Consider the following 72,089-nt stretch of genomic DNA (forward strand, 5'->3'; position numbering starts at 1 on the left):
TTTTTTTTAATGCTTTCCCGAAGAAGATAAGTAAAAGTTTGATAGCATTCATAACTGGGCAACTCAAACTAAAGCCACAGCGAGAAGCCATCTATGGATACCAGACTGGTGGACATACTAGGGAAGCTGAAATCAACTTGGGTTGTCAAGGATGCAGACTCTTGGAATGTATACACAAGGCATGGGTGAATGAAAAGTTATTCTGGTAAACAATCTTTTGGTTTTTTAAAGATACAAATAAGGTGTGTGATGGAGCCCAGCAATCCCACTCCCACTGCACACCCAAGGAGGTAGAAATGCACTCCCATTGCACACCCAAGGAGGTATAACCTGCGTGATAGCACTTTTGAATAGTATCTCAGTCACTCCTGTAGGAAAAGCTGGAGTGTCTATCATGTTGTGAGTAAACACCTTTTAGTAAAATCCTATTTAATGATAAGAACAAACAAACCATTGATTCATGTAAGAGTATGGACAAATCTGAAAGGCACTGAAGCCAGAAAACATTGCCCACTGCATGAGTCCATGCATAGGAAATGATGTAATAAAAACTATAGTTTTTTGCTGGATAATGGTGATGCACACCTTTAATCCCAGAACTTGGGAGGCAGGGCAAGCAGATCTTTGTGAGTTCAAGGACAGCCTGGTCTACCAAGAAAGTTCCAGGACAGCCAAGTCATACAGAAAACACCTCTTTTAAAAAAGCCAAAAGACAAAAAAACTATAGCACATGGACCTGGAGCAGGGGAAAAGCTGAGAAGGCTAACCTTTGCAGAAGCTGGAACAGTACTGAGTCATGAGGTGGTCACTTATATAAATGTATGGAATTGTATCATTAAAACCAGTGGTTTGTATTGTGCATAAATTGCACCTCAGTGCCAAGAGGTCAAAAAGTAAAGGGTGTGTTATTCACAACCCAAAAATTTCATTTTCAGGTTACTCAATTACATGTCTCAATGACTCAGGAGACACTATTCCCTTAAACTAGAAGCAATATGATATCTCTTGCAGAGAAGTGGGTAAGCTATGGGGCTTCATGAGCAACAATGAGTGAACTATAGCTGCATACAGCATCATGGACACACTTCACAAACACACATGAAACAAAAGAAGCCAGACATGGACAATCATACTCTGTGATTCACTGCACAAAGTTAAACAAACAATAAAACAAGAACAAAACCAGGCCAAGCCAACTATAATGGCTAGGAATGCATTCCTCATAACAAACATCTAAGCAAGTTCAGGAAGATAGATCCAGTGGGCTGAAAGGTTCTGGGCTGCACCCTTGGGCACTTCAGCCTTGTATCTTGGATGAAGCTAGATAAATGCTTATTTAAATGCCATGAAGATGTCATATCTATATTTAATATTTCCTGTGATTGTATTCCATAAAACATGGCTTTTAAAATTAATAGACACCATGGAGCTGGAGAGATAGCTCAGTGGTTAAGAGCACTGCCCTTCCAGAGGACCCAGGTTCAATTCCTAGCACCCAAATGCTAGCTCACAACTGTCTGATACTACAGTTCTAGGAGATCTGACACCCTCACACAGACATACATACAGGCAAAATACCAATGTACATAAGAAAAACTTACTACAAAAGTGTAAAGCAAAAATAATAAACACTGTTACACCCATCTCTGAAAACTCATGATTATGGTTTCATGAGTTCTTTGGAAGACTCACAGAGTGTTTAGTACAGAGATGGATGCTTGTATTGCCTGTCTGAAGTGACAGGTTAACTGTGGCTATTCCTAGAAAAGTGGGGGTGAGGATTAACAATGAAAATTTCAGCTATTTGGCCAGTATGATGTGTGAACGCTTGCTCATAATTCATGAGCTAGAGATGCAACCCCCAAAGTCTTATGTTCATGGGGTTTGGTAGGACCTTTGGTATGTAGTTAGTTGGGTAGCTTTATCATGGAAGGAGCTCTTTGGTGATTCTGTCTTGCCATGTGATGCCCCGCACCCCGTACAACACAAGGACTTCACAGTTGCAAGCACCTCTGGAACTGTGAGCTAAATAAACCTTTGTTCTTTGTAAATGTTAAAGTATTCGGCTATAGTAAATGAGGGTGGACTAAGACATAGATTATAAAGTAAAGAACAAAAATACTAAAGTGGTGGAGTAGAAAAATTTAAGAGCTCAATTAACTGAATCAACATTCTAGGAGATGCAGTTTTAAATGTTAGCAAACATGTAAATATTAAAGTAAGACTCAAGGGTGATAGGAAAATATTACTTAATTCACAGTTGCTGTCTTTTCTGGGCTTAGCACCTCTTGTTTGCTGTGTGGGGCAGTGGTAACTGCCCCCGGAGACTGCCAGACCCACCCAGGTTTGGTGAGAACTTGCTTAGTAATGATTCCTCTCTGGTGTGTGTGTGTTTTCTAGAGTTGCTCTCCTTCCTGCCTGTGAGTCCCTCAGGTCACTTGACTACAACTACCCTGGGTCGCCTCCTTTGCAAGCATGGTAAGTTAAGCAGGCTCTGTGAGGGGAGTTTGAGGAGGGCTCATCGTGAGCTCTTGAAAAACGGATCCTGACACAAAGCAACTCAATTTGCTCTAAAATCCTACTTGGGTTAGTTTCAATGTCACTCTTGGTTTAGATGTCACGAGACTCCTTCCACTCTCTGCTGGGCAGAAACTGCCTGGTGATTGAAAGATCACCACAAGGAGGCAGGGAGTTCCTATAGCTCTTCCAAATTCCAGCAGAGCTCCTTCTCAATACATACCAGGGTGCTCTCCTGCAATCTTATAAAGCTGGATTGGCCAAACTTAAAGATTCTTCTCAGTGGAATTCCCCTCTTCCTGTTGCTGCTGTCCAGTTAGGCTATTGCTGAGCGACTTCCCAGCACTGAAGAAACACCTGCATGCCGGCTCCTGGCCCCATGCTTCAGGCAGAACCAGATCAACGTTTAGTGCATCACAGACACATGCACAAACAGCCATACCAAGATGCAGCTGAAACTTCCATTACCCACCTGATAGAAAACACATATTTGTACTATAGGGAAGTCCTGTACTATGGGGATCCACCACAGGGCCTGTGCACAGAGCCCAATTCCAGCAGTCACTGATTTACTCATGGAAAGCTGGTCTGGGGTAACAGGGAACCTACCTCACCACTTGTTGTGAGGAGTGAATAAAGAAAGTTCTTGAAAGATTTCAGTACAGCACCGGATCAGACAGGCTTCAGACAAAATTGAGGCAATAAGAAAATGACAATAAATTCTGAGAAACGACGATGTTCCCAGGAGTGGGAACATCATGGACAAGGGCCCTGTGGTAATTTTAAGAAATGAAAAATTGTTAAAGAGGTAGCAGTGCCTAGAGGAGAAACAACTCAGAACGGACTGCTTCCCACCTCAAGATCGGAACTCATTCTTCATGGACGGGGGGCCCTCAATCCCTTCCTCCCCAAGCCTAGACATTCGCGGGGCTCCGGGGTGGGGAGCAGAGGGGCAGCTCTGCAACTTGCAGCAGCTCCAAATCTGGTTTCCCTGGAAACTGGAAGAACCAGTGGAAGTTTGCACTGAGCTCTGCTCTCAAGCGTGGGCGCCACGATCCTTAAGCAGGCTCTTGGAGCCTCCTGAGCCACGAGCCAAGCTCACAGAGGCAGGGTTGCTTTGCTTTCTGACGAGTCATCATTCACCAGGGATGCTGTTTCAAATTCTGCTCCGCCTGCTAAAAATACAGAGAAACTGGTTCGCTGTTTCTGAAGCTAAGGACCAAAGTGAAACCCACGCAAACGTCCGGGAGTCTTTGGAAGGCTTCCATACACCCGCCAGCAAGTGGCTTTTAGGAGGGATGGGCAAGAGCCCTAGCGCGGGTGGGCGCGTCTTCCCCAGGCAATTACAGCTCTTGGTTTGGGGAGGGCCCTTTAGCAATAAATAGGGAAGTCTCTGGGCCTTTGGCGGTCGTGAACCTGCTGTACTAAGGGCCGGCGCGCAGGCGCGTTCTACACACACACACACACACACACACACACACACACACACACACACACACACACACACCTGCTCCCGGACCTCGCTCCTCCACACCCCAGCCACCACCACCCCCCACACACACCCATCCCTGCTCCCAGACCTCGCTCCTCCACACCCCAGCCTCAGGCCCAGCAACCAGAGGTTCAGAAGCTACGCAGACCGCCTGAATCATCCACACCCTGGACTTCGGGCCAAGGCGGGGCTGTGAGAGAGAGGCCTCAAACAGGTTCAAATCCGGATTTGAGCTATCATGGCACTCTCCCGTGCATACTTGAGCGCAGAGCAAATTCATTCACCTGCGTGTGAGGAAATTTTCAGCCAGATTGGAGATGGGACTAGACCCAAAGCTGAACTCACCTGACTGTTCCCAAGACTTCATCCATAGCTGGTCCTTGGAGAGAAATCCCCTGCCAGTTCTCCCGCACACCCTATTCACAACCCCCAAGCCCCTACAATATTCTTCACAAACTTCAAGGTAGCAAACACCACCCTTCTACGCACCGCACTCCTGGACACCTCACGCACTACACTGCATGCATTCTGTGTTCACCCTATGCACATCTCGGAATACACACCGCTCCCCGCACCACATAACACATATGCGCACACCATCCTCCCACACCCCACCCTGTAAGACCTATGCATACCCCCCTCATACATGCGCACATGTATGTCAGTAATTCCCAAAGAAACACGCTTTATCCTCCAGTCCCCGAATACCCTGCTCACTCTCCTCTATTCCTTCTGGCCATTTTCCTCCTCCCCCTTTCCTCCTCCGGGCTCCCCCTCATACCCACCCCTGTCGCTGAAAACCCCTCTAACTTCTTCGGGCTTCCGGGTCCAGTCAGGTGGGCGTGGAGACGAACCGCCCAGTGGATTGGGAAAAGCAAATGCAGGGCTTCCAGAGGTGGGAGGTCCTGGGGGTGGCGCCCAGGGGGTCCCTGGAGAAGAAGGCCCAGGTGGTGTTCCTAAGGTGGCAGGCGCTGGACAACGACATTGACAGGGGGAGGACAGGAAGGCGGAGACTTGGCGAGGGGCCCCTTTCCTAGTGGAGGATCCGAGGGGAGTCCTGGGGACCCAAGGGTCGGGAGGGGGCCGCGGAGGGTGGTGTCAGGGCGAGGCGCGCGGAGCCGCGGGTGGGGGGGGCCGCGCGTTCGGAGATCGGCGCCGCGGTCTGGGGAGGGGGCGCGCGCGCCTTGCGGTTTTCCGCGCCGGCTCGGTTCCCGGTGCGGGGTCGCGGCGGCGGCGGGAGGCGGAGGATGCGGGCTCCAGTGGCGGCGGCGCGAGCTCGGGAGGACGCGGGAGGATGAAGAGGAGGCCGGCGGTCCGGCCGCGCGGCGCCGGGAGGAGGCGGGGGCGGCGGCGGGCGGCGGCGGGCGCGCCGGGTGCGGGCCGGCTCCGGCGCGGAGGATGAAGTGGAGCGTCCGCGGGGCCTGCGCCGCGCTTTCCTCCAGCCTGCTGCTCGCCTGCGCGCTCAGCGCCGCCGCCGTCGGCCTCAAGTGCTTCTCTCTAGGCTCTGAGCTGCGCGGGGAGCCGTTCCGGCTAGGGGCGGCCGCAGGCGCCTTTTACTCCGGGTTGCTGTTGGCCGCTGGCCTCTCACTGCTCGGCGCCGCCCTGCTGTGCTGCGGGCCCCGGGAGGCGCCCCTCGCCGGATCAGGGGCTGGGTCGGGCCCCGGACTCGGGGTCCCCGCATCTCCAACGGGCACTCCGGAGCCCTCTCCTGGAGAGACGCGGGCGGCCGGGCCCTTGGGGCGGGTGAATAGCCAGAACCTGCTGCTCCTAGGAGTCCTGGTCTTCATGCTCGGGGTCCTCAGCGCCTTTGCGGGAGCAGTGATCGACGGCGACACAGTGTCCCTGGTGGAACGCAAGTACTCCCACTATTGCCTGCCCCCGCGCACGTCCGCCGCTGGCCCGGGCCCTGGCCCTGTAGCCCCGGGCTCCGGCACGCCGCGCGCTCGCAGCACCCTGGACAGCGCCACGTCCGCCAAATGCCGCCAGCTGAAGGACTACCAGCGCGGCCTGGTGCTCTCCACTGTATTCAACTCGCTCGAGTGCCTGCTGGGCCTGCTCAGCCTTCTACTGGTCAAGAACTACAAGTCGTCGCAGGCCCGGCGCGGCCGGCGCGGCCGGCGGAGGGCAAACCGGTCTTTGGCGCGGCCGCGGGGCGTACCCGGGCTCCGCGCCCAGCCGCTAGCTTCCCGGACCCGGCGCGGCCGCCGGGGCAAAAGGGGGCGGCGGCTGCAGCCCCGGCCCAGCGAGGCCTCTATCCTATCCCCGGAAGAGTCCGACTTCACCACCCCAGGAGACTGCGCGAGCTTCTCGGCGCACCACGCTGTGTCCTACATCAACGTGGGCGTCTTCCATGCGTTTGACGAGGCGGGCGTGGAGGTGTGCTGTGGCGGGCATCCGTCGGTGGAGCTGCCAGGGTACGCGCCTTCGGACCCGGACCTCAACGCCTCCTACCCTTATTGCTGTCGGCCTCCTTGTGAGATGGCGCGCCCTTGGGAGCCTAGCCGGGCCTGCTGAGTCCAGGCCCGTGTGGCTTGGGACATCTGAAAGGGCAGCCGTCGGGCTTTCTTTGCTTGGCGTTGTGCCTGCGCGTGGGTTGGCACTTTTCTGGCCCGGCTCTGTGAGATCTGCAAGACCCTAGGACACTCCGGTATTGTCCTTTCTGTGTGAGGGGGTGTCTCCCCTCTGTGTCATTCGTATCCGGACTCAATTTAAAGTTTACAATAAATGTTTGGGGTGGGCTTGCGGATCACACTCCTCTCAGACAAGTCCGTACCCCAGGACTACGATCAGAAGTCCTGGGTCAAATGGGCAAGAACAGAGAGCTCTTATCGAAGCTGAGCTTCATGTGGAGGACCTCGGCTGAGAGTACAAAGCAGTTGGAACCATAGGAATAGAAGCAAAGAATAACCAACAGCAACACTTTGTACCCGGATGTGCCTGCTTCTGTCGACACTTTCTTACTGTAAAGCTCTCCATAAACAGTGAAAATGTTTGGTAAATTTATTGCAATTTGACATTGGTGAGTTCCTTTATTAAATTGATTGCTATGTTACTGGAGAATTTCATCAGCTTGGAATTAGAGGATGTCTACACTCAGATCAGGATGGGGGAGAGTGGCTGAATTGGGACAGACAAATGCTGAGTTAGAGCAGCTGTGTTCTGCTAGCTGGTTGACTAGGTCCAACCTGTCTCTGAGCTAACTGCTGTGCATGCATGGAGACACTGATGCCAGACCCATGCATTTCTGTTTTTGGAAACTGGCTGTGTGGTTTCTACTGCAAAGCAGTAGGTTTTATTTTTGGTCAACACATATGAACAGTTTAATCCTATTTTGAAAAATCAAAGTCCTAGTTTTTCTGCAAAGATAAATTTCCTGTTAACTCAATAATCTGGTAATTTTGGTTATATAGCATTTCATTTAAAGTATACCACTTTAATAGCCTTAATGAATGTGAAGGACATACCTTTAAGTGAGTTTAATATATGTAACACACAAATGAAATGAGTTCTCTATGACCGGCGTGTCTCCATCCTTCTGGTGGGTTGACTGGAAGTCAAGCAGGCTCTAAGTCTTGGAAATAAGGGGATCCAAAGTTCATGTGCCTGGACTAGTTAGAGTAGGCAGGTAGCAACTCACAGGCCAGCTGGGAGCAGAGCCTTGTTCCAGGAGGTATGCATCTTTCATGTGGAGGAGGGGATAAGCTCCTCTCATGTGCAAATACCCATACCATTCACCAGAGGCTAGAAGAGGCATGGGATCCTGGGTAGTGACTTCAATGTGCAAAAGACTACTTCTAACTGTGAAGAAGCCTTCTGTTTAAGGAGGAGGCACAGTTCCCAGTTGCAGGTTGTGTGATGGAACCTTTCCTCAACTCACAAATGGCCTGCCCAGAACCCTCCTTTATCTTTGGTGACTGTAGGCACCCTACCCTATCTGGGACCTAGCTAGCTGCCCTCTACAGCAAGGGCACTAGAGGATGAGGGGACCCCAATCACATTTCCATGAAGAACACTGAGGTTCACTGCCAGCTGTGGGCCAACCTATGGTGGTGATAACTGGTCTTACTATGTGTAGACATTTCCTTTGACACTTGAGGGTCTGATCAAAGAGTCAGTCCTGACAACTGTTTGAAGCCATCCAAGGAAAAGCCATCACTTATAGCTTGCTCCTTGGCTCTCACCTATAACAGACCTTTGATATCTTGGGACAAGGTGAAAAAAAAAATGTTCAACCTGATTCACTAGTCCTGTTGTTGGTATGCAGTCTAGTCTTCCTGCACCACATTAGTAGCCAACTGCCCATCAGCCTAAACAAAAATGTTACAAATGGCAGCACAAACGGACTTAAGATGCTTTCTCCTGTCTACTCACATCCAAGCATGTGACATTGCCGGGTGTTCCAACTGAGAACTCACAGGTGAGTATTAGGTCACTCTTGTGGGTCCACTCAGCAGCTTTGTGTTTGAGCACAAGCAAGCAGTCTGGGTGGAGTGAATCTGTAGGCTGCATGGATCCACCAGGTCAGTCAGTCCTCATTGGATCTTTGTTTTTTTTTTTTTTTCTTAAGGTGTTTGTTAGTCTTGTACATTTCACATAGATCAAAATGTTAGATGCCTCATGAGTCTTTCAAACTGTTTATCAAGGTCAGTGGCCTCTTTACATTTCAGATTTTTCTTGTAATGAAAGTTTTTCAGGGAGGAATGAAATGGGCAAGACCAGAGGCCATGGAAGGAAAAGCATGATGACATTTGTGCATATTGTCTGACCAGGGCAGCAGGGTGAACCTGGGATGTGGAAGGTGGAGGTTTTCCCCTAGACTTGTGTGAATCAGCCTCTTCCACAAGATTTGGTGTTCCTAACTCCCAAGTTCATTAACATTGTTGGCTCCACTTTTACAGAGGTAAGTATGAGATGTGGGGTAGCAAAGTTCCACTTTTAAAGCTTACTGGAAAAAAAATAAGAATCCTACTATTGTTAAAGTCAGTTTCCTTCAAACATTAGTTGGTTTTCAGGGAACCTGGCTTGGAGGATCATCAGGCTGTTACTGCCCCACTCCGCACTCCAACTCACAGCAGTTTTTTATTGTGTTCGCTTTTTTTCCTGAAGCTTTAAGTAGTTTCCAGCTGATTCTTTGTGTCACTTGGAAAATAAGTCACTTCTTGGCCTTTCTTCCAAAATTAGACACAAACACACCTTGGTGTTTTTACATGGTACATACTATTTGTAAGGCATTATTTGTTCAGGAGGAGGAGCTTCATTGTCCTTAGGACTGGAAGCTTAGAGTTAAGGGGCTAGGTAGGACATGGCATGGACTTGAGTGAAGAAACTGCCAAGGAAGCTATGTTTTATTATAGAATCAGTGAACACTAATAACTGCATTTCCATGCATTGCCTTAGAAGGATGCTCTTTTCATGGTGATGTGAAATAACACTGCACATAATCTCTTGTGGTGTCTTAAGGCCAGATAAGTGAAGTCTGGGTATATGAGACACAAAGACATTCTTGTCTTTGTAGCCTAGCTGTGGGTCCCAATATTATACTGCCATCCTCCTGCAGCAGTGTTATATCATAGGATGAACAGTCAGGAGCCCCTGAGGCCATATTTAAGTATAAACAGGCAGACAGAGAAGACCATTATCAGTGTTAAGGCATTTCAATGGGTTCATGGTGAGATGTTCTGGGATCTGGGCAAGGGGTAGGCTGTCAGGCTAAATCCTCAGGTTCCATGCATGTTATTTAGAGCCTGATACATGCAACTCTAGTGTTAACCACCTGGCACATCCTTGTGAAGTTAGGCTCATCCTACAATATCCTCCAAAGTCATCATCACCCTAAAGTATTTCTTCTCACAGATATCTCAGAGAAAAGTAATAAATGGCAGAGACCTTAAGAAAGATCTGGCATATAACTAAGCACTATACCTGTTCCACCTTCTCTGAGAGTGTTGCTGTGGTCTCATGTCAACAGCTGTGATTTCCAGGGCCCAGTGTTCCAGCTTAGTTTACTGCTTAGTCAACAGGAAAAAAATTCCAAAAGGGAGAAAGAAATTTATTTAGGACAGGAGCAAGCAACTTTCTTTATGTTCTCAAAATTGAAATCTGAACCGCTCCCGGGATAAGAGGAAAAGTCTGGTGATTCTGTTCCTAAACTCCCTTCCCAGGGGGAGATGTAAACCAATGTCTCCTCCTCCTAAGGTTCCAACAAGCTGAGATATAATTCCACTAGAGTTCACTGAGTTTACTTAGAAAGCATAGGTGAGTGGTATAGGTGCTCCCTACTAAAAGACACCATTGGAAAGTCTTTACTCAGCAGGGGTGATAGCTTTTCCATAGTCACATAGATGGGGCACCCCCTGCCAATATATACTCTAGCTCCCCCTTAAAACCCTGTGCAATTAAGACAGAATTACATATGGCAGGTAGTATGTAGTGCATAGAGGTAGTCAACAATCCAGCTGGGATGATCTTTTGCAAGCAGGAATAGTCAAACTTCCAAAGATGGAAGTTGTCTGGATAGGGGGATAGTCATGGACAGTAGTCCTGTGGCAGATACGTTCAACCCACTATTCTTAGCCTCTGTGTTCTATATTTTACACATGTGGGTTTCAGAGAGTCCCTGATCTTGTGATATTTCACTTTATGAGCCATTGATCTTCAATGGAACATCACTATCAGATCAATAAAATCTCTTTTTAAACACAGGATACGCCACAAAAGTCATGCTTTTTTGGCCACTTTTCTGTTCATGGCCGACTATGAAGGAAGAATTGAGTCAAGGCCTTTTGCTTCTCCTGGAACCTCTATAAGACCCCTATTGTTCCTGCAGGGGCCACAATCCAATCGGAGTTTTCCTGAATCACTCACTGACCTTTCTTCATCTCTTTTCTTATTTTCTTTTTCTTCTTTTCTTCCCTTTTTGAGGCAGGATCTCATTTTTTCACTCTGGTAGGCCTGGACTCCATATATAAACCTGGCTGTTTTTGAGTTTACAAGAGATCTGCCTGCCTCTGCCTCTGGAATTAAAAGTGTGTGCCACCACTGTCTGGCATTGGCATTCATATCTGCTATTAATGCAATATTTTCTTGAAACAACCTTACTATGGTTTGCCCAGGGATGGGGAAGAGCTGATGGGCGTTTCCAATGGGGAATCCAGTGACTTAATACATATGAGGATGTACAATGATGCTCCAGGCAGATAAAAGGCCTGCGGTATATATGAGGGAAGTCCACATATGAGGGAAGAGCCTGTGATCAGATGTGGTTGAGTCCCGATGGCATTTCAAGAGGGCCATTTTTATCTTTCTCTGTGAGGAGCATATGTAGGGAAAAAGGGAGACTACCTAGATGAGAATATGTAGAGAGGAGGAAAGAAGGGCCTTGAGAATGATGCAGTAATAACATCAGCAATGATGAACAGCAGTGGGCAGACCCCAATACTTTTGGTGCTTCATGCCATTTATAACCCTTGTCCTCTTGAGGCTCTGATACTGTTAACATGTGGTTTATAAACAAAACAGAGGAGCCTAAGGACCCCAGCACACTTGCCCTTCAAGGAAGCAGAGATGAGGTTCCTATCACCTGTCTACCTGTTATAGCAGGACTACCACAATCCAGGCTTGCTTGGCTTCCTTTCCTAAGGCTAGTTCCTAGAGCCTGTGTCAAGCCATCAATGTCTACCCCTTCTCCATCTTGTTCAACTCAGGGTACCTTGTCATGATCTCATCTGGGAAATATGAACATTTTACTCAAATTCAGCCTGCATGCCCCCTGAAGCCCTATGTTCTCATACTTACCTGCACCCTAGCCTAAAGTCATCATAGTAATTACTCCCTCATAGGTAGAAATGGCTGAGCCCCTAGCCTGCTATTTGACTTGCCCTGAAGCTGTGGGGTAGGCCTGTCCTCCTCTGCTCTTTATGGGCAGAATTTGCCATGTATCTAGAATATTCTCAATAACTGGCAGATAGAAACCACATGACTGGATCAACACAACAGCATGCCTATAATAACATATATATGGTAGGATGTAGTTGGCATTTTCTGTGGGCCACCAACCAGCTTCCAATTAAAGACACAGAGACTGTTATTAATTATGAACGTTTGGCATTAGCTTAGGCTTGTCCCACTAACTTTTTAAATTTAATTTTGCCTATTTCTATTCATGTATGTTTTGCCTCAGAGCTTTTTACCTTTCTTTCATTCTGTATGTCCTACTTTTCTGCTTCTTCTGTGTCTGTCTGTCTGTCCCCTAGCATCTCCCTAGTGTCTCTTTTCTTTCTCCTCCAAGTCTAAATGTCTCTCTGCCCAGAAATTCCACCTATATCTCTTCCCTTGCTTATTTGGCATTCAGCTTTTTACTAGACCAATCAGGTGCCTTAAAGAGAAAAGGTAAAACAACAACATATCTTTATATGATTAAACAAATGCAAAACATCTTTACACAGTTTAAGCAAATATTCCGCAACATAAACAAATACAATACATCTTTAAACAGTTAAAGAAATATTCTGTAACATAAACAAATGCAGCACATTTTCACATAGTTAAACAAATGCAACACATCTTTACATAAACAAATATTCCTCTACAGTAGTGCACAGTAGGATATGGGTATTGGTTGGAGGGATTGGTGGGACTAGAATAGATGGAGTTAATGGACAAACACTGACAAGGAATAGACTTTGTGATGCTCTCCAGTGTTTAATGGACTTGGGGACTTTCGTTGCTGGCAGCATCCACTTGTATTCATTCACAAAAGGACACTCATGGGGATACTTACTGTGTGCAGACTCAGTGTTGTATGGGAGTGTAGAGATGATCAAAATCAGCCCAGGGAATCAATGTCTGCTTTCATCACTGTGGCTCTATGGAAAATATGCCTATATGGAAAATGCTCTTTCTCTCCAGTAGTAGAACCAGCCAGCTTCTGAGATCTCAGGTACAGACAGGAATTAAATTGTCCCAGCATTGGGCAATAAGACCAAGTACACAGTAGGCCATGTGTGCTCACATATCTGAAAAGCCATGCCAAATGAAGAAAAATATGATACAGTAGAAGTAACTGAAAATTTCTTACATTTGCCTTATTTGCAATTTTTTAAAGACAGCCACAAATAATTGAGTACTTTTACAGCTCAGGCTGGCATTTACCATACCTCTCTCTAGAGGGACTGTCTAGAAGGCTCCTGGTCTGGGTGAGAGACTCATTTGCAGTAGCCAAAGCCTGGGGCCCTAGAGAATCTACAGAAGAAGCAATACTTAAATTCCTTATGTCTCCTGCTTGCTCTGTCAGGGCCTTCAGAACCTCACCTCCCAAAAGGTTCTCCTTAGGACCTTGGGAGCTTCTGTCTCCTGCTTACCCCAAGTCCCTTCCCTCTGAATTCCCATACCCTCAATTCCCCTTTGCAGCACTTCCCAAGGACTGCACTCCACCCCATCCCTCCATAGGAACAGGAACTGCCCTGGAGGAGGGTCTGCGGGGGCTTGCCCATGACAGCCCCTCCTGCTTTCTAAAGTGTAATTCAGGTTATTTTTTCCTTAAATGCGTGACTTTGCCTCTCCCACACTGAAACCCAGCTGCCGTTATGCAGCCGCCTACTCACACTGCTACAGGGTGTCGCCAAGCTCAGAGCTCTTGTGTTCCCACCTTGAACCATCTCAAGGGTCTCTGGAGACAGAAGTATGTCTACACACAAGTGGTCATGCCCTTTGTTACTTATCACCTGATCAAGGTCTGGATCTTAAGTGCAATCACAGGTTGTGTGAGCAGGTCCTTATCTTGGAAACAGTCACTTCCCACCTGAAAAGGTGGGAAGATGGAGCCTTGAAAAACTTCCATATTCAGATAAGAGCTATCTGCTCCCTCCAGAAACAGTGGGGAGTCAGTGGTCTTCCTGGAGCTTGAGACAAGGTAGAAATCAAGCTTGTCTTTGTATAGCATGTGTGTGAGTTTTACAGCCCAGAATGCAGGCAGACAGTGGGATAGCACTCATTATTCTCCAAGACAGATGTCCAGATGTCTGCTCATCACTTGTTCAAGATCCCTCAAGGTTCTAAATGTGTCCTTCTCTCAAATTACATACCCCAATGAGGGGCTCACCTAGTCTCAAAGCCCCTTCCAGGGAGCCTGACAACTCTGTGGTACACTCTGATTGAGCTCATACTCTCTTCACCAGCAGGCGCCTTGGATGCCTGCTGGTTATTGTCTCTGCAATTGCTGCTCCCTAATCCAAGTCTATGTTCCACCCTTTGGGAGAAATGTAGGATAAAAAGGTTTCATTTCAAAGAATCTTGAACATATCTCGGTCTAGATAAACCACATTTCAACCTCTCAAGGCCTGGATAGCAGTGTCAGCTTGTCAGCCTCGAACTTAGAACCTCTTTATGCATGCCTTTTGTATTGAAAATTAGGACAAATTGGAGCATATTATGTCACATTTACATCTACAGTTTAAGACCTATTTATATTATCATCAAAATTATGGTACGATAATTTTAAACTAAAAGAATGGAGAAGAAAAGTTAAATTTGCTTTTAAATTTCTTCCCCCAACTCAGTCCACCTTCCCTTTATTCTATTGGTTATTTGTTTATTTTACTCCTACATGGTATTATAGGAATATCTAAAGCTCTTCCCTGTGACCCTCTGAGATATTAATTATGAAGCTGGTAGGTCATGTCTGTCTTAATTACTTTTCTATTGCTGTGAAGCTACATCACCAAGCCAACTTAAAGAAGGAAGTTACTGGGGCCTTACAGTTTTAGAGGGTGAGTCCATAACCATCATGGTGGGAGAATGGCAGTAGGCAGGCAGGCAAACACTGGAGCAGTAGCTGAGTGCTTACACCTCACCTACAAGCATGAAGCAGAGAGGGCTTTGAATCCTCAAAACACATCTCCAGTGACACACCACCTCCAACAAGGCCACAGCTCCCAAACAGTTCCACCAACTGGTGACCAAGTATTCAAACATGTAAACTTACCATTGTGGCTGTTTGAATAAGAATGGCTCCCATAGGCTCATCTATTTGAATGCTTAGTTACCAGGGAGTGGAACTCTTTGATAGCATTAAGAGATGTAGCCTTGTTGGAGGAAGTTTGTCACTAGAGGTGGGCTTTGAGGTTTCAAAAGTCCGTGCCAAGCCCAGGTTCTTGCTTTGCCTGCAGATCAGGATGTAACTTCCAGTTATGTCTCCAGCACCATGAACACCATGCCTGCTGCCATGCTTTTTGCCATGCTAATAATCGACTAAGCTTCTAGAACTGTAAGCAAGCCCCCAATTAAATTCTTCCTTTCATAAGAGTTGCCTTGGTTGTGGTGTCATTTCACAGCAATAGAACGATGACTAAGACAATCCTTAAGCATGTTTTTAGACAGTACATAGTTGCATGTGTCCCTATACACAATATGTTGTATTCTCTTCTACATTTAAATTTTTTACATAAGCATTCTGCATTTAGTCTTTGTGAATATGCTTTTTTGTACTCATGTTTCTGAGATTCGTTTGTGACATTAAATATGGCTCACTTTGTAATGTGAAAAAATAAATGACCCTGAGACTGATATTAGGGTTCAAACTTGAAGCTGAAATATCAGAAAAGCAAAGCAGCTGGCCACTAGCTTCTTACTTCTACCTCAGGCTGAATGGGCTGGTCCTGTTTCCATGAGCTCTCACCAGGCCTCAGACTGTAACCTCTCTCAGCATGGCTGGAGAATGAATCTTTCTGGGACCTTGCTTCTGTCTTACATATTTCCCTAATGTTGGGATTAAAGGTGTGAGCTATAATTCTCTTAGACTGATTCACTCTTGTGTAGATTTGGGTGTCCTTGAACTCACAGAGGTTCATCTATCTCTTAATCCTGAGTCCTAGGATTAAAGGTGTGTACCACCACCTCCTAACTTCTGGCTGCTGGGATTAAAGGTGTGAACCTGGCTTCTATGGCTTGTGGCTGACTTTGCTTTTCTGAATCCTCAGTCAAATTTTAATAAACCATAAATAATGTTATTACACACTTATCCTGACATTTTATTTCATTGTATAGGTAAGCAACAATCCATTTGTTCCTCTACTGAGGTGCTCATATTTCTCTTTCACTATTATAGTCAGTGGTGTAGGGAAAGTCCTTTTACTTGCTGCTGTGGTTTGGATATAGCTTGAGTGGATACCCTCAAAGGTTCATGTGTTAGATGCTTTGTCCCCAAAATAGAAGCACTAAGTGGTGGTGAAACTTTTAAGAGGCAGGTTTATTGCAAGGTAAAGAGGTCATTGGGATGTTGCTCTTCAAAAGGATTTGTGCTAGTCTTGCAGAGTGAATTAGTTCCCACAAAGTGAGCTATCATTAAAGAGCAAAAGTTGTTCCTCTCTGCTGCTTCCTGTTTCATTATGTGACCATTCTTGCACTCATGCCATTGCCAGGCCATCTGCTAAGAAGACCTCATGAGAGATGAGGAGAAGCTGGCACCATGCCCTTGAACGCCCATGGCTAGGGTAAATAAACCCTTTTCTTTGTAAAGTGCTTAGTCTGGGTTTTAATTGTATATGTATATGTGTGTACCTCCACACTGTGCCTGTGAAGGACAGAGTGGCAGATATCCTGGAATTAAGTTATAGTCCATTGTGAGCCAACAATAATATGGGTGTTGAGAATTGAACCTGAGTTCTCTACAAGAGCTGTTAAGTGCTCTTAATTACTGAGTCATCCTGGTATTTTGTCATAGTAGAAAAAATAGACTAATAAAGGTGCCTTAGAGCTGGTCTGTTGAAAACCCTGGTAAAATAGACCGGGGCTTAGCATTTGTACCAGAAGTAGGATAATGTTTGGGACTGAGCCCCCAACCTATGGGATCTGACGATCTCCAAGTAGATAATATCAGACTTGAGCTGAATCAGAGGACACTCTGCTGAGGTCTGCTACAGAAATGATTGTTTGCTGGGGTGTGGGTAAAATCCTTCATACAACTGGAGTTCACAGAAGCACCGTGTGTTGTGAGAGAAACCAAGTTTAATTTTCTTCTGCATCTCAGAATGGAGAACACTAACAAACATGTTCTTTGAGGCTAGCACTACCTGGATATCAAAGCATAATAAAGACATCATTGATGGGAGATGTCATTACGTATATATGTTTCTCATACTGGTTAATAATAAAGCACTGTTGGCCAATAGGAAAGGAAGATAGGAGGGACTAGGAGACAAGGAGGAAAGAGGAAGTAGTAAGCAGGAGTCAACATGGAGAGTCTGGAGAGAATAGAACCGCCAGCCGCCTCTCGTTGGTAAGACCACGTGGAAATACATAGCCGATAAGAAACTAGCACCTGGCCAACAGCATAATATTGAATACAGAGTCTCTGTGTGTTATTTGGGGCTGGCTGGCGGGACTTTGGGACAAGAGTGTAGGCGGGCAGAAAAACCCGTTCTTGTTACACATCATAAGAAAGAAAAATTGCATACCCGTGAAACTCATAAACATCAACACAAAAATAATTTTTTACATGTATGTGTCATGTGTGCATATATATGCATGTTTTCATGTTTGTGCTTGCACATGTGGAAATCTGAGATTGAGGTTGGGAATCTTCTTCACTAACTCTTCTACTCTGTTCTTTGAGGCAGAATCCTGCTAGACAGGATGGAATTGCTGGAACCCTGCCATACCCACGTGGTATTTACAAGGGTTCTGGGAACTTAACTCTAGCTCTCTTGCTCTTTTGGCAAGAGCTTTTGCCACTGAGACATTTTCCAAGCCCCAATGGAAAAATTAAGGGTACTGGTTTAATTCTTGGGCAACTAGTTCTAAATAAATAGAAATTCATTAAATTGCTTCAAAATGCATTCTAATCATAAGGAACTCAGTAATAAGATATGAGAAGCTGTAGGTAATCACTATGATTTGGATGTATTGAGAGTATCTTTCACAGTTTTTCTGTGTTAGAAGCTTGGTCGTTAGTGTAGTAAGGCCGAGATGGTGTGACTTTTAAGAGGTGAGGCTAGTGCACAATAATTTATCCCTTGGAAGGGATGTTGGTCTACCATAGTGATATGTCAATACTTGCTTCTTGCTTTAACATGGGACCTCTTCTTGTATGTCTACTTGCTGTCTACACCATCTGCCACATTATAATGCAGTCATGAAGAACTTATCAAGAGTTTAGAAGATGTTAGGGTCTGCAAAACTGTAAGCAAATAAGCCATTTTGTCAAAGCAACAGGAAACACCAACAAGATACCTGTTCATGGTCTTGCTTACAGTCAAGTTTTCTTCTGGGTCACATCTGGGTTGAGGGTCAGGATGTGTATGTTTGGGCTCTATCAGATCCTGCAGGACACAGAAAAGGGCATTTCCTACTTCTCTCAGCAGGTGGTCTCAGCAGTTTTGTTTTGTTTTTGGATGCTGCAAAGTGATATCTTGTCTTCACTTTAATCCTATAATTGTTGAAGTGTCTTTACAGAGCAATCAGTGTATTTTATGCTCCTTTCCTGGCTTCCAAAAAATTGCTTCTTTCCTCTTGATAAATAAGGTATTGAGCTGAGCAAAGTGGTGTGCCTCTTTGATCCCAGCACTGGGAGGCAGAGACAGGCAGATCCCTGAATTTGAGGCCAGCCTGGCCTACAAAGCGAGTTCTAGGACAGTCTAGGTTAGAGAAACCCTGTCAAGAAAAAAAAGAATAGACATTGCGTGTGTGTCTGTTCCTATCGTCCAGGTGCATATGTGTGTTCATGAAGTGGAAGTCAGATATCAATCCTGGGTGGCACTCTCAGCAGGCTGTCTATCTCCTTAGAGACAGGCTCTCAAGCTGGCCTGAAACGCATCAATTAGGCTAGACTGGCTGGCTAGGAAGCCCCAGAGATCCTGTCTGCTCCTCCACAGTGGGATTACAAATGTGTGCCACCATGCTGAGTGTTACTATATAGATTGTGAGGATCAAACTAAGGTCCCGTCCCATCCCCCGTCCCCCCCCTCCCCGCTTGCAGAGCAAGTGTGTTACTGTCATCCCTCCATTCCTTCATTTAACAAATTTGGATGTCATTTTGTATTTGTAACAGAATGATGAAAAGGTACAATTTACTCTCTAGTGATGACATCCATGAACAAAATGCCTAAGGCTTGATTTTTAAAAGAATATTTCAGGCTGGGTAGTGGTGGCATACACCTTGAATCCCAGCACTCAGAAGCAGGTGGATCTCTATGAGTTCAAGTTCAGCCTGGCCTATAAAATGAGTTCCAGACAGATATACAGAAAAACTCTGTCTTGAAAAACTAAAATAAAGCCAGGCATTGGTGGCACACACCTTTAGTCCCAGCACTCAGGAGGCAGAGGCAGGTGGATCTCTGTGAGTTCTAGGCCAGCCTGGTCCACAGAGCTAGTTCCAGGACAGCCTCCAAAGCAATACAGAGGAAAACCTGTACTGAACAAAAACAACAACAAAAAACCCTAAAATAATTAATAATAATAATAATAAAATTTTAAGTTTTTGCAAATTTATTTTTATTTTATGTGTAGGGTGTTTTGCTTGCATGCATGTCTGTGTACCACATGCACACTGTGCCCACAAAGCCTAGAAGAGAGCATCAAATCCTTATGACTGGTCTTAATAAACAGTTACAAACTTCCATGTGGATACAGGGTATCAAACCCAGGTCCTCTGGAAGAGCAGCCAGTGCTCTTAACCATCCATCTCTCTAGCCCCCAAAATTTTACACAATGTATTTTGATTATATTCACCCCAGCTCCTCCCAGATCCACACTTACCTTCCTTCCTACCCAACTTCACGTTCTGTTCCTCCCCCCCCCCCACCTGCTCTTTTAAAAACCTATTGAATCTGTGTTGCCCAACTACTGTTGGGAGTGTGTCCTGGTATTACAGACATACACCACCACACCCAGCTTTAGAATTATTTTATACATCACTGTTCACAAGATTAAAAACGGAGAGTATATAGTGTATTTATGATGAATATGAAAGGACAACTGAGATGCATTTCCTTTTCACAATGAAAAAACAAATCAGAAACAAAACAATTTGTATTTTTTCACTTACCTCTTCCTCCTACCTAAAAATAAACTTCTCTGTTACTGTTTACAGGGGCTAGGTAAATTGATGAAAAAAGAAGCAGAAATATGAGTTAACTGCAAGGGTCCCAAAGCATCAAAATAGGAGGAGAAAGCCAACCTGATTAGGTTGGAAAGGCAGAGGAGTCTATTGGGCCCAAAAGGAGATATCCACGTCCTATCCTTGCTAAAATACCAAATTAGCTGGATACATAGATCTTTTAGGAAGACTGATCTTGAAGGACCTAATAATTAAGAATTGGATTTAGACCTTGAGATGTCAGAATAGCTATGTTTGACTGAAGCACCAAAGCCAGTTATCCCATTGTTCTTGGAGGCCATGGCCATAAAAGCCTGGCTTCAGGTCTTGCTGCTAGATTAGCATGGACAAGGTCTTGAGTTTGACCACTAACATTTGCCAAAAGACAAAAGTTAATGTCATGGGGTTTGCAGCCTTTTTATTGAAATATCTATGAAATTTTAATGTCTAAATAAAAAAAATTATACTAATTGTTTCCTCTAGAAAATATAGTGAAATTATAATAAACTTTTTATAAAAGCAAATATACTGTGGACTTTTTTCCCCTTTATACTTCCAAGCTATATTATATATATTTTAGTATATATACACTCCAACTTACCCTTTAAAAATACTGTAGTCTTCAATAATTTCATACATCTATATAATGTATTTTGATCATTTTTACCCCGGCCACCCTCTCTCATACTCCCCCTTACTTTCTCTGGAACTTTTCTTCCTAGCACATCCTCTATTGTTTCTTTGTTCTTGCTGCCCCCACCCCCATCCACACACATAGACACTTTAATTAGGATTGCTTATATGTGCATGTGGTTACTTACCATATCATGGGCAATTATTAGTAGAGTAACTGTATCTCTGAAGAAAAATGACTCCTCCTCCAGCATTCATTAACTGACAATAGCTCCTCAGCTAAGGCGAGCCATGTTAGAATGTCAAAGAACTCAATCTTGTACAGGTATTGGGAAGGTGACCACAGCTGCTCTGATTCATGAGTGTAACAGCTATGTCCTTGTCCAGAAGAGTTTCACAACACCTTTCTCCATTCTCCGGCCCTTGCATTCTTTCTGTTCTTCCACAGTGTCACTTTATTTGTGTGTGTGTGTGTGTGTGTGTGGGGGTGTGTGTGTGTGTGTGCTACAGAAGGTCCATTTAGGATTGAGTATTCAACTATCAATTATCCCTCACATTTTGACCAGTTATAAGTCTGCATTAACCATTGCCCACCACAAAAATTGAAGCTTCTCTGATCAAGGTAGTGAGTAGTCCTAATATGTGCATATAAACATAAATATTTAAAACATAGTATGATAGCTAGGTGGTGGCGGTGCATGCCTTTAGTCCCAGCACTCGGGAGGCAGAGGCAGGTGGATCTCTGTGAGTTCGAGAACAGCCTGGTCTACAAAAGCTAGTTCCAGTAAAACCACAGAGAAACCCTGTCTCAAAAAACCAATAAATAAGTAAATAAATAAATAAAATAAAACACACTGTAATAACATGTTCATCTTGCAAAACACTACTAGGTTTTTCTCTTAGCGCCTATAACCTCTCTGGCCATGGTCTTCTGACCAGGTTTACAGCATGATGTAGAAGAGGCTTTGAATCCATACATAAAGTGGTTGCTAATCACCATAAAATTAATACCACTATTGTATTAGAGGCATATCTTGTCTGGCAGGTCAACTTTGTGTCAGCAGGGTCCATGATGAAGTAGAAACAATTCTACTGGCTCAAGCCTAGGCCAGTTAAATATAACATGACTGGAATATTTAAACTGTGAAAAAGAAGACACTAGCCAGATCATCAGTTTAACCTGCACACACAGACAACTTACATACCCCCATTCTAGTCCAACTAACTTGGAAGAGCTAACATCTGAAACTAGGCACAGTGATGCACACATGTAATCCTAACACTTGGGAGGCTTAGGAAGGATCAAAAATTTGAGGCCAACTTAGGCTACAGAGATCCTGTCTCAAATAACAATGACAATAAAACACTATACAACACTTGCCAATTTTTGTTTTGGTATCAAAGCACAATATTTAAGCTAACAGAGAAGAGGTGGTATACTCCACACTTTTCTAACCACAGGGTTGAGTGAGGCTGATTTTCTTATTTTTCAAACACAAATTACAATAGATCAAATGTAGATTCCAATTATCTTCAATTGAATGGGTCATTTAAGACATGCAAAAACATAAAAACAATGCTATTTTTCTCATTGAATTTTTTGGGAAAATAAGTTATTTTATTACATTAATATTCGCTGGTTTTTATTGGGGGGGGTGAGCGTTGATACAAAGTCATCCTATATAGACCAGGCAGTCTGGAAATCACACTAAGTACTGGTATTATCCAAGTGTATTCCACCTTGTTCACCAATAGATTAATTCTTGAATGAATAATGTTTTGAAATGATTTAGCTTTCATTTGAAATTCTACCAACATTGATAAACATAATCCACATAAATTGAAACATTTTGGGGACCTCTGATCTAAGAGCTCTTAGGAGTGTGAGATCTTTGATTATGGTCCCTGTAGCAGGCACACTTCTACCCACATGGCTTCTGGGCTCTCTGAGATTAATATACATACTGATATAGTCCAGAACCTTTGATTCCATCAATTTAAACATATATAGTCACAATTCAACAAAAGGAAATTAAAATTTCAGAGTGATTATAAATGGGAAAATTTGATACTTAAGTACTTCAAGTGGTCTTTTATTAATCTACTATTTGATTTCAATCCAAGTAAAATTAAATTATGCACTAATTCATAGGTTTCTTGTCTTCCCCTCACCCCCTCAGAATATTCCTGAATGGAGGCAGTTTCAATATTCAAATCCATGATACAAACATTGACTGAAAAGTATATCAGCTCCAAGTATCTGTCTCCATCTAAGTTCTTGTGTGTCGAGTGTGGTCTGTGGCAGTGAATACTGCACAAAGGGCAGCCGTGACGAGCAGATGCATTCCTTCATAGAGAAGCTTTGGAGAAAATACACTCCATATGAATAAATGATAGCGCAGAGATGTCACCAGAACAATGTATGTGGCAACTGGAACAGAACCAATCAGTGCATAGCAGAAGCAAGCACGGCTCAGTGCTGAACCACTATTAAAATAGAAAACACATGTCAGAGCATGTCACAAGAACACTTCAGATTTCTACTTTGAAATCAACAATGGCCAATCTTACTTCTGGACTAATGATAACTTCCCTACAGGTGTACAGGAAAGGCAAAACTAGGCTGATGAAATGGCTCAGTGGGTAGAACAGCACTTGCTGCTAAGTCTGACAATCTGAGTTCAATCCCTAGGACCCATATGGCAGAAAAAAAAAAAAAAAAACTAATTGATTGTTACAAGTTGTCTTTTGACTCTCTCTCTCTCTCTCTCTCTCTCTCTCTCTCTCTCTCTCTCTTATACACACACACACACACACCAAATAAATTAATGTAATAAAAAATTAAGACTAGGAATCCTTTTAAAAAGGAGAGGTAAAACCTAATAAATTCATAAAACATATCAAGCATTTCTGTGAAATAAATTTAAACAGTAAATTTAATGAGAACGGCAACATCTGCCCCTCAAGCACTTAAAAATGCTTCTAAACACTTCTAAACCACAGGATCGCTACTTCCTGTGGAGGTATGTTAGTTAACACATTGTGTTACTAAAATCATTGCCTCTTATGTCAGCATTATGGATCCTTATAGGGATGATCACCTGAATGTGTGCACAGTGAAAGTTGCTTTGTGACCAGTGGGGGCCATGCTTCAGAAAAACTAAGCAGTAATTTGAACTGAACACATCAGAAAGGTCACAGACAGATAAGCTATAGCTCATAACAGGATTACAGATGAGGCAGCAAAGTTGGAACCTGTGGTAGACTGGAAAGCCTGACCTTTGAGGATTTATAGGATGCATTTGGTCCTTTCACAATGATGTAGATGGGATGTAGAACTTGGGACCATGGAATTTACAAATCTGGGATTATAACAGACTCATGAGAACAAAATATAGTTATGTAATGCTTATATTGATGATTTAAAAGCCAAAGGAGTGGTTCCTATCTCAGAAATGATGTGCCTGCTGAATGTAGCCCATGAGTGGCAAGACATGCCTTGCTGGGGTATGTACTTAGAGACAGAGTGGCAAGTGTGTGCACATGGTTGTTTGTGTACCTGCTGATCAGGCAACTCCACCAGGTGTCACTTTAGGACATCTCCCTCAAACACCTACTTCCACACTCATTATCCAGTGTTGACACCAACAGCAAATTAGTGGCCAAAAGACAAGACTTTTCTGAGCACCAGACCCCTGATTTTCTCAAATGGTGTCACTGGTGGACAGCTTGAGCTAACCTCTCTTCCATAACATCACCTCAATCTTCACTGGCTCTCATCTTGGTCTTGGCACATTTTCTCCTGGTTAGTTCCCAACTGTCATATCACACTTGATCCCTCTGTATAGACAGATGGTTTTACTTCTCATGGTTGAACTGATAGTTTCTACTTGGTACCTGGCCCTAGGGCAAGGGTTACGTTATCATATATCAAGTGACTACAAACGACCCATGAACAGTGCACCAGTATACCACAAAGCAAGTACCCACCATAAACTTTGTGGATAAAGGGCTCTGGCTGCCCTTGTTTGGGGAGCAGAAACAGGCATTTGTGCTGAGGCAATGATCTACCAAATGGGGCTTCTTTTTTACCTGACATGTAAGCACATGGTACAGTGGGCTTCCACATGGTATTGCCTTGTGGGACAGTTTTTAGAATTATCCATGTAGGACATTGTGTGCATTGCTCCTATAACATCAGCATAAGATTTCAGCATTGTCACAGGCAGCTAGTTCACATCAACCACAACTTTCAGATTCTGGTCCCAACAGCCTCATGTGTGGACTGTGTAATTTAAGATGAACTTTCTACAGACTGCACCAAAGTGCAGGCATGGAACAGCTACAGGTGAAGTTCAGGCATTCCTTCTCCTCAGGAAATTTACAGTTTCACTAAAAAATATTTTCTCCCCTGAACAGCAAAGTATCAGCTTCTGTTTCTCTCTGCAACCCAGATGTGGTTTACAGAGGAGGGTGCTTCTCTTTCTGGCTGAGACCACTGCAGTTTCTTGTCCAGCCTTTGAGAACTTTCTGTAGCTATGCTTGAGCTAATAACTAATTTAGGTACCAGTGAACTAGTGGGTCATTCTAGTCTTGGACTTGCTGAGTTCAATGTTATCTGGGTCCCTCCATGGAGATGCCACTATAAGTCTAGAGCGGAGAAGAGAGCTTGGGTCATGGACATCAACGTGGAGACCCCAGAGCTTGTCTAGAAAGTAAGTAGATAGGATGGGCTGAGGACAAGCCTATGAAAGAAGCCAAAGAATAAAGCCAGGGGAAAAGCAGAGTCACAAACAACACTGGCAGGGGCAAGGACACAGCCTGTAGGTCACTGAGGTTAGTAGAAGCCTGGAGACACCCCACTAGGAGTCATTACCACAGCAAGAACCACTTTTCTTTCTTTCTTTTTTTTTTTCAAGACAGGGTTTCTCTGTTTAACAGCTCTGGCTGTCCTGGAACTCCCAGAGATCCACCTGTTTCTGCCTCCCAAGTGCTGGGATTACAGCATGCACCACTGCCTGGCTAAGAAATACTTTTTAAAAAAGCAATTTTACATACCAATCCCAGTTCCCCCTCCCTCCCCTTCTTCTGCTCCCCCCACCTTCCCCTTACTCCAGCCCCCATCCACTCCTCAAAGAGGGTGAGGTCTCACATGGATAGTCAACAAAGTCTGTCACATCACATTGAGGCAGGACCAAGGCCCTCCACCCTGTATTTAGGCTGAACAAGGTATCCCTCCATAGGGAATGGGCTCCAAAAAGCCAGTTCATGCACTAGAGATAAATTCTGGTCCCATTGCCAGTGGCCCCATAAGCTGCCCAAGCCATACAACTTTCACCCACATTCAGAAGGTCTAGTTTGGTCCTATGCAGGTTCCCCCAGCTGTCAGTCCAGAGTCAATGAGCTCCTACTAGCTCAGGTCAGCTGTTTCTGTAGGTTTCCCCATCATGGTCTTGACCCCTTTGCTCATGTTATCACTCTTCCCTCTCTTCGACTGGACTCCGGGAGCTTGGCCCAGTGCTTGGCTGTGGATCTCTCTATCTGCTTCCATCTGTTATTGCACGAAGAAGGAAGAGCTCTTCTAATCACAAGAAGGAAGAGGGAATGGGGACTTGAAAGCCTCAACTTCACCTCTAAGACATGAAAAGATTGGGACCTCCAGTTACAGAAAGATGGGAGAGGTTCTGGCTGATAGAACTGTTCCCATCCAGTGTATGAGAGGTTCAGGGTCACAGAGAGAAGCAAGCTTCCCAAGATTTAGGCACATTAAGAAGTAGACAGGCATAGCCGTGAACCTCTAGACCACTCTGAGCTTCTCGTGAACCCTTCTTTCAGAGGCACAGCACAGAAACCAGCAACCAGAAGCAGAAATGAAATAGCACGGACAGGATGGAGCATGCTGGGCAAGCCTGAAGAGCTGTATATATAATATACTCCAACAGTGATAACTTTGAGCAAGCTGTATCCTGGGAAGCACCTCCATGCTGCTGAAGGTCACGAGAGAGACTAGACTGGCTCAGGCAGATGGTGACTGACTGACTCAAAACCTGTACAACCAGCAATTCTTTTTGCATTGCCAAAGACTTTCCAGAGGGCAAGAGCCCATGCCTTTTGTCTCCTTGCCCTCAGAATGGAAGAATGAGCAAGAAACATTAAGCGGCTCATAGCTGAGTATGATGAAGTTTCCCAGTCCCTACTCCCATTTTCTGACTGTGATAAGAAGAGTGTTTCCTGGCATGGGACGTCACCTCCTGCTGACCTCAGTGATCTCCAGACTGCATATTTCTTACCTTTGCCAGTGGTATCTGGCTTCGCTCCTCATCTGGTTTTGCTAGGTGGCTTTATGGGTTTGTTTGTTTTTTTTCCTCCTTGTGTGGTTTGAACTGAAAAACTGAATCTGAACAATAGAGTCTCTCAGACCTGACTGAGGCTTTTGGTCCATGAGCTACGTTTCTTATTTAAGGAAAAGAAAATCAATAAAAGATTCTCTAACTTTTGGAGTTCAGATGCCTTGAATATAAAATAATGTTATTATTCTTAAAAACCAACAATCTGCAATCACATTGCTCTGAAAGACAAAGTAAGTGCCTTACTTGCTTGCTTCTGAGCTCAAGAAGTGAACAAGGTGGCTGGCCCAGAGCACAGGTCCCACATATGTTCCAAACACTGTGAGCAAAGTGGCTGGGACTTCCATGTACGTATCTAAGCCCACAAAGCCTGCTGAAATGTCAATGGTGGCAATGTTGTTTGAGTTGCCCTGGAACACAGAAGAACATGATCAGAGGGGCAAGAGGCATTGATCACATCTGGCTGCTCCTTAGACTACCAGGCTGGATCTGGATGGGTCATAGTTTTCCAGACCCAGGAAGTAGTAGAAAATTACCTACACAGAATGACTCTTTTGAAGAATTCTGCATATTGAGTGAGCACAGATATCTTACCCCTTCTTCACCTGCTCTCAAGACAAGTGCATGGACCTTTCTTTCCTTGAGGGCCTCTGCTAGAGGACGATATACATGGTCCTCAGAGGCCCACAAAACACATCTCCAAACACATGTCCACACTGCCATATGAGTTATTCTACTGAAGCCAAGAGGTTAGCCAAAGCCCAGCCCTGATGAAATGCAATACAGGACACGGGGATTCATGACACAAAGTATACAGGCTGATGACTACCTATGTTCTACTAATTATACCTGTGTGCCCAAGCTACTCACAGGTCTTGAGTCTATTATGGGTGAGCTCTGCTGGTCCATGGGGGAGACCAGGGTAGAAAGAGTCAGGAGGGCCAGATCACCACAGCAAACAGCCCAGGGCTGGTCTTGGTCTGGTCACAGTACTTAAGGAATTACAGAATCCTATAATTTAATCTTACTACTTTGGTGATAAAAGGACAAAAGGCAAGCCATACAACCTAGAGTTGATTCATGGTTAAGGCTAGGGACATATGAAACAATGAACAAAATGGGAACACAGGGATAGACGGACCTATCAGGACAAGATAGAGAGCATTGGCCAGTTCACACAGAAGAGATAAAGTAGAATTGTGAAGGAAACTACAGTGATATATATCCTTCTTGGGGTGGCTAGGAGGAACTAGATTCTTCTACACAACAAAATGGAGGCAGGCTTAGGTTTCTGATAATGGATTTTTAAACACAAGAAGTCCTATGATCCTCCAGGCCTTAGAGGACTACTGGCTGTGGATACACCCAATGGTTCCCAGTATAATTACTACATTCCTAACACACATGAAAGACTTAATGTGTTTCCTTTACTGCTTGTAATAAATCAATTCCTACCCAATCCTTCCTGCAAAGCAACAACCATTGTGCATGTCTTTTTTATTTTTATTTTTTAAGACAGAGTCTCACTATGTACCACTGGTTGGCCTCCAACTCACAGAGATCTCCCTGTTATTGCCTCCCCAGTGCTAGAATTGAAGGAATTGAAGGAATATACCACTATACCCGGTCAAGCATGTCTTTTTAAAATGACAAACTGTACTTATCTAATAAAATCCACATAAGATTTCAATATAATTTTCCATACATTTTCAGTTTTTTCACTGAACACATATAACTTTCCTTTTTTCACTGGACACATATAACTTTCCATCTTACAACATTTTCAGAAAGAAAAACTAAAAGATACATGACAGCCTTCTACCCACTGATAATAAAAACCTACCTGAAAATAGAAGAATGCTTGACCAAACCAATAATGCATTACAGTGATCTCAGTTGCATCGTGTCTCAGGGGCTTCCAGATGAACTTAGTCATTATAGTCTGAATCAAGAGACTAAATGCTAACACTGGAAGATTATGTGGTCTCAAAATCAATGCTGCCAGAAGAACTAATCCACTATGTATCTCCCACAAACCTATCGTCTTGGTTTTGAAGTCTGTTGCAATGACTTGTGCTTTAAGTAAATCTTTGATACCCGTGAACAGAATGCCAAGGACAAATACATAAACAAAACGAGCTTCAATAATACCCCTAAAAAAAAAAAAAAAAAAAAAAGCAAAACATGTTAGATACATCATCTAGAAAAATTCAAGAACATATTTTCCATTTAAAACATGTATCTAATTAGAGAATGTCTAAATGTGACAGTAGGTAAACAATTGTGCCTAATTAAAAAAAAAAAAAAAAAAAAAAAAAGGCTATGTCTACTTCTATACATGAGCTCCTAAGGAGCAGCCAGTATGGCCAACAATAGGCTGGAATGTACTGTCCTGACTGATGAAGCTGACTTTGGGGAAAAATTACTTTGTAGACTAAGAATCATCTGATATCAAGGCGAGAGAAAGCTATGCCCTTGTAACATGCCAAAAAAAAAAAAACCCAAAACAAAACAAAAAACCACCAATCCACTTTGTATAGTTAAAACCATTGTGCTAGTCAAAGACTAGAGTATCTGAAATTTCCTAAATTCAAAATGCTAACTGCAATTCAGCATGTTCAATTGCAATTAAATGTATTTAAAAAGAACTTGCATTCTGACATGTATAAAATGGACAATGTTGGAGTACAGTGGTCCAAACTGTTTAGTCTGGGCTCTGTGGTTCCCCAGTTCTGTTGTTGGGACAATAAATACTCCGACAACTTCATTATGTGTGAAGGCAGAAAGTGGTTCCTACATATCACATGGTTATCCTAGGAATTATATATGTGTAAAAAAATAGACATGAAGTATGTGGCACACAGCAGATGCTTAGTTATATTAAGTAGTATTAATATGAAGTACTGTTATAGACTAAATTTCATCTTCTTTAATATATATTCCTAAAACATATTTTAAATATATTTTATAAATGGTGTATTTATATACTTTAAGATTGGCATTTAATGGTGGAGTATGTGGTGCATACTTTTAATTACAGCACCCAGGAGGTAAAGACAGAGACAGGTAGTCTGTGAGTTTGAGGCCAGTCTGGTCTACATAGTAAGTTCCAAGCCCAAGCTACATATTGAGATCCTATTTAAAACAAACAAAACAAAACAAAACCCAAAAACAAAAGACCCAGGTTTGATTTCCTAACACCCACATGGTGGCTCACAACTGTCTGCAACTCTAGTTCCAGGAGATCCAATGTCCTCTTCACATACGTAGTACACAGACATATATGTAGATAGAACACCAAAACAACACCAAAATACATAAAAACTAATTAATTAAAAGAAAAGATGGCTACTTAAAATAAGTAAATAAATTCTAAATAAAATTGCAACACAGCAATACCTGTTTTAAAAAATGAACTTCCTGTGTTTTATGCATTAAAAACATTCCCTTATATTATGATTATTTTAATTCAGTGTTGACACTCTGTGTTACATGTGGGGGGCTGAGGAGCTAGGTCAAGTACCTAGCACACCCCTAACCATATGTGTCCTAATACAAAAGCTAAAGACAGGTTCATGTGGGTTCAAATAAAGCAGAATACAGCAAATGTCAAACCCACCAAAATGTTTCAGAGACAATGCCAGGCATTAGCTAGAAAAGAGTAGTAGGAAGAACATCCAGATAGGTTCCCAGACCTGACCAATCAGTGTTTCTCATTCCTAAGGCTTTAAACTGACTTTCAATCCTACATATGCTTGGGTTTCTGAGTGGAGAGGAAAGGAAAGTTTCCAGGCAAAAGGTCTTAGATACTTGGTGAATAGAGAGTAACAGTAGATGCAGAACCTGATAGGTCAGGATTTAGGATGAACTCAAAACTTAAGCACTTTTGGAACCAGGTAGATCTGAAACCAGTGCATTTTTAATATCTAGAGAGACAGGTGAGGGATGGATGCATTCTATAGGAAGAAGGAGCATGCTTAGAGGAAAGGCACACTGGCTATCTTCTAGTCATCTACAAAAGATAAGCTGCAGAGAAGTAAGGGAATCATAGTCCTGAGATGAATAATGCAGAAATCAAGTGTATAGATCTGGGTGGAAACAAGAAATGCATTCACATATTGCACAAATGTAATATACAACCATTTGCCTAAAGTTCAGACTCCAAAGTCAAGAAGAGCCTTTGTCTCTACAAAATTTTACCAGTCTCAGTCACCATCTTCTTCATGTTCTCCGTGGCTTATTGCCTCAGGTGAAGGCCACTGCTGCAGAAACCTAGTATCACCCCACACCTATCAGCAGATGTTTTCTGGTAACCCTCCAAGCCTCTGGCTATAGCCCTTGGCTCTCAGTACTTGTTAATTCCAGATACCTTTAAGGTACTCAAATGAGTAAAAAGGCCATAATCTATCTATCTATCTCTATATATAGATATAGATATAATCTTGGGCCCTAAAAATGACAATATTTTATCAACTTAAGTCACATACAAAAAAAAGTTTGGTAAGCTGGTAAGTTGGCATCATATAAGAGTTTGCCTATTGCTCCACAATACCCTTCTGTGTTCTATGCAAACTTAGTGTCTCACAGTTACAAGATCCTACCAGAGAGCTGGACAATTCACACTACTGAACATTTTTTTCCTCAACTGCAAAGGATATTTCAGTGGACATGAAGGTGTCTTATTTTTGACAGTTCCTCTGATTGTATTCTTGAAGGAACTTTGAGGAACAGACAACCATACAAGAAGGTAACCTCACTCTGCAGCCCTGTACAGTCACCCCAAGCAGTTCTATCACAAATATCAGACTCATGGTCGAGTCCTCTTGACTTGCACAGTAGGAATTCTTGGGCTTTACAAGAGTAACATAGGGAAGGTAGCTTCTTTTCCCAACTGCTGGGAGTGTCCACACTATTACTGTCCTTGTTTTTATAAGACACACCTCAACTTAACAAAACCAAATCCTAGTAAATGAAGGTTGCTGTTAACTCATTTATCACTATATTCATCAGTCCTAGGACTTAAATTATTTATTAATTTTTAAAAATAAATGCAATGACCTGACTTCTACGTTTTCTCCCAAGAATGCTAACAAAGTGGTACGTTAAGGTTTTCTTGGCCAGGATGTAATTGCAAATAAAACCACCATTCATAGAAACTAAACTCCAGGGGCTGGAGAGATGGCTTAGAGGCTAAGAGGACCTAGGTTCAAGTCCCAACATGCACATGGGAGGTCACAACTGTCTCTAATGCCATTCTAGAGGATTTCACTGACATACCTGCAGACAAAACACCAATGAACATAAAATAACAAATAATAAATAATAATAACTAAACTAATCTCCAGGATTGGCATGGTATTTTTTAGTACAGAAAATACTAATATAGTTTCTAGTTCACTTACTTTGAAATGACTTTGCTGTCTAGTTGCCATGGGAACAACACAATCCCAGTGGCTGCTCTGTAGCAGAAGACACCCAGCAGTCCCATTGCTAAGGCTGCCTTGGATACAGGGGAGCACCCCTTTTGAACCAATATGAAGATCATAATCAGAGAAAGGGCAGCCAGACCCGAGAGTTGTACTTTGTGGTCAGAGCTGAAATAAGACAGAAACGCCCAAATTACTACAGTGGAATTGATGACTTGCAATTATATTGAAGGGTTTTAAAGAATTGGACTATAATCAGGCAATTTTTCTTCTAGAAAACAAAACAAAAACAAAGTTCTTAAAATGTCACAAAGACTGCCATGCTGAGATCTCGCTTCTTACTCTTAAGATAGTGTCAGATGCTGGCACCAGGTACAAACAGTCCTGTCCTCTGGGGTCCTCAATTTACTTGTCCTCACTCTGCTCTACGGCTCTCTTGCACAGCTCATTCAACTCTCCAGGCTCTAGCCTCCAACATGTGACTGTCCTGCTGAGCAGAGGTGCACAGGCAGTGCTATGTGCAAAAGAATTCTGGCAAGGTCGGTGCCCTTATTTACACAGTCCATGCTCATAAAGCTTAGATAGTTAATAGTTACTAAATACATATTCTGGAAAGAGATACACAGAAATGGGAAAAGACTTCAGAAAATGTGAATGAAACTGGGCATGGTGATATACATCTGTAATCTTGATAAATAAGAGGATTAGATATAAGATCACAAGTTTGAGGTCAGCCTATGGTACAGAGCAAGACCTTGTCTCAAAACAAATACACACATACACACACACACACACACACACACACACACAGAGAGAGAGAGAGAGAGAGAGAGAGAGAGAGAGAGAGAGAGAGAGACAGGGATGGGGAAGGAAAGAGGGAGAAGGAGAAGAGGGGAAGGAGGGAGAGAACAAAAAAACACAAAAAAACAAAACAAAAACCAGAAAATGGCAGAAGATAGTTATGGATGACAGGATGGGGAAAGGTGATTTAAAATGACAAGGACTTACCTTGGAGGCCTCTGCTGTGCTTTAAACTGCACATCCTAGGCACCCCACTGGACTGTTGTAGACTACAGAGAGAAGTGGTGTTTAACTTAAATAGCTTTGGAGTGGGCAGCTAATGGGACTTATAAAATGGCTCTTTACTACTTGAATGAGCCAGCAATTTAAGAAAAAAAAAAAAAAATCTAGGTGCAGGAAGCAGTACACTTGAGAAGGCATACAGGGCACACATGCACCAATTTTTCAGGAATATGTTCTTCCAAGACCCGTATCTCCTAATGGATCACCCATTTCATAGACCCGGGCTAAGGAGATATGGCTTATCACCAGGCCTTATTCTCTCTGATTCCTGAACTCTAAAGTGAAGAGTACATAGCACTGTTTTTTCAGGGCTACTAGGCAGGCACATGGCAGGTACTACAAAGATGCCAGCTGTAATTGTGGAATTATGAAAGTTTGATAACTTAGTTAATACTCAGGAGGATTCTCCATGGGAGTCTCTGGGTTAGAGAAAGCAGTCTTTAATGCTCCCATCCAGGTTGATGGTGCACTTGTAAGGTCTTGGGGATGCCATTTATTTTTGTTTCTCCACCATACAGATATGAGATCATGCCACAGTATCAACTTGAAACTTTCCAAGCACTAGTAGTTCTTCTTACCCTCTGCATTGCAATTTTACACAGTTTTGCAACTGTCTGTTCCTCTCAACATTCTAATTTTGCTGTTCTTTTACTTTAGCTTGAAGCTTTGTTGTCAGACAACTAAAAATTAAAACAGTCTGGTCTTGACTTTGTCAGACTCAGTTTCCTCCATTTACTTCAAGACTCTTCTTAAAACCCTCATCTACCCCCATGTGCATCTCTTCCTGGCTCTGCAGCCTCAGTAGAAGGCTTAGGAGATGTTGAGAAATCTGCTATATACTTTGCCTTCTAAGGTGCAGATAGAGAAGCAAAGATGCTCCAGAGATCAGAGCCTTTTGCCTGCTGACCTTATCCTCTTGTCCAAGGGCAGCAATGTAGAAGGAACCACCAAAGTCTTGATCCCAGAATTACATATTTATCAAAAGGATCATTTTAAAACTCACAGCACTGATAAATAAGCCAGCTTCTTTTCAACTTCATGGAATATATTTTCTATTTCTTTAGATCTCAAGTATTATCTTTGTCTTTATATTTAAAAAAACAAAACGTGGAAAAAGAAGACTATGTGTGACTACTGAGCTGCAAAGGATTTCAATCCATAGGCTATGCTCACCTGGTAAGCCAGTGGCTGAGGTCAGGCCTGTGGGCTCCCTGCACCCCTGTCTGGTTCAAGGACCTCAGTAGCCGACAGCAGATCAGCACCAGCCATGGACTTGCCAGCACTGTCCACCATTTGCAGCTTCCTTGTGCTTCAGAAAGGGAGACCCCTTTACCAGTTCTGCCAGGCTCGGGGGTATTATAATTTGTACTGTCCTGCAGGTTGCAGCCACGTATGTCCACACATCCTTTTTCCATGTGGAAGCAATGCTGAGGTTCACAGTCATCTCCCACAAAGTAACTCCGACAGGTTTCCTGGCTCAGAGCCAGGCACAGAGTGTTAACAAGGAAGTACCAGGTCTGATGCTCTTCCTCCACAAAGCTGCTGGCTCCCAGGCTCAGAACATGGCCCACTGTGCCCAGAAGAAGAAGGAGGTCTACCTCTGACCACCCTGAGCTGGGATGAGATGCTCTCTGTTAAAAGGAAAAGCAGTTTCTGAAGGATAACCTGACAATTATATCCATTACCCTGAACGTACCAGAGTCCCCTGTTCACAGTGAAAAGACACTTGCTATCTTCCCATCTAACTCAAACTGCCTACTGTGGAGGTAACCCCTGCACTGGCCCCTCTTCCTGCAGCAGAGCCTAGAGGAGGTCAAGATGTTCTTAAGGTAACTATGAGGACACGGACATACCTCACTGTGGGCTGTAAGCCCCAAGTTCAGTATGAGAGACTGAAAGCAGGCCCTCAATACAGTGATTGAGCCCAATGAACTGCCCAGAAGATCCTGGCCTAACTGTTACATTCCCTGCATGACATCAACTGCCACATAGTTTCCACTGTAACAGTTACTTCTGCTGAAATGACAACAAGATGGCAACAGAATACTAGCTCTTCAATTATGTTATCATTCAGATATGAAATAAATATACCTTACCAAACTGGGGGCAGGGGGTGATTAGATAAGAAGGTGCTCATTCTTCCATCCTCCCTTCTTTCCTCTCACTGCTTAGCTGCCGTGAGAAAACCGCTTTTTTCAACTGAGCCTTTTCACTGTGATGTTTCATCTCAACCCAGGCCCACAGCAATGGAGCCAGCCAGATAATGGATTGACACTTTTGAAATCTTTCCTCCCTTAAATTGTTGATCTCAGATATTTTGACACAGTGATGAAAGACTGACCAACACAAATTAGTAACTTAAAAACAACTCAAGGGCTGACAACCCGAATCCTATTCTCAGGACCCATATGGTGGAAGGAGAGAACTGACTCTCACAAGTTGTCCTATGACCTGTACATGTGCACTATGGTGCACGCACGCGTGCACACATACTCACACATACAGGCACACACACTGGCACACACACACACATACACACCAGTTCAATACAAAGTACTCGTTATTTATTGTTCTGATAGCACCCAGAGAAACACCATGAACCCAGAAAGGCCCTAAAGAAGCAAACATACACAGAGACTATCCTAGACTCAGATACACAACAGGGGACTCTGAAGGCCCTGTGATGGGAAAGGGACAGAAGGAAAGAGTAATCGGGATAAGAGCTAGAGACAGTAGTATCCAAGCCCTAGATACTGTGGACTCTACTGTAGCCATGTATTTCTCTCATACCTCTCCATTATCATCACCTACTAGTAAACAACTGTGTCCTACCAAAACATCAAGAATTCTACAGGAAAATATAAGCCTTGAAAAAAAAAGCTTTATGAGGCAGAGCAGACTATTAGGGAACCTAATAGTCTTGGGAGCCTCCTGAGTGTCCATCTCTTCACTGTCCATCAGCTACAGGTCAGAAACCCTAAGACTCAAGTACACATGCTTCCTGTCTTCTACATCCAGAAACCCTATTACCACCTCTGTCCCAGTCCAGCTTTTTCCACCAGAGAGTGAAATCATGTGACCTGAGTACACAACAGAATATCACAGGTCAAAATGCCCAGAAGCCTGGAAAGGGCTGCATAGGTCCTTCTCCTACAGTCCATTTGGTGTGTATTAGGAGCATGTTTTTCCTGCCCGACTGGTCCCACAGCTGTGCCAGCCCCAAATAACACGCAGAGATGCTGTATTTGTTACTAATGTTTCTTACTGTCTAGCTCTGTCTTAAATATTAACCCATTTCTATTAATCTAAGTGTTTCTCACATGGTCTTATCTTACTGGAGAGAGGGCCTGGAGTTTTACCCTATTGGTACTATATCTTGAAACTCCTCTCACTACTTCCTGAATCCTCCTTGTCTCCTAGTCCTGCCTATCTTGCTTTCCTATTGGCCAACATGACTTTATTCACTAACCAATAAGAGAAACATATTTACAGAATGACATCTCCCATCAGGTTTGTGGCCTTTCCACAACATCTCTCAGCACTGCAATGCTGGTACACACAGGATTTTCAACCAATTCCTTATTAATGAAACATTATCTGGCAAAATAAACAAAAGCCCTTCCCCCCTAAGGACCACTTTTATAACAGGAACCAGCCTTACCTTCTTTAGCAGAGTGCCATCGATGACCATTCTGATAAGAGCAGACAAAATTGCACAGAGCAGTGCAGACACAAGTACCATCACACCCCCTGCTGCCAGCCACGGGAGGCTGCAGAGGTAGCATGAGCTCTCAGATGAGGTGCATACCAGGACATGAATGGCCGAAAGAACCAGAAATATCAAATAAAAGAGCAGAGAAAACACAGGAGACAACAGAGGAACATCCAGCTCAGCCTTTCTGCACAGCACATGAGGAGTGCTAAGGAGGAACAGGGTGAGAACCTGAAATAGAAAATGATCAAGGGTGTCTATAGAAGGCCAGGCATTGTCAAAATGAGCCCATCCCATTGCTCATATAAGAACAACAACAAAAAGACCCAAGAGAAAATTATTTTTAGTTTCTTGCTATAACTGCATAGCTTGATTAATAGTTTTGTCTTTTATAGTAATGCTGAATTAAGTCATTTGATACATCAGGATGCACAATGGAAGAATAAAGAACATTCTTATTTTCCATGTTACATCAATGTTATTTGTAGACACAGGGTCTTATTGTAGCCTAGGCTGGCATGACTTAGCCACCTTCTTGTCTTAGTAGCTTGAAATCTAGGATTACAGACATATACTACTATGCTCAGCAGTAATGATATATAAATTTAAAACCATCATGTTTTGGCTGAGTTGCAAAATGAACAGATAATACAAGTGTCTGTACCTCTAAAACCATGACAGTCCCTACTGCCATGGAGTAGATGTCATAGTGAGCCACTTGTGTGCTCAGAGACAGACTCAGGGTCTTCAGGGCACCCAGATATTGCCTGAGTACTTTGGTCCCCAGGCCAAGCAGAATGTCTGAATGGTTTTCTTCTAAGTGTAGTTTGACCCAGTTTCCATGCAACCTTTCTGCCATTTTAAACTGCTCAAATCCAGGATCTATTAGAAAAAAGGATTATACATACTTACAATTCTACCACATTCACTTATTCCTGGCATATTCTTGAGAACTGATACCTAATGAAGGCAATGTTTCTACCCAGGACAGGTCAGCAACACTCTGGTAATACTGTAACAGCTGATGATGTACATCTACCCACTGCCAACACAGTCAGGACATGGGTACTTAGCACACACAGTATAAGCAGAAATAAGCACCCACTGGTTGGCCCAGACACGTTTTCTACATCTCTCATGTGATCTCCCTTTTTATTTTTTTCCCTCTTCCCATTCTTTCTTCTTGTGAAACATAAAAATAATTCTGAAATGTACTGCATCAATGGCACTAGCTTCACAGAGCCCTTCTCATCTTAACGTGTGAGGAGTCCTGCCCATACACTTCATAGGCTGATTCTTGTGACTTCACACTAGCTTCCTTCATGAAGACCCTTCTTTACAGTCCTCCTTGTTAAGGCTGTGTGTTCTCTAGCCTCCTCCTGTTTACAATGGCCAGTGATGCCATTGACATGGAATAGCTTCTGGACATGCCCCAGGCTCATGGCTATCCTTTTCCTCTAAGCTCTGTATGGTTGTGCTGCTGAAGCAAGGGGCTGACACTCCTCTTTCCAGACTTGGTTATTATTCCTTACTATGTTGTGCTTGCTTGTGACTAAATGGGTCTAAAGATCAAGACTTTTCTTTGTGAGATGTTCTGTTCTTTAAAATGCACCTCATACTCCAACAGGGCCACAGATGCTTTCATTCCCCATCAGTGCTGCACAGTGATCTGCGACTACAACTGATGCTTCACCATCACAGCAGCAAAAGAACCCAGGTAGGCATTCTATTGCTGAGGAAATGGGTTCGGTGCACAGTTTTAATGTGAACCTGAGCATTTCAAGCTCCTTACCACTGGTCGTCACAACTTGCACAGAGAAAAACTTGCCAGCATTACTCTGAGCAGCTTACTCAATTCTGCAATGACCCATGAGGGAAGGATGAGACAATTATGCCTGTTCTCCAGATGAGAAATAGAGATAGAATTAAGACATTTGCTCAGGTCACAGAGTGAGTGACAGAAAGCATTATTCTAAACTCTGATAGTAAGTCAAAGGCTGGTGCCCTTACTGCTACACCATGCTAAAGTAAGGCTATCTGTATCTGTACCCCAAGCCTCCACAGTAATCTGTACTCATAACTCATAGCCCCTCTACCAGAGAGCCACAGAGACTTGGGCCACCTATGCTTATACCCCACAGCCTCTGTAAGTGAACTCTAGAAGCCTGGTGGTACCTCTATCTATACCCCATAGCCTCCATAAGAGTCATGAAGACATAGGGCACACCTGTGTCTATAACCCACAGCCTCCACAAGTAAGTTACAAAGATCAGCAGTTTTACACATTTCTACAAATGAACCACAGAGACACAGGATATTTGTGTTACATCTTACAGGCTCTAAAAATTTAATCATAGAAACCTGGGGTTCCTGTTCATGCAGCTAAATGAACACTTCCTAAGCATTGACTGTGTCCTAGATACTGAACCTTGAAAAAGAAACAATGGATTGTAAATTTTAAATAAAGAAAAAGAAACACAATGGTAAATAAACAGGTATAATCCCTGCCTACTTATGCTCAGATTCAGAAGTATTCACAAGTACAAATGTAAACAAAAACCATGTTGTAGGCGTGGACACATTGATAACAAATTATATAACTCCAGGTCCAGGGGATCAAACATTCTTTTCTTTTGGCTTCTACAATGCATGCACATGACACACAGATACAAGATTTAGAATGTACTGATGGTGGAGACATAGGTAGGCCTCTTAGGAGTGAAGGGCCCCCAAGAATGTTTCTTAATCCTTATAGGCTTGTTTCCTTTCCATTTAACATGGCTCCTAATTTTTTTCTACCCTAACATTTCTGAAACAGCAAATAATCCTTAATAGCTGTTTTTGCTGGCAACTTTACTAGACTAGAATTTTTCTCAGAACAACAAAATATGCAAAAACTACCAAGCAATGCCTGGCCTAGTGGCTAATGCCAATAATCTCAGCTAAGAGGTTAAGTCAAAAGAATCACAAACTGAAGGCCAACCTGAGCTACAGAATTCAAAGACAGTCTGTATTCAATAACAGTGAACCTGTCTCAAAATAAAACTAAAATAGGCCTGGAGATGTAGTTTAGTGATAGAGCATTTGTCTAGCATATACAAGGAATAAGTTTCAATTCCCAGCCCCATAAAACCAACCATGAGCACAAAAAAAACAAAAAAAACAAAAAAAAAAAAAAACCAACCAAATGAACAAACAATACCACCACCAAAACACCAAAAACCTCCACCACACATACATACCAAAATAAAACAATAAAACATCATCATACCTAAATCAACAAAAAACCCAAACTAAACCAACCAGCCAACACCTTCCTACCCCTCAAAAGAACACCTTACAATTCTGTAAGTTATTTTAGGGGGGGAAAAAAGTAAGAATAACAATTATGTATAATCTAGACTGAAAACTAAAATGTGTATGGAAGCCAGGCCTCCCTCCTAACAAACTTCTTACCTGAACTACTACATGGAGTACTTGCTCAGGAAGTCTTCCTGCCCCCTTGTACATGGCTCTCAGTCATTTCCCAGGGGCAGGCAGGGTCTGTCTTCCACAGGTAACTACTAGTTGTATATCACAACATAAAGAAGAAAACTTGCCAAATACCACCTCAAACACAAGCACCTCCTCTAGACTTGTGAAAGAGACCAATGACAGATGTGTTGGACATATCAGAGTAAATCAGCTGAAAGTGAGACTCAGATATCTCATAGGACTCATAGGGCTTTACACTTCTCCTGGGATCATTCCTATTGGCATAGAAACTGCCCCTAGTGTTTCCAGCTTAAAGACAAACATCTGCTTAGACCAGAGTCCACCTGTCCCATGTCCCTGAGTCTCTCAATACCCTGCTATTTGAATGAGAATAGACCTCTAGGCTCATATATTTGAATACTTGGTACCTGGCTGGTAGAATTGTTTAGAAATATTAGAAGGTATAGCTTTGTTGGAGGGTCACTGGGAGTGGCTTTGAGGTTTCAAGGACCCTCATCATCCCCAGTTAGATTTCTCTTACTCAAGCTTGTAGACCATGCTGTAAACTCTCAGTTACTACTCTAGCAGCATGCCTGCCTGCCTGCTGCTATGCTCCCTGCCATGATGGTCACAGACTCTAAGCCTCTGAAACTTTAAGTCCCAAATAAACTTTCACCTATAAGTTGCCCTGGCCATGATGTCTTATCATATAAATAGAACAATAACTAAGACACCTCCCTTTCATGTTAGCTCCTGCCTACCTTACTACCTATTCTTTCACTATACAGCTGAAAATCTGGATTTGTTCATTTGGCCTTGGGTCTTCTTGTGCTTTATATCCCACTGTACCAGAAAATATTGTTTTGCTACCTCCAAAACACATCTATAATGTAACTATTTCTAATTTCCATCTCCATGCAGGGCCCATGATGCCTTACCTCTCACCTAAACACTGCCGCTGCTTCTTGCCTGCTCTGTATAAGAACTCCCAGAGGGAACCTGGGCAAACTTTGAAAATGCAGAAAATTCTGCCTTATCCTCTTTCACTTAGACAAAAGTGAAAGCTCATCTACTGTCTAAAAGCCCTCTGACGACATCTCTGACTTCATCACCTGGACCTCTGTCCCTCGGGCTATAAAACTACCTCTTAACTCTAAGGCCAGGCTTGTCTTAAGATACCAACCCATCTATGCTCCTATGTGCAATCTTTCCCTAGTATCTCCAGTACTAAAGTATGGTGTCCCTTGTTCACAAACAAAACCTTGGTAAATATTTGTTGAATTAATAAATGTATAAAAGATTTCAAATAAATTAACTACCTTTGTGGTGTTGTTAATAATGACAGTTAAGGGCCTAAGAAAAGAGGAACATAACATTAATAATTAAAGAGGGACAACTATAAAGTATTCCACTACAAATTACACACCAAAAAACATAAGGCTCATGAAATCATGAACACCTAACAGAAATTAGAACTACAATCACATTACCTTTTTCGTATGACAGTACATTTTCTTGCAATAGTTTGCTAAGCTGTAGGGTGTTTAAGTGTAAAATTCTCAGTTGTTCTCTCATCGATTTTCCTTCTATAACTGGAAATAAGAGACTCCCTACACTGTCTTTAGGAATTGGCAAACCAAGTCCTATTGCTAATGTTGCAGCCAAGTCAGTCTGCTGGACATGCTTTGGATGTCGAATATCCCCTGGAAAAAAGAAAACATTTTAAGCAATAGATTTCTACAAGGTAGAAAATGTTAGTTATCCTTAAATTTAAGCAACTACAGCTAATGTAAGTCAACACTACCATGTCTTCAAACCACTCAACTAGAGAGTCACACAGAAACTACCTCCTTGCTTTTTATGTCACTAAATTTACCAAGTACTATTTTCCCTTAAATGGCTTATAATCTACTGGATAGAATCTAATTTTAAAAAGTTATTGTGATTGTAGCATTACATATGGAAGTGCCAAATAGTCGGGCAGAGGCTAAGGGATGGCCACTTGGGTGATGTCAAGTCAGCATGAGTTAGGATTAGTAGTGGTTCCTGACATGACAGCTAGGAATACTGTTCAGAGGGCAAGAGAAGAATGAGAGACCATTGAGGTCTTGCTTGCCTAAAGGACTTAGGAATTAATGTGAAGATGCTTCCATTGGCCAAAGATAAGGGAAAAAAAGAATAGTAGTTATAATGAAGCAAATCAATATGCTTAACCCATGACTTCATAATATTACTAAAAACTAAAAAAGTTTAATTGGCCATACTTGAAGGATAGTGAGTTATTAACTGATGATATGTGGAAAAACAATTCATTTTGTCTCTCTTATGAAGTAATATCACTGGGAAATCCATAGTATACAGGAGCATTTTCTTTATAAAACTATTCTTGCTGATCTTGTTTTAATGTTCTCCGAATTTTTTAATATTTGTTTTGGTTTGTTTGTTTGTTTTTGGTAGTCTTTCTTTCTTTCTTTGTTTTTTTTTTTTTTTTTTTTCTTTTTTCTTTTTTTCTTTTTGGAGACAGGGTTTCTCTGTATAACTTTGGAGCCTGTCCTAGAACTCACTCTGTAGACCAGGTTGGCCTCAAACTCAGAGATCCACCTGCCTCTGCCTCCCGAGTGCTGGGAATAAAGGCATTTTTATTTTATTTTATTGGTTCTTCGAGACAAGGTTTCTCTGTGTAGTCTTGGATATTCTGAAACTTGTGTTGTGGAGCAAGCTGGCCTCAAAGTCAGATCCGCCTGCCTCTGCCTCCTGAGTGCTGGGATTAAAGGTGTGTGTCACCACCACCACCACCTGTCCTGTTCTCCCAAAATGTTTGAGATGAAAACTTAATTTCCAATGTACTGTGTTAGAAGGTGGTGCCTTTTGTCAGGTACCACTATAAAATAGCCTGTTAAAGGGAATCTCATCCTCTTTAGCATTCTATCTTCTGTCATACAGGGACATAATGTTCCTTCCCTCCAGGCACAGTAATTATGGCATCATACTGGAAAAAGGGGAACAAACCTCACCAGATTCTAACACTTGAACCTTGTACTTCCCAGCTTGCAGAGAAGCAAGAGATCAATTTCTTTCTCTATAAATTATCATATCTCTGTGACTCTGTTAGAATAGCACAAATGGATTATAGTAATAACTAAGTAATATAAAAATATTGAATTAAAACACTACTCTTTGCAAAGGCCTAGGGCTAGCTGGTCATCAATGACAACTAATATTACAATAAAGTCCAGTGCTATAGTTTGGATAAAAAAATGACCCACTACAAGGCTTGTGCACTTAAATTCCTAGTTTTTAGCAGGCAGCATTATTTTGAGAAATTGTGGAGGCTGAGGCAGGAAGACTGAGAGTTACATTAGAAGTCAGTTATGCCATATAGCTAGACTGTTTTGGGGGAAATTCAGATAACAGGGGACTCCACAGACAATTTGATTTTTTTTTTTTTTTTTTTTTTTTTTGGTCAGCAAATAAATGCTACTGAAAGAGTTGGGGGCTGGAGAGATGACTCAGTGGTTAAGAGTACTGGCTACTCTTCCAGAGGACCCAGGTTCAATTCCTAACACTCACATGGCAGCTCAAAACTGTCTGTAACTCCTGTTCCAGGGGGTCTGATACCCTCACAAAGACATACATGCAGGTAAAACACCAATGTACATAAATACAAATAAAAAATACATATATATAGTTGGGAACTTACAAGTTAACAGGGACCTAGGAAATACACTGACACATGTATGGATCTTATTTGTACCTAACTCAAACAAATTAAAACAACTAAAGAAAGAGAGATAGACATTGGAAATCTAAACACTGTTTGATGATATTAAGGAATTAATGACACTTTTGAAATGTAGAAATAGAACAAGGATCACAGGAGAAGTGCTTATTTGTAGTTGTGAGGTCTGATCCTAAATAATAAGGAAAATGAGTGTGTGCACAGATAGAATAAAACATGCTATAGCTGGACAGTAACTATTGAACCATCTGGAGACTTACACTGTTTGGCTACTTTTAGCAGGTCTGAAATTTTCCACAATACAGGATCTTTTGAAAAGGTTAAAATGTTTGGGTCTGGGATTTACATTAGTTTAAAAAGTGAGATGGGTAACCAGCATTACTGCTTACCAGAAGGTTACCTGAGCAGACTAACTACACTAATATCATGTATCGAGTGTCCTGTCTGTTTTCATTAATGTGAGATGCCACTATTATCAATAAAGCTTTTATGCTGAAATCTATGTTTAACCTCTTTATTTTCCTCCACTGATAGGCCTGACCAATCTTGCCAGCATAAACTGTTTTAGTAACTATAGCTTTGCAATGTAAGCATTGGGTACAGAGGGCTTTATGAACTATTCTCAGCTTTTCCACTGCCCATGTACGTTTCCATTTGCCCCATGACACCCCTACATCAACCATCTTTTAAACTTTTAATAAACAAGTATTGATAAGAAAGCTGTTGGGCACCATTTTAGGCTTAGAAGACAAAACAAGTTATGAAACTGGTGTGTCAGCCAAACCAACATACCTGCTCTGTCCTATGGAGGTCCAGGAGGAGGTATGTTATCCTGCCCTAGCCCCTGGAGTGACCTATACCTATGTTTCCCACTGGGGCCTGAAGACTCAGTCTATGAGACGACATGGAAAATAATCCAAACTTCATGAAAAGAACAGCCACATTTACAGTCTGGAAATTATCTACGAGTGTTTATCAAATGAAGAAACATTCACTCATACAATTTTGTAAGAACTTGAATCTGTAACCCTTTCCCCCACCCCCCACCCCAGGTTCCAGAAGACAGCAGCTCCACAGGGGTGTCAGCCAGGAATGTAGCCCTATCACTCACCCCATCTACAATAGAGTGAGTGTCTGCCCAGCCAAGGTAAAAAATGGGCCACCTCTCACCTATTTTTGTCTCACAAACAAAAGAGCAATCAGGTGGCAAAAGTGGAACTTCCAGGCTTGGTGACAGCAATAGAGACAGCTGCATACAAAGGCGCCACTACGGAAGCAACCAATAGTTCTATAAGCTGTAGTGCCTATGAACTACTCTGGCAACCTACAATGACTAACATAGCAGGATAACCCTAAGAGTGCAATAGTGGCCTCATATGTTAGTGGTAACCAACAGCTTTCTAATTGGATTTAAGGTCCACTCAACAGGATGAAAATCATGCCTGGTACTGGAAAACTAACCAACTGGCCAGGGCTAGTGGAGTTGTGGATTTCAGAGAACTTAATAATGGCACTTCACTAAACCAGGATAATTCCTTCCTAATTGCATTCTAAATATTTATTCTTAAACCCATGGATAAAATGTAGCTCTCACCACTCATCAAAGAGACTTCTCTTTGTAACAGATGGAGACCATTTTAGAAAACTGGCCAAGATGAAGACAACAAGGGTTGCCCAGCTACAATTGATATATCTAAAACATAACTCCTGCAACTAAAACTCAGGAAACATCTTCATGGAGATGGCTAAAAAACTGTAAGGGTTCAAGGGATCAGGAATCTTCTATAATATTGTGTCTCCTAGAAATTACAAGGAGCCTGCAACCATAACACCTCAACAATATGGCAGCCTAAACAAGACCTGAACAAGTAAAACACCAATAGACATGCCAACATGAAAAGGGTAAATCTCACAGCCTCCACAGAAAAGAACTATAGGCAACTAAAGAACGCTCAGGGGAGAAAGTCTTCTCCAGGGATGAGTCCCCTAATTGGCTATCCGATACCAAGTGCTCAGCCTTCTAACTATATAGGTATATGGACAGACTGCTCAGATTGTATTTGTATATTTAAGGAAACACAAATTTTTTTTCTTTTTGGGGGTAAAACAATGAGGAATAAGAGACCATGATTTACTTCAAGGGGGAACAAGCAAAAGGTACATGGAAGGGATTGGATGAAGAAAAGTTTTATTTTAGAAAACTTCATGGTATAAACTGAGCATACTGAGAGAAATTTCTGCCCATCACTTTAATCTTTTACATACTGTTTCATGACTTTAAGCACAGTTCAAAATGTTCAGGAATGTATGCTTTTTTTTTTTTTTTTTTTTTTTTTTTTTTTTTTTAAGTTTCTTGAGGCAGGGTCTCTCTGTGTAACCTACATAGCTGCCCTGGAACTCTGTAGACCAGGATGGGCCTTGAACTCCCAGAGATCTGTCTGCCTCTGCTTCCTGAGTGCTGGGATAAAAGGTGTGTGCCACCACCAGCCAGTAGGAATGTACTCTAATTGAGCATGCTTATAAGAGGCCAACCTCTCTATATGAATATGTACAGGTTCCCTAACCAAAACAGCACTGCTTTGGAAATGACTCTCATGGTCTTGTCAACTGCATGTATGTCTCCCTTGATTCCTTTATGTGCTGGCTGTACTTGTTTTGGCTTTGCACTAACCAAGACGCAAATGCACTGCATTAGGTTACAGGACCAGAACAAGAGAGTATCTACAGGTGTCAGCTTCGCTGCACAAACTACTACTGTAGCCATGTTTCAGTCTTGACGTCAAAGACAGGCATGCAGCTGTGAGGGGGTGGGGAAGGGGATGAGCCAGGCCAGGTGAGTCAGGAATGGGGTCTTAGCTAGTCCATTGTACTCTCTCTGAACCTGATTCTGCTGCTGTCATCATACGGTTTTAAATAGTGAGCACTTTTAAAAACATTTAAATATTAGCTGCTGGCATTTTTTCATTTTTTTTTAAAAAAGTATTTATAGCCAGGCAGTGGTAGTGCACACCTTTAATTCCAGCACTCGGGAGATAGAGGCAGGTGGATCTCTGAGTTCAAGGCCAGGCTCGTCTACAGAGTGAGTTCCAGGACAGCCAGGGCTACATGGAGAAATCCTGTCTCAAAAAACCAAAAGGGGAAAAAAATTATATTTACTTACTCATTAATTTATGTATTTATTTATTTTGTGTATATACGTGTACGGCACATGCATGCCAGATCAGAGGACAACTTGTGAGAGTGATTTCTCTCCTTCCACCAGGTGGGTTCCAGAGATGGAACTCAAACAGTCATGCCTGGCCACCAGTGCCCTACCGACTGAGACATCTCACCAGCCAGAGGCAAATTTTCAGTACTTTCATACTTAGACAGCAATATTACTGCAACAGAATTCTTACAAATTTTTTTTTTTTTTTGAGAATCAGAGCAAAGAAGGTGAATTATAAATCCTGACTGCCCATCTCCCCTTTAATTTTTATTTCACATTGTTTGGGATAACTTATACCAACTACAGTTTTAAAATGTTAATCACCCATCCACTCCCCAGGGAGAGTGAGGCCTTCCATGAGAGATGGGATGGAGAGGCTGGTGGGGGGCATGGGAGGATGGGAGGGAGAGGGAACTGAGATTGATATCAAAATAAGAAAAAAATATTCAAAAAAAAGTTAATCACCAGGTGCTGGTGGTGCACACCTTTAACCCCAGCACTCTAGAGGCAGAGGGGGGCAGATCTCTGAGTTGAAGGCCAGCCTGGTCTACAGAGCTAGTTATAGGTCAGCCAGGGCTGTTACAGAGAGAAACACTGTCTCAAAAACAAAACAAAACAAAATTAAAATATTAATCATTCCTAATTCTTACCAGGTTTCCTTTCAAATGCAGAGCTGATTAAGATCAGAGGTGTGCTTACTTCCTCTGTGGAAGAGGCCCCATGGCTCCCCGTCTCAGACATCCCATGGTCACCACAGACAACCAGCAAACTGGGTGAGAGAGTCTCTCTCTCCTGTAAGACAAAGGAGAACCTGTCAGCTACAGTTGTCTGGCAAGAACATATATGGTCCTGCAAAGGAACATACATGGTCTTGCAAAGGAAACAACTGCAGAACTTTAGCTCCTAAATGGGACCTTCTCCTTAATGCATTTAATCTCTTCCAATAAGCTTACAGTCAGATTAAAGAGGCATGTTACAGTACATAAAGGTTGTATCTATAATCTCTGACAGCAGGGCATCTGTCATTTCCAAGCTGTGGGCACATGACTCTTCCTGCCTAGGCTTCCTAGAGAGAGATACTAAAGGCATTTATTTTACAGGACTGTTTAAAAGGAAAAACATAGAATCCAGAGTGGGATCTAAACAGGTTTTGGGCTTTCTTGGCCCAGAGCTCTAGCCATTTGATCTTATCTCTGCAGTAGTACTGGACAGGTTCTTGACCCTCAATACTTCTCTACCTGACACACATGCACACAGATAATATGAATCTGTCCATTCCTCTCTTCAAGTCTCTGTTCACATGGAATATTTTGCCAGGACGAATGCCCTGGATACACCATTTAAAATCATATACTCTCCTTAGTACAGGGGTTGGTTCCTCCTGCTTGTGTTTTCTTGAGACAGCAACTACTTTTTGGCACACTTACATTATTTACTGTATTTCTCATGTTTCCTTCCTGGCCAGAATGCAACTCTACAAATAGTTGCCAACCAAGGAACATTGATCTAGAAGGTGCCCATGGCAGAAGCATGACTGGCTGGCTGACAAGTTTGTTCTAGGAAATATTGGCAATGTTCCACAGTAAGCCTTACCTTCGACAACAGTGAAGTGTGAATCTTCATCAGGATATTGTCCATTTCGCTGAGCTTGTGGCCAATCAGGGGGCTATTAGGACCAGAAATGTGGCCAATATGATCCAGCCCCAGATAGTGAAGGATTAACACATCCCAGTCTCCTCTTTTTAATACTTTATCCAAATGCCTTGTGACATTATTATCCACCTTCAAAGGGGAGACAGGAGGGAGGAAGTACATATAAACAGTGCATCCAATTTTTCCTGGATCACCAGGAGTCAATCTTAGGTAACAGGACTCATGAAAATTAGAAAAAATAAAACAAAACAAACAAACAAACAAAAAAAAAGCACTGAAGTCAATAAAAAAAATGATTAGTAGTGTTAGACTAAGCTCTTATGCCTATTCTGTTTAATGTCTCTAGTTTGCGAACAAAACATATTATACACAGATAATCTAAAAGAGCAAAGGCTATTCTGGCATTCTCACACATTGCTTGTCTTAACTTAAATTAGCAATCTAAACAGGCCCAAGAAGCCTGTAATGAAGGGCAGTCAACCAAGGAAGTACAGTACAGCTAGGAATAAGTAACAGTCCTACATAAAGACTATTCGTGGAAGGAAGAAAACAGTATTTATCTCCATTTCTGAAGCTGTGAGCAAATAAACAGCTCCTGATAGGGCCAGTAGCCTGCTTAGCCCTGATTCTTCAGTTAGCCCATTTCTCATGTACCACAAAGTGTTTCCACTTGATGATATATACAGCATAAAAACTTGTTACTACTGAAAAGTCACACTGTGCCTTCCCTGGTGAACTGTGGAAATGTTATCAGTGAAACTATACATACTCAGGGACTGGCTCCCAAACCCCAAACTAAGCAGAGATTTCCTATTTTAGTGCTACACAAATTAACACTTGTGTATTATCACTTCTGCCTCAGGCCCAACCCTGACATACCTGGATCTACTACTTATCTCTCTCTTGCTGGAGCGTGCACCCCAACTGAGGCAAATACCTCTGAGGATAAGATTCTTCTTCGCCCATTGCAAGCCTTCTTGGAAAGGCTCTGTTCCCCCTGTAGTTCCAAACAGAACTGCAGACACTGGTCTGCTGTAACACTGTTGCCTCTTTTTGTAGAGAGTCCTCACTCACTCAGTGACATAGCTCCTCTGCTGTGCAACCTCTTCCTGGCTGTGTGCCCTCAACATCTATCCAACCATTGTGCTTTTGGGGGCCTTCATACCTTGGTCCACAACTGCAACATGGTTTATGCCTCCACTTACAACTGATTATTTAAATGAATGATTTTTACAATCTTGCCATACCACTCCATAAATTAATAAATACCACACAGGAAATAGCATCACCTCTAAGTGGAAAATGGTAGTATCAGGCTGACCTCTATATAATCTGACACAAAGAATGATGTTGTTCCATCATACTCCACAAAATGCTTTGGGAATAATTTAAGCCATGTTTCATCTCCATAAAAGATCATTCTTTTCCCAGCAGCTTTTGCCTGTCTTATCACATTGTCTTCTAGGAGCACAGGAGAATTGAGGTTCCTGATGACATCAACAAAGCCAGGCAGACTCCCTGTCATCAATGCCTGCAGGAAGAAACATTCAAGACTTAGATTACAGACCCAAAAGTGCAGCACACGAGACAGGAAGATCATTTGGGGATCAAACAGGTGGGTACACACCTACAGTAGGCCCTGCACTAGAGACTGAGTCAAACCTAGTAAGACAGGACACAGACTTTGAACAAAAACATCAAACTCAATAATAAATATTTGATTATTTAATGAACATGGCTAAGGCAATTCTTTCCTTGGTAAGAGAGTAAAGGAGGAGACAATAATAGACACACTGCCAGTCACAGAAGCTATATGCTAACGTGTATGTCTGCACATTAAAAACATGAATCTGTATACTCAGACCCTTTGTCAGGGTCCCACATAAGATTTAACTTGCTGTATGTGACAAACAAGCCCATTAACTCTAACAAACAAACCCTAATAATCCAGCAAAATCTAATATCCATCTCTAAGTTTTTATAAATAAGAGGCAATACTGCCCATATACAATTCTTGAAGTGAACTGGGCCAGGAATGTCAGTGAATCATCAGACCCCTCCCACAGTGTTGCACCATGTAATAGAGGGTGGTATGAAATAGCCTATCTTTCTATATAGAGTGCAGTCAATACTTTCCCTGCTTTTACCACAGACCCTACCAGGCCACAGTAGTAGTAATGAGCCTTCATGATTTGGAGTTATACCACCACCTAAGAGCCATAAATTTGTGGTGAAAAGGAACAGGGATTCTAATAAGATTTCTTCAGTGCAAACTTCAGTGCAAATAAGTACAAACTTCACTTTTAGGCTCTAGGGCTTGAACTCAGTGCTATACATATGCTAGGCAAGTGATCTACTATTGAGTTCTATCACAAGCTAAATATGTAAATACAAACCACCTAGTAGTTGCTCAGAAAGTAGTCTTCAAGCCACTCTACAGATTCTTTCTTTCTTTAATTTAACCACAATTCTTGGGAAAGCACTATGCACTTCAAAACTACCCTCACCAAAGTCGACAATTATATAGTAGAAGTAACAATTGTTGAAGCCACTTTACATTTGTTTGATCATTTTGTGTAATTTCAACAAGCAATTTAACCTGAGTTTGTTTTCTTATGTATACAATTTATGAACTAGACTGAATATCCCTAAAGGCTCCCTGAAGCATGATGACTAAGGATCACACCAGGCTACCAACATGACAGGTATTTCTTGGACTACAGTTGTCTGAACAATATGGCTCTAAATCCTTCCTCCTTTCCATGAAGTATGAACTCTGGCTACTTCACAAGGGGTAGAAAGATTGCTCCATCATATTATTGGGTTCCTTCAGCATCCCACTGCCCCAGTAAATCCAATAACATAAAAATACTTTCCATTTTATTAAAATAGGGTCTCCAAGGAGATTAGATAATATCTCTAAACTTGCAAAAGAGCCAAATCATGATTCATAAAACACCAAGTTAAATGTACCTTGATTCGAGGCATAGTAACTGTGGGTGGCTTTGCCTCAGCCACAAAACAATGAGATGCTCCTTTTTCTACAAGGTAAGTTGTGTAGGGCATGTACTTCACACCTTTTGACCCAAACACAAAATCATCTCTTAAGGCATCTATCAGCACAATAACAACTTTATTGAAGAGAGGTGATGGCAGCATGGTCCAGTTCGAACTGGCTCCTAAAAGTATTTAGAAAAAGGGAAATTAAATTTTAAACTTTATTTGGTACTCAATTGACTTCCATATCTTCTTTGCTTGTTCTTCTAGCACATACCATATCTAGCTCAACTTATTTTTGGTAGCCAGTGTTGAGTTAATTTTCTAAGAGACCAGATGAGACAACTGTGAAGGCTCTTTCAAGGGTTGTAAGTAATCCACAGATGCCAGATTACCAACAGGGGAATCTTCTGGGCTAGGCTGAACTGTATGTTAACAATGAGTAGGTATCCCAGTAATATGTAGTGAATTGTTCTTAGCATAGTGTAGACTCCAGGACAGGGTGACCTCTAGGTAAGAGATCTACAATTGGGACGGACCTGTGCCCCACCCCAACTCCCCCCCCCCCCAGCTAGGCCTGAAACAGCCTTGCAGGCAGTGAAATCATGGGTTTGCAAACTGTTTACATGTCCAGTGATTGGGATTATGTCGGCCTGTTTCATAACAGCAGAGTTTTTACCCGGTGTGTATTTGGGTGGGTGAGGAGAGTAAAAATTCTAAAGCAGAGAGGTAGTTAACTACCGGGGGTAGGGAAGGTGTACTAGAGAGTAGTTGAAAACTGGATGGGTCTGAAGAAATATTTCCTGTTATGTCCTACTGGTCAGAACTGGGAACCTAAATTGGAAGTGACTGAAAGCATTTTTAGGAAAAGGGATAGGGATCAGTGTAGCAGCAAATAAGATACGGAGCCAGAGTCACTCGGGGCTTTCTCTGAGGATCACAGAGGAAGGTCCACACAGGGTCGGTGGCTGCAATTACCGCAAGGCTGTGTGACACAGAAACCGTGCTAAACAGTACGAATTGTTTCGGGGGCAGAATGACAGCGAGGCCCACTGGGAAAGAGGTCCCTACCTGCTAAAGGTTCGGGCGCCGGAGTTTCTACCCCGTGCTCTGGCCTGGCAGAGGAACGAACAGGAGCCGGGAAGAATCCCCGAATAAATATCGCCACCCCGATCACCTCAATCACTACGCAGCAGGTAGCGAAGGCCCCGGAGGTCAGCCGCATGCTGCCCAGAAACCACGGAACCAGTAAGCCGAGCCCACTCCCCGACTGTCAAAGTCGGCCTCCCAGCGCGCCTCACCCGCACCAGCGCACCGGAAGTGCGTAACAGGTGGCAAGCGCCCGCGGTCGCTCCCTGATGACCCGTACACGAGGTAACCTGCCAGGAGCCTTGGAGCCGCCCCGCCCATATGATTGTCCCCGCCCACCCTGACCTCGCTTCCGTCGCCCACCCAGAGTCTCCGCACCGGCCCCGCCCACTCAGGATTTCCGGTTTTACGCCTTCAACCCTCGACGCTAGCCACTGGAGCCGAGCGCTTCTGGCACCGCCCAGAGTCCGTGCGGGTTTTTGGCTGCTGGTTTTCACCTGCATTAACCCTGCCTCACCTCCACCTGCTGTTACTGCCCCGGTTTTCGGACGGGTCTCAAGTCCTGTTCTGCAAACCGGTAGGTGGAGCGACCCTGTTGTGACTGGTGATCAGTGACCTCCTCTTCCTTGGAAAGCTGCCCATTCCAAAGTAGGAACTGTTACACCGTTAGTCACAGGTTCCGAAGGGACATGGAGAATACAGACGACACAGAAATAATCCAGGGCTCAGGCAACAAGAGGAAGCCTGTCTTTGAATGGAGTCCACACAACCTGCCTTGTGTGCTTTGCGCACATTCTTTCTTCCTGAGGACTTTTGTTTTTCCATGACCAAGGTGGACTTTGAGGTGTCTTCTGGCCTTAAATACAAGGATTCTATTAATTTTTTTTTTTTTTTTTGCTGCTTTTTTTGAATGGATTCCTTAATATCTTGGATAGCAACCTTTATATTTGTAATTTGTTTTCATCTAGTTCACGTGTTTTTGTTTCTTTAGCTTAACGTACAGGTTGTTCAGGTTGTTTAATTTTTTTTTAATTCTTTGCGAATTTGGTGTTACATGTTTAAAAAAATAGCATCAATGTTGGGGAAGGTTTTTTTCTCAACTTTTTCTAGATGTTTTATAGCTTCAAGTATTAGTCCAAAAGCATAAACACTTCAATATCTGATATCTTGAGTTCATAGTTTCTGAATTCTAAAGGGTTTCATCTCACCAGACCTGCCAGTCATTGCACACACAGCATGTAATGTAGACTCGGGCTGGCTCTCCTCCACACCTGCTTCTGTTTTTCATGGTTGTCTCATGGTACGAGTTAGTGTCTCTTATATACTGGGGTCCCCATAGCCACTGAGGCTGCACCCGCAGCAATGGCCTTTTTCAGGGACTCCAGACCAGCCACATACCTCAGCTGCTCTTGATGGCTTTCAAAACCGGTTGAGTTTCACACATTATCTATCATGTTCATCAAGTTAGGCTGCCAACATGAGATGCAGCCTTGGCTGTCCTGGATCACAGCGACTGTGTGCTGACAAAACAGTCCCAGAAGATTCTACCTCAATGATCTTCTCTTTCCTCCCCTCCCCTCTCCTCTCCTCATCTCTCCTCCCCTCTCCTCCTCTCCCCTCCCCTCCCTTCTCTTGTCTTCTCTTTTCCTTTCTTCCTTCCTTTCTTTGTTTCTTCTGTCCCTTCTCTTATCTTCTCTCTTTCTTTGGTTGTTGGGGTTTTGTTTTTGTTTGTTTTGAAGACAGTTTCTCTGTGTAGCTGTGGTTGTCCTGAAACTAGCTCTGTAGACCAGGCTGGCCTTGAAATAACAGAGATCCGCCTGCCTCTGCTTCCCAAGTGCTGGGATTAAAGCATGGGCCACTACTGCCTGGCTGCAGGTCTCTTTTAATCACCACTAATTTCTCAGCTGTAGCTAACCAGCATGATTGTATCGTTAAAGCACAGTAAAGCAAAGGCTTCACTTCAGTCCTGGGTGTCTCTTGTTAATCATAGTTAATATTCCACTCCAGTAGACCAGACACCACAATTTATTTTTTCTGTTTTTTTTTTTTTTTTTTTTTTTTTTTTTTTGATGACAGGGTTTCCCAGTGCCCTGGCAGTACTGGAACTCTATCTGTAGACCAGGCTGGCCTCAAACTCAGAAATCCACCTACCTCTGTCTACTGAATGCTGGAATTAAAAGTGTGCACCAACTTCCCAGCAGACACCACAGATTTGTAATACAAAATATTACACAAGCAGCCCTGGTAGCGTCTTTGCTTCCCTCTGAAGCTTCATAAGCCAAACCTACACTGGCTGCATTTCTCTCAACACTCTATTTTTCAAGATCCCACAAAATAGCCCAAGAAGATTTGAACACTCAATGGCTTTTTCAGCCCAAAGTTCCCAAACCCTTCACCATCCTCTCATAAAAATATGGCAGATCTGTCAAAGCAACACCCCACTCCTAGAGCCAATTTCTAAGTTAGGGTTCCTATTACTATGTTAGAAACACTATGACAAAAATCAACTTGGGGAGAAAGGGGCTTATTTCGTCTTACACTTCTTGGTAGTAGATCACCAATGAATGATGTCAAGGCAAGAACTCAAGCAGCACAGGAATGTGACGACTAGAACTGAAGTAGAAGCCACAGAGCTTACTGGCTTGCTCCCTCTGGCTTACTCAGTTTGCTTTCTTATACACCCCAGGACTAACTACCCTGGGTGGGCACTACTCATAGTGATGTGGGCAAACCCACATCAATAATTAATCAAGAATATTTCACACACACACACACACACACACACACACACACACACACACACAGGGGGGGGGAGGAGCCGAGAAAATGTCCTACGGAATGCCTACAGGCAGCATGGGTAGAGGCATTTTCTCAGTTGACGTCCCTTTTCCCAGATAACTCTAGTTTGTGTCAAGTTGACACAATCAACCAGTACACAAGTCAAGAGCCATATTATTTGGGGGCATTTTTATCTCCTTGATCAGCATTTATTGCTAACATCTTTGGGACAATTAGGTGAATATTTTGGAATGTGCAGACACCTGCCAACTACCACCCAAAACCTAAGAATATTCATCAGAGAACATCTGAGGCTCACACCTGAGATTTTCTACTTTCTGTGACCTGTGACCTGGTTAGTTTTTGATAAGCAGCATTCCTCAGTGGTCTTTGCTTCAGCTCCTGCCTGTAGACTCCTGTGTCTGCCACTGCTCTGATGTCTCTCTTTGATATGTAAGCCAAATAAATCCCTTGCTCCCCAAGTTGCTTTTACTCACAGTGGTTATTACAGCAATGGAAATAAAAAAAGGGCACATGCCAGCCTGATGTTCAAACACACCAATGTTTTGAAAAGTATGCCGATTTATTTGTACTGTTTCTATCAAAACGTCTTAAAAATTGCTACCTCACTGGAATATGGAATTTGGAGTAACATAAATATGTGTCCAAGGCCATTGTTCATTCAAATATAGTTCCAAAATAAACTACCTCTTTTGAGGTAATACCCCTTGAGGTAAGAGTTGTGTTTTTATGTAATATTTTGTTAACACCTTTACTTTTTTGAATTTTATTTTGTTTTATTTTATGTGCATTGGTGTTTTTGCTTACAAGTATGTCTGTATGAGGGTGTTGGATCCCCTGGAACTGGAGTTACAGTTGTGAGCTATCATGTGGATGCTGCAGATTGAACCTGGGTCCTCTGGAAAAAACAGCCAGTGCTCTTAACTGCTGAGCCATCTCCTCAGCCTCTTGTAAACACCTTCATGATAAACATGAAACAAATCAGAATATATTTACAAGAGAGAAATAATGCATAGTAAGTGCTCCAATCACAAGGAGCCAATCTTGCAAAATTAATAGCACAAATACATTTAGGAAAGAGTTCCAGCCAGGATTATACAGTGAGACCTTGTGTCAAAAAAAGGACATTAGTAAATTTATTGAAATGAATGAAAATGAAAACATAACAAAATTAATGGATAGGCTAGTGATCTGGGAAAGGTTTACTCAAAGGCCCACTTCCATTCCTTGGAATGGTTCTCTCTCTCTCTCTCTCTCTCTTTCTCCATATGTAATGAACATGCAGTGGAGAAAAGCCTATTCAACAAATGACAAACTGGACTAATATGGAATTAGATCCATGTCTTTTATTGTGTATAAAAATCACGAAGTCCTTGATTTAAAACCCGAAACACTATAACTGGAGGAAAACATAGGAAATACTCTTCAAGATATTGGTATAAGCAAGAACGTTCTGAACAGAACTCCAACAGTGTAAGATCTTGTCCCAAGATGGGGTTATAAGAAATTTAAAAGTTTCTGCACAGCAAAAGAAACTATCAGTAAATCAGGTGTGGTGATGCCTTTAATCCTCACACCCAGGAAACAGAAGTAGGCATATTTCTGAGTTTGAGGCCAACCTGATCTACAGAGCGAGTTCCAGGACAGCCTGGGCTACACAGACAAACCCTGTCTTAGAATGAGAGAAAGAAAGAATAAAAGAGAGGAAGGGAGGGAGGAAAGGAGGGAAGAAGGAAAGAAAAATATAAGTAGAGCAAACAGCCTACAGAATAGGAGAAAATCTTTACCAGCTGTACTTAAGACAAGGGACTAACACTTAACCTTCCACAGTGAGAAATGCTCAGAACTTGGGGGTAAAGAAAAAAATTCATCAGAGTGCAGCTGTAGCCTGCTAACTATGTTCAAAGAAGCCTATCCCCAATCATGGTTTATAGATAAACAGGGTTAGGCATTATCATAATCTTGTGACCATCTTAGGGGGTTCTTTTTTAATTCCCTTCTCAGGGAGATTTTCCCCAGAGCTAAGCATGTTTTACAGAAGCTGAAATGTGCAAGTTTCTAGTTAAGGCAGCCACCCTTAACAAACAGAACTTGCTGTCTGAGGGGATATTGGTGGTGTTCTCTTCTTGAGGCAGAAGAGCAGACAGATGTTGAAGAAAAAGAGGAAGAGGCAAGCAGGTTTACAAAACAGAAATCAGTAGTTTACTTTTAGCTTCATGGTCTCAGATTAGTTTTACCCAGTATTTCCTAAATAAGCTTGCTAATCATATTTACTTAATGCCTGCAATTTCCCCTTTCTCCACTAATAATTCCAGTGAAAGGGCCCCAAACTCCTAGAAAAGATAGTGAATATGTGTGCTTCCCATGGTTTGTTATGTGACATTTGTATTTGTAGTGCTCTTTATGTGATATTTTTTTGACCCCATCCTACACTACATACCCTGCCTAGTATTCCTTGTTTGAGCTTACAAAAAATTGTCTACGACCTTGTTACCAGAAACTGTGGTGCTGAAATTAAGTGGGTTTAGCAGTCTGAAGAAGAGACCTTTTTCTCCAAAAATAAAACTCTCCCTTTCCTCTAAATTGTTACTAGTATTTTAGAGCACAGGAAGGGACAAGTCTAGTTTTATATAAGGCTCAGATGAGTGCCCCTAGACTTAGGGTGTTCTGCTTCATTTAAAAGATCTGTGCTGTTACATATAACATCATTCTGTATTGTGTTTTTGTTTTTGTTTTGTTTTGAGACAGGGTCTTACTACATAGTAAGTAGCTCTGGCTGGCCTTGACCTAGCTATGTAGACCAGGCTGACCTCAAAATTAGGGGTCTGCTTGCCTCTGCAGATGCTGGGGTTAAAGATATGTGCCACCATGCCTGGCCTCCTACAAAATTTTGTTAAAAAAGAAATCATCAAGTTTTGAAAGATAAAATGTCAACATTTGCTGTGTATAGTGAACACGCACAGATGGCAAAAGTACTCAACAATTTCATTTATTTGAAGTTATATGGATTCACATATGTGAGGTAGATTCAGCTAGATATCTTGAGCTAATTTTGTGTGACTCACAGGTGCCTTGACTAATGCTGGTTAAAGAAATATTACTCATGTGAACTGAAATTTATGTTGACTCTTGGCTAGGCACTGTGTCTAGACAATACAGTATAGGCTCTTCAAAATGTGGTTGTCTAAAAACACTAGCACCAACAGGTAAAGGCTTTTCAGAACTGTGTTTATGTCACATTTACTAACGTCCCATTGGCCAAAGCAAGGTAGATGGCAAAATATAGGTCTTTGTTCCAAGGTATGCATGAATGCTTGAATACTGGAAAATGTGTCATGGGGAACCATTATTGGAACAGTTTACCATGGAAAATACTGTGCAATATATGACTAGACCACAGCAGTTTTCTCCTGACTTAATTTTCCTCCTTTCTCAACTGTGCTTCCACAGAACTCTCTGCACTACAAGGGACGACCAAAAAGAAAATAATGCTCTGGTGAGTTGTTTTGTTTTTCCTTACTGTTTCCCTTGTGTGTGTGAGAGAGTGTGTGAGTGTGTGTATGTGAGTGTCTCTCTCTCTCTCTCTCTCTCTCTGTGTGTGTATTTGTGTGTGTTTGTGTGTGTATGTGTGTGTGTGTGTGTGTTCATAAGGTGTCCTGGCTGGCTTAGAACTAGGTTGGCCTCTGTTTTGTAACAGTTTACTCAAAGATTGAAATATTCCATCCTTCAGTGAACCTCCTTAAACAGGAAGGTAAACAACTCAAGATTCAGGAAGGTAAAAAATTCAGGAAGTCCCTGAAACTGACCAGATTTACTAGGCCCCTCCCTGTCAGAATAAACAATAAAAGCTGAGAGTCCCCCTCAGACAAGCCAAGCTGCAAAGAGGACTCTGAAACCAAACCAGCTGCCTGAAGGAAAATTAGACCTGAGTCATTTGGAAAGGACATTCTCCAAACTGTTGACCTGCCAACAGGCTGTGCACTGTGCTCCAAGCTCCCAGCTTGTGTGAGCTGTCTCTTGTGCTGGGGTGGGCTTTGATGATGCAGCTGTCTTTGAGTCATTTCTGCTCCTGAAAGTAACCCCTCATCCATACTTCTGTAAGTAACCCCAATAAAACTGGTTGGTTCACCAAGTTGGACATTGGTGGTATCTGTACTTTGATCTGTTGTGGATTTCCTATCTGGGGTGTATGTGTAGAACTGAGTGCTAGTAGTATATGCCTTTAACCCCAGCACTCAGGAGGCAAAGGCAAGTGGGTTTCTTGGGTTTAAGGCCAGCCAGGACTAGAGACAGAGTTGCAGGAAACCATGGCTATACAGAGAAACCCTGTCTGGAAAAACTAAACAAAACAAAACCCCCACCAGTTTTGTTACAAAACAGTCCTGAACTTAAGAAAAGCACCTACCTGCCTTTGCCTCCTGAGTGCTGGCCATCAAACCCACCATGTTTTACATTGTATTTTATGAGTCTTATGGGGCTCAGAAGTTAATAAGGAAAAATTTAAAAATAGCTTCAGGGAAGCTAAAGATGGCTTTTAGATATAGACAGTTATAAAACCTTACAATCATAAAGTCAGTACAGGTTTGTCTCTGTTTTTTTCTGATGTGGGGAAGTGAGCATGCCAGTTTCTCCTGAGATGTCACATTTAAACACCTTTGTTGTTGTTGTTGTTGTTGTTGTTAGTTTTTTGAGACAGGGTTTTCTGTGGCTTTGGAGGCTGTCCTGGAACTAGCTCTGTAGACTCACAGAGATCTGCCTGCCTCTGCGTTCCACGTGCTGGGATTAAAGGCGGTTTGCACATGACTCAGCCATTAAAGGCTAGGCTCACAACCCTGCCTATTTTGCCCATCAAGTCCATGTGGAAATCCCTTACCCCTGAGCCGTAAAAACCATGACTTCCTCCTGTCCAGTGCTGACCTCTTGAACCCTGTCAGGAATAAAAAAGCTTGCTGTTATTAATTGTTTGATTTAATTAATTTGGCCATGATGATTTGGGTTGGTGGTCTTTTTCCTCCCATCTTTGCAATTAACAGCTATGTTTCATTGTTTGGGGATTAATGACAGAGTTTTCAAATGTTTATAAAAGGGACCAGGCATTGGTGGAGCATGCTTTTTAATCCCAGCACTCAGGAGGCAGAGGCAGGCGGATCTCTGAGTTTGAGGCCAGCCTGGTCTACAGAGCTAGTTCCAGCACAGCCAGGACTGATACACAGAGAAACATAGTCCTTTTGCATAGCTATACATTTTCCCTTTTCTGTGGTCCTTATTTTATATGTACATGCAAGTCTATTATCATTCTCTTTGAGCCTAGAGTACTTTCTATAGTACTTGTAAATTATAGACTTGCTGGTGATAAATTTTCTGAAAATATCTTTTTCTTTTTTAGAATAGGTTTTCTGCACAGAGGATAGTGAATAAAAGAGTATTTTCTTCAACACTTTATTCCATCATGACTCAAGTCATCATTCTTCCTTCCTAATTGTGTCCAGCTGCTCTGGCTGTACTTTGGTTGTTCGAAAGATTTTCCCACTGGGCGAAGATGGCAGAGGCAGGAAGATCTAAGGGTTTTAAAACCTCTCAAAACAATGCAACCTGGGAACCAAGTGTTCAAACTTATGTGCCTGAAGGGGACATTTCTTTCCTTTTTTTCTTTTTTTCTCTCTCTTTCTTGTTTGTTTGTTTGTTTTGTTATGTTTTGTTTTTAGAGATAGGGTTTCTCTGTGACTTTGGAGCCTGTCCTGGAACTAGCTCTTGTAGACCAGGCTGGCCTCAAAATCACAGAAATCTGCCTGCCTCTGCCTCCCCCGAGTACTGGGACTAAAGGTAGGTGCCACCACTGCATGGCTTGAACCAAACTGAGCATACATTATACGTAATTTAGTAACTGTACAGCAGGTTAACTTCTTATTGGAATTAAATTCAGTGTTTAAAATCAGAGTCAGTCTAATTAGACCCTTGAACACTTTTAGTCCCTTTATCCCTCAATTAGACTGGTGATGCCTGTAGTTTGTTCTGCTTTGCTTTCTGTTGCTGTGAAAAATGCCACAACCAAAAGCAATTTGTGAGGTAAGGGTTTAATCTCAGCATACACTTCCAAGTCATAGTTCATGATTGAGGGAAGTCAAGGCAAGAACTCAAGCAGGAACCAAAGGAAAAGGCATGAAGGAACACTGTTCCCTGGCTCACTCCTACTTTTTTATGCTCAGACTACTTTCTCATACAACCTGGTATATGGGGCTGGAGAGATGGCACAGAGGTTAAGAACATTAGCTGTTCTTCCAGAGGTCCTGAGTTCAATTCCCAGAAACGACATGGTGGCTCACAACCATCTGTGATAAGATCTGATGCTCTCTTCTGTCATGGAGGCATGCTTCAGACAGAACACTGTATACATAATAAATAAATCTTAAAAAAAAAAAAAACAACCCGGTGTAATACTACCCACAGTGGGTTGAACACTCATACATGGATTAGCAATTAAGAAAATGCCTTGTAGACAGTCCCCAAGGCCAATTTGACGAAGCCAATCCCTCAGTTGAAACTCCCACAGATATCTCCTGGTGGTGTTGACAGCCAAATATCACTATGGGAATATTTCTGCTCATGTGGTATATGTGATATCATTACTGGACTCTATCTGCCTCATGTTTGTGAGAACAAGTGTGGAAAATTTAAGCATCTTTGATTTTTCAGTGGAATACAACCTGATTATACAGAAAGATGTTTTCTAGTTGATCTTTAGTATGATTTGAAGTAAACTTGTGTTTAAATGAGCTGAACATTCTATCCCAGACATATATCCTGAGATATATTGAGAAGAATAAAAAGTTTTTAATCATATATTTAATATCTACAGACAAAGATATTTCCTAATCTGTAAGGGAAACATTTATCAGACTATTTTTTTCTTATTTTAAAAAAAGGATATAACTAATTAGTCAGAGTGGGCTATTTCTATTGTGTATTTCTATTCTTTCACAGAACAAACACCATCTTATATAAGATACAAATACAGGAAAATGAATTCCTAGACTTTATGTTCTTATGAGTTGGACAAAACAAAAACAAACAAAAACACTGTGCTGTCCCAGGGATTGGTGTCATTTGAAAATGTGGCTGTGGACTTCAGATGGGAGGAGTGGCAGAACCTGGACAAAGCTTAAAGGACCCTGTACTGGGATGTGATGCTACAGCAGCTTTGTAATGTTAAGTAAGTGAGAACTCTCAGGATCAAGTTGTCTCTCTTCAGTAAATATGCAAGGACATATGATTCCAAGATCATGTCACCTTTCTTTAACAAAAGGTTCATATTGTCCCCCTTATTACCTAGCTCTTGAAACTGTATATTGTCATTTTTCAAAGAACCTGAATTACCAGTTTGGCAAAAGTCCTATATTCTTTCCTACTAACAGGACACTGTATTCTAAAACCAGAAGCCATCTTCAAATTGGAGTAAGGTGCAAAGCCATGGACAGAAGAACCCCAAAACCAGAACCTCCCAGGTGAGTTAGTGTATCCTATACAGAGAGGTTAGGAAGAAGTAAGTTCAGTCAATGTAGCCATGTCAAGCTATTCTCAGCAATGTCTCCAATTCCCACACTCAAGTATAGTTGTGTAGCCTCCATGGTGACTGTAATATAATTTCACCTTCAATTTTGTTTTGTCTTTTCAGGTGCATGTGTGTCTGCATATGTTGGGGCACAAGTGTGTTTGCACACACTTGTGGGCAAGCATGTGGAGGCTTGATGTTGATGTTGAGAAGCATCTTACACTGTTATTCCAACTTATCCTTTTCAAAGGGTCTGCCAGGCAAACCCAGAGCTTGTCTCTATGGCTGGTTTTACTAGTCAGATTGTACCTGCCCACCATTTATGTTGGTTCTGCATTTTCTAATGCAGTCCTCTGGCTTTTACGGCCAGACTCTACTCCAACTAGACCTGAACAAAAAAGCAGATAAAACAGAAGAGAACAACTTAAAAAATAACTTCATAAAAACGATAGAGGCCCTCAAAGACGATATGAGAAAAATCCCTTAAAGAAATGGAATAAGGTTCCCTCAGGCAAGATCCTTAACCCCCCAAAGCAGGGCCTCTGCTAAAGAAAGAGGCCTCAGGCAGAGAGTGTCAGTTCCCACTGAGATCTGACTACCTATGCAGAAACATCCCAAGTACCAGCCCAGCTTTTGTCCTCTTCCACCAGCCATTGGCTAGAGTCCACACTACTTCCGGGAACTTCTTGGAGCGAATCTGAACACAGGAGACCTGCCTATCAACGCGGGACCACCTGTAATTTCCACCTGCTTGGTCTCTGACCCCACCTCCAGTCCTCTCCTGGAGCCCCAGGCCCCTCCCAAGAGACTTGCCTATCTCTGTGGGACCACTCTGAGTTTCTGCAGGCATCTTCTACTGGACTCTCATCCCTGACCCCATCCCTGGGTCCCTGTCTGCAGAGAGACCTTCTATAGAGCTTGGACCACCCAGAGCTACAGATATCCAACCTCTGACCCACATAAGCCCACCAGGGAAGTACCATAGAGAGAGGGGGAGACCCCACCAACACCTACTGGAAGAAGCTATGGGAAGATGGCAATACAAGAGAACACCTAACAACAGAAAGACAAGCATGACACCACCAGAATCTAGGGAATCTACACCAACTAGAACGGAACACAACAACAAAGCAGAGGAAGCAGAAGGGTACGACTTAAAAACTACCATCATAAAAATGATAGAGGCCCTCAAAGAAGATGTGAGAAAATCCCTTAAAGAAATGGAGGAAAAAACAAACAAAAAAGTGGAAGAAATGAACAAATTCCTTGAGGAAAGTAAAGAAAGTACAGAAAGCCAAGAAAAAACAATTAAGCAGGTTCAAGACTTGAAAACTGAAATAGAGAATATAAAGGCAACACAAACCTAAGGAATGCTGGAAATAGAAAAACTGGGCAAAAAATCGGGAACTACAGAAGCAAGCATAACCAATAGAATTCAAAAGATGGAAGAGAGAATCTCAGGTGCAGAAGATAAACTAGAGGAAATAGATTCATCGACCAAAGAAAATTATAAATCCAGCAAATCCTTAACACAAAACATCCAGGAAATGTGGGATACCGTGAAAAGGCCAAACCTAAGAATAATAGGCATAGAGGAAGGTGAGGAAGCCCAGCTCAAAGGTGCCGAAAACATATTCAACAAAATCATCGAGGAAAACTTTCCCAATCTGAAGAAGGACATGCCCATGAAAGTACAAGAAGCATACTAAACACAAAATAGGCTGGACCAAAGAAAAAACACCTAGCATACAGAATAAAGAAAGAATATTAAGAGCAGTGAAGGAAAATGGCCAGGTAACATATAAAGGCAAACCTATCAAAATTACACTGGACTTCTCCATGGAAACCCTCAAGGCCAGAAGGTCCTGCCTGGATAGATGTTCTACAAGTATTAAGAGACCACGGATGCCAGCCCAGGATACTATAACCAGCAAAACTCTCAATCACTATAGATGGAGAAAACAAGGTATTTAATGACAAAACCAGATTTTCCCAATACGTATCTACAAATCCAGCCCTACAGAAAGTATTGGAAGGAAAACTCCAACCCAAGGAAGGTAAATACGGACTCAAAAATGTAGGCAACAGATAATCTAACTACATCAGAAACCAAGGGTAAAGCAGAACAAATATATTCACAATACCACTGCCAACAACAAACCTAAAACACACAAGCATCAACAATCAATGGTCCTTACTCACCCTCAACATTAATGGTCTTAACTCACCTATAAAAAGACACAGTCTAATAGAATATCCAAAGACAGAATCCATCCTTCTGCTGCATACAAGAAACACATCTAAGCTTCAAAGATAGACATTACCTCAGGGTAGACAAAGTCCATTTTTCCTCGGACATATTCCATAGATGTTAATGGTTATATTCTTGTGTATTCTGTTACATCAGTCAAAAGTTTTGAAATAATGAAAGTTATCCATGGCAAGTTGCTGGATATGGTGGGGAGAGTGCAGATACCCATTCTGTTGGTTGGAAATGAGAACCTGCATGTGGGAAGGGTGATCAGTTATGAAGAAGGAGAAGCTTTGGCAGAATCTTGGAATGCAGCTTTTTTGGAATCTTATGCAAAAGAAAATCAGACTGCTGTTGATGTTTTTAAAAGGATAATTTTGGAAGCAGAAGAGATTGATGGGGCATCTTCACAAGGAAAGTCTTCATGCTCAGTGATGTGATGATTCTGCTACAGAACCCAAGGACACTGGGAATTTATTCCACCTGAAGAAGCAAACTGCCAGTCATCCTTGAAGATAAAACTGTGCTTTTGTTTTCTTCTGTTAATCTGAAAGATGTCACTTGGGTCAGAGGTCCTCCCCTTTCAGATTATGTTATCGTCTGACTCTGTCTAAATGTGGCCACTTCCATTTTCAAATTTTAAACAATCACATTTTCAATTTATATATTGTATTTCTTGATATTATGACCAATAATTTTATCAGCATTAATTTTTCAGTATAGCTTGTTGTTTAAAATAATGTAATCATCAAAATGATAGGCATATGTCAGTGTTTATTCAATTGTGTTAAATGTACATTAGTAAAAAAAAATAGCTGCAAACCTTAAAAAAAAGAAAAGAAAAGAAAACACAAACTGAGGGAATGCTGGAAACAGAAAAACTGGGCAAATGATCAGAAACTGCAGATGCAAGCATAACCAACAGATTACAAGAGATCGAAGAGAGAATCTCAGGTGCTGAAGATAAACTAGAGGAAATAGATACATCAACCAAAGAAAATCTTAAATCCAACAAATCCTTAACACAAAACATCCAGGAAATGTGGGACACCGTGAAAAGGCCAAACCTAAGAATAATAGGCATAGAAGGTGACGAAGCCCAGCTCAAAGATGCAGAAAACATATTCAACAAAATCATTGAAGAAAACTTTGCTAATCTGAAGAAAGACATGCCTATGAAAGTACAAGAAACATCCTGAACACCAAAAAGACCCCTCGACACATAATAATCAATACACCTAACATACAGAATAAAAAAAATATTAACAGCAGCGAAGGAAAAAGGCCAGGTAACATATAAAGGCAAACCTATCAAAATTACACCGGACTTCTCCATGGAAACCCTCAAGGCCAGAAGGTCCTGGATAGATGTTCTACAAGTATTAAGAGACCATACATGCCAGTCCAGGCTACTATACTCAGCAAAACTCTCAGTCATTATAGACAAACCTTTATCCAAACTAACCAAAAAGCAGAGCTAGAGCATGCAAATTAACAAAATTAGAAAGGAAAAGGGGGACATAACAATGGAAACTGTGGATATCTAGACAATTTTCAGGTCATACTTTGAAAACCTGTACTCCACAAAATTTGAAAATTCAAAGGAAATGACAAATTTCTGGGTAACTATCACTTACCAAAATTAAATCAAGAACAGATAAGCAACTTAAATAGACCTATAACCCATAATGAAATAGAAGCAGTCATCAAAGCCTCCCAACCAAAAAAAAAAAAAAAAAAAAAAAAAAAAAGCCCAGGGCCAGATGGCTTCAGTGCATAATTCTACCAGAAATTCAAAGAAGAGCTAATACCAATACTCCTCAAACTGTTCCACACAATAGAAGCAGAAGGTTCATTACCAAACTCTTTTTATGAGGCCACAATTGCCTTGGTACCCAAGCCACACAAAGACACAACTAAGAAAGAGAACTGCAGACCAATATCCCTCATGAACATTGATGCAAAAATACTCAATAAAATACTGGCAAATCTAATCCAAGAACACATCAGAGAAATCATCCACCATGACCAAGTAGGCTTCATCTCTGGGTTGCAGGGATGGTTCAACATACGAAAATCTATCAATGTGATCCACCAAATAAACAAACTGAAAAAGAAAAACAACATGATCATCTCACTAGATGCTGAAAAAGCCTGTGACAAAATTCAACACCCTTTCATGATAAAGGTCTTGGAGAGATCAGGGATAAGAGGAACATACCTAAACATAAAAGCAATATACTGTAAACCAACAGACACCATCAAACAGAATGGAGAGAAGCTTAAGGCGATTCCTCTAAAATCAGGAACAAGACAAGGCTCTCACTCTCCATATCTCTTCAGTATTGTACTTGAAGTTCTAGCTAAATCAATAAGACAACAAAAGAAGATCAAGGAGATACAAATTGGAAAGGACGAAGTCAGAGTGTCACTATTTGTAGATGAAATGGTAATTTACATAAGCAACCCAGAAAACTTTACCAGGGAACTCCTACAGCTGATAAACACCACCAGCAATCTAGCAGGGTACAAGATAAAGTCAAAAAAATCAGTAGCCCTACTATATACAGATGCCAAAGGAACTGAGAAATCAGAGAAACATCACCTTTTACAACAACATAAAGTATCTTGGGGTAATGCTTACCAAACAAGTGAAAGATCTATATAGCAAGAAATTTGTGTCTTTAAAGAAAAAATTAAAGAAGATACCGGAAAATGTAAAGATCTCCCATGCTCTTGGATAGATAGGATAAACATAATAAAAACTGCAATCTTGCCAAAAGCAATTCACATATTCAATGCTATCCCCATCAAAATCCCAGCACAATTCTTCACTGACCTTGACAGGATAACAATAGACTTTATATGGAAAAACAAAGACCCACTACCACTCTGTACAATAAAGGAATTTCAGGAGGCATCACCATCCCTGACTTCAAGCTCTACTATAGAGCTATAGTTCTGAAAACAGCTTGGGACTGGCACAAAAATAGACCAGTAAACCAAAGGAATCAAATAGAAAATCCTGATATTAACCCACACACCTACAAACATCTGACTTTTGACAAAACAGCTAAAAGTATACAATGGAAGGAGGAAAGCATCTTCAACAAATGGTGCTGGCACAACTGGATGATGGTATGTGAAGACTGCAGATAGAAGCATGTGTATCGCCATGCACAAAACTCAAGTCCAAATGGATCAAAGACCTCAACATAAATCCAGCCACACTGAACCTCTTAGAAGAGAAAGTGGGAGGGAACAAATTGGTACAGTAGACCGCTTCCTGAACATTGCTCCAGTAGCACAGACACTGACCTCCTCAAACTGAAGTTTTTGTAAGGCAAAGGACACAAGTTGACAGACTGGGAAAAGATATTCACCAACCCTCATCTGACAGAGGGCTGATCTCCAAAATATACAAAGAACTCAAAAAACTAGTTACCAAACACTGCTGAAAGACACTTAAGAAAATGTTCAACATCCTTAGCTATCAGGAAAATGCAAATCAAAACAGCTCTTAGTTCCATTTTACTCCTGCCAGAATGGCTAAAATTAGAAACACCAATGACAGCTTATGCTAGAGAGGATGTGGAGAAAGGGGAACACTCCTCCACTGATGGTGGGAGTGCAAACTTGTACAGCCATTTTGGAGATCAATATGGCGGTTTCTCAGGAAAATGGGAATCAGTCTACCACAGGACCCGGCCATCCCACTCTTAGACATACACCCAAATGATCCACATTCATGCAACAAAGACATCTGTTGAACTATGTTCATAGCAGTGTTATTTGTAATAGCAAGAACCTAGAAGCAACCTAGATGCTCCTCAACTGAAGAAAGGATGAAGAAGATGTGGCACATTTACACAATGGAATACTACTCTGCAGAAAAAAAAAAAAAAAAACAATGGAACTTGAAACTCACAGGCAAATGGATGGAACTTGAAGAAACCATTCTGAGTGAGGTAACCTAGTCACAAAAAGAGGAATGTGGTATGTACACTCACTCATATGTGGATTTTAGACAGCGCAAAGAATCAGAAGCCTATAATTCACACTGCCAGAGAAACTAGGATACAAAGCGGAACCTAAGAGATTTGTACAAGGTCCCTCAGAAAAGGGGAAAGGAACAAGATCTCCTGAGCATATTGGGAGTGGGGGCCCAGTGATGTGGAGAGGGAGCTAGGAGAAAAAGAAGGGGAGGAGAGGAAAGCACATGGGACTAGGAAGATTGAGTCAGGGGAGGAATAGATGAGAGAAAAAAGAGAGAGAGATACCATAAAAGAGGGAGCCATTATTGGTTTGAAGAGAAATCTGACTCTAGAGAAATGTCCAGAGACCTACAAGACTGACCCCAACTAACAATTTGAGCAACAGTGGAAAGGCCACCTTGATAATGGGATTGATGACTAAATTATCCACTATCATAGAGCCCTCATCTAGTAGCTGATGGAAACAGAAGCAGACACCCACAGGTAAACACTGAGCTGAAATGGATCTGATTGAGATGAGTCAGAAGAGGCCAGACAGACATCTGTGTCTAGTTGTAGTCACAAACAGCAACACAGAGGAGGAGAAAGTTGCATTGGGAAAGACACTGAATTTGAGCTCAGACCACATTTCAAAGATGATGATGAATACTGAGGACTACTTACAACTGAGGACTGAAGAGTTTATTGCATATCAGAATATGCTTCTCTCTTATGTGCCCAATGAGATAAATGCTGGAGAGAAACTGAGTTCCTGTCATATATCTGGGGAATCCCTCAGACATTCTGAGCTTCTTAGTCAACATCTTGAATGTCAGAGTGGCCAGCAAGACTTTGAATATGGGGGGAAAGGGAGAACTTTCAACACAAATATGATCTTTATACACAAGAGAATTCATTCAGCAGATCCCTTCTGTATGTATAATGAATATGAGAAAACCCTTTGTAATGGATCAGCTGTTACTGTCCAAAAGATAACTCGGGCAGGGAGGAAAGCTTTTAAATGTAATGTATGTGGGAAGACATTGTATATGAAAACTGTACTCACTAAGCATCAGGAAAGGCATCCAGGAGATAACTGTGGTATCTAGAGTCATTGTGAGAAACCCTTCATTAAGAATGCAAACCTAAAATACATCAGAGGAAATATACTTAAGAGAAGCATTGTGAGTACAACAGCCATGCAAAATCTTTCTACCACATGTTAAACTTCACTTTTCAGCCTAGAACTCACTCACATAGGCAAGAAACTCCATGAATGTGATGAATGTAGGAAGTCTTTCTACCAAAAAATCAGACCTCAGTGTTCATTAGAGAACTCACACAGGAGAAAAACCCAAGGAATGTCACAAGTGTAGGAAATCTTTCCATCAAAAATCAAACCTTAGTAGGCATCAGAAAACTCATACAGAAGAGAAACCTTACAAATGTAATAAATGTAGAAAGTCATTCAACCAGAAATAAGATCTCATTATATATCAAAGAACTCATACAGGAGAGAAACCCCATGATTGTAATGATTGTAGGAAATCTTTCTACAAGAATTCAGACCTTACTGTACATCAGAGAATCCATATAGGAGAGAAGCCCTATGAATGTAATAAATGTATGAAGTCTTTTTACCAAAAGTCCGTCCTCACTGTGCATCAGAGAACTCACACAAAGAGAGACCCTATGAGTGTAATTAATGTAGAAAAACATTTTGCCAGAAGTCAGACTTCAGTAGGCATCAGAGAAGTCAACCCAAACTATAAACTATGTCAATGCAAAGAATGTAGGAAACCTCTCACCTGTAAGTCAAATATCAGTAGGCATCAGAAACCTTTTGTCAGCCACCATCCATCTCAGGAAAGTTAGGAGAACCTAGACAAATCTAATATAGAAGACATGGGTTGGGTGTTCCTCCAAACCCACTTTCTTCTCATGGTCAGACACAGAGTCCGTATATTTCAGCTTCCCATTATGTAGGCGAGACCATGGCCCTGAACATTGCCTCTGGGGGTATAGACAAAATTGATAGGCTTTGCTTCCAAATTGG

At 42.2% G+C, this 72,089-nt stretch overlaps 2 protein-coding genes across 2 annotated transcripts; one reads left to right on the plus strand and one right to left on the minus strand.

The window, feature by feature from the left end:
- The first annotated feature begins 5,134 nt into the window (after positions 1 to 5,134).
- Positions 5,135 to 6,578, plus strand: Tmem271 (transmembrane protein 271). Its single transcript, XM_051198031.1, is given in 2 exon segments — positions 5,135 to 5,358; positions 5,361 to 6,578. Coding segments are annotated over 2 exon segments (1,218 nt in total). The 5' UTR covers positions 5,135 to 5,303; the 3' UTR covers positions 6,524 to 6,578.
- Positions 6,579 to 22,249: 15,671 nt separating this feature from the next.
- Pigg (phosphatidylinositol glycan anchor biosynthesis class G) lies at positions 22,250 to 53,631 on the minus strand. The gene is made up of 13 exons (XM_051198011.1): positions 53,443 to 53,631; positions 52,348 to 52,553; positions 50,696 to 50,905; positions 49,315 to 49,503; positions 48,372 to 48,513; positions 42,265 to 42,477; positions 37,965 to 38,182; positions 37,250 to 37,531; positions 34,762 to 35,219; positions 32,482 to 32,673; positions 28,923 to 29,232; positions 27,326 to 27,489; positions 22,250 to 23,219 (listed from the first exon to the last, which is right to left on the minus strand). Exons 1-13 carry the CDS (start codon positions 53,594 to 53,596, stop codon positions 23,003 to 23,005), a joined length of 2,955 nt encoding a protein of 984 aa, XP_051053968.1. The 5' UTR covers positions 53,597 to 53,631; the 3' UTR covers positions 22,250 to 23,002.
- Positions 53,632 to 72,089: the final 18,458 nt, after the last annotated feature.

Source organism: Phodopus roborovskii, unplaced genomic scaffold, assembly GCF_943737965.1.
Source record: "Phodopus roborovskii unplaced genomic scaffold, PHOROB, whole genome shotgun sequence".
NCBI classification, from domain to species: domain Eukaryota; kingdom Metazoa; phylum Chordata; class Mammalia; order Rodentia; family Cricetidae; genus Phodopus; species Phodopus roborovskii.

Excerpts from the sequence above, each read along its gene's own strand:
- Pigg (XM_051198011.1), bottom strand. The coding sequence starts at position 53,596 with ATGCGGCTGACCTCCGGGGCCTTCGCTACCTGCTGCGTAGTGATTGAG. Across the intron at positions 49,504-50,695 it reads TTGTGTCAGATTATATAGAG|GTGGATAATAATGTCACAAG; the intron begins GTCAGCCTGATA and ends TCCCCTTTGAAG. Across the intron at positions 42,478-48,371 it reads TGCATTTGAAAGGAAACCTG|GGGATATTCGACATCCAAAG; the intron begins GTAAGAATTAGG and ends TCTTTTTTCCAG.